At 36.8% G+C, this 72,089-nt stretch overlaps 2 protein-coding genes across 2 annotated transcripts; both read left to right on the top strand.

Annotated features, from left to right (window-relative positions):
* The first annotated feature begins 3,562 nt into the window (after nt 1-3,562).
* Nucleotides 3,563-5,508, top strand: LOC128133545 (protein FAR-RED IMPAIRED RESPONSE 1-like). The gene is made up of 6 exons (XM_052771027.1): nt 3,563-3,603; nt 3,742-4,000; nt 4,117-4,354; nt 4,621-4,685; nt 4,808-5,423; nt 5,489-5,508. The coding sequence occupies exons 1-6, from the start codon at nt 3,563-3,565 to the stop codon at nt 5,506-5,508; spliced, it is 1,239 nt and encodes a 412-aa protein (XP_052626987.1).
* A 23,726-nt stretch (nt 5,509-29,234) lies between these two features.
* Nucleotides 29,235-33,935, top strand: LOC111906851 (inactive protein kinase SELMODRAFT_444075). Its single transcript, XM_042901211.2, has 12 exons — nt 29,235-29,396; nt 29,783-29,875; nt 30,081-30,215; nt 30,387-30,663; nt 30,757-30,896; nt 30,985-31,079; nt 31,167-32,011; nt 32,491-32,651; nt 32,809-32,885; nt 32,957-33,104; nt 33,256-33,408; nt 33,503-33,935. The coding sequence occupies exons 4-12, from the start codon at nt 30,492-30,494 to the stop codon at nt 33,692-33,694; spliced, it is 1,983 nt and encodes a 660-aa protein (XP_042757145.1). The 5' UTR covers nt 29,235-29,396; nt 29,783-29,875; nt 30,081-30,215; nt 30,387-30,491; the 3' UTR covers nt 33,695-33,935.
* Nucleotides 33,936-72,089: the final 38,154 nt, after the last annotated feature.

Raw genomic sequence — 72,089 nt, 5'->3', positions numbered from 1 at the left:
AGTACACAATAATAGGCATCAACGGTACTAATACATTAGAGGGATCACATCTATCACGAGTTCCATGGTTTTGCCTTAGCCTTCCTTGACTCGAGTACGGATCCTCTGCTTTCAGTAGTATAGGCCCATACTACTTTCCACATCTATCCGTACTTTCCTCAAGGACTGCTTCGACTCCCCCAAGTCCCTCCATCACTACTGCTCTCTACTATTCTCATCCTAGGCTTGCCTAGGGAAGATCTCCGACTCCACCCAAACCGGTCCTCAGCTGCTGAGGGCCTCCTTGTAATGCCAGTTAGCCATTACCTGAATACCATCACATGTGATGAGGCTCAGATAATCCTTCGAGTAACCTACTCGTCCCTACAACGGTTAGACTCAAACGAGAGCTGCGCAATATGGTCAAATCCAGTACTCTGAGATTATTCCACCCTGATCCCATGTAATGTGACGTATTCACCTAATGACTAACTCCCATCACTCAGAGTCCCACAAGGCACAAAGCAAGCAACATTCAGACACAGGAAAACTACTCAAGCAAATTTGTCCTCATAATGAGAAGTTGAACTAGCATATAATGCTAAGCTCGTACTACAGGCATAACCTAAACATGCTATCCTACTGTTGTCTACTCAATTCTAGCATGCAACTCTCATAAGCTGGAGCACATAAAACAGGCATATAAGGCATCACTCCTAGATCCTTAGTCCTATTCTAGCATGTTGTTCTACGGAAACTGATAAACGTAACATAAACTTGTATGGGTACTTTGGGGAATACTTACTTGAGCTCGGCCGGTCGCGCGCATCCCACACTTCGTTCTTCCTCAAAACTCTTAACTTAACTTTTAGAAACCATTTCCTTTTTCAAAATCTTTTAATCCCTCGATTTGAGTTCAGACACCCCCGAGGGTCTGTCCGAATCCCTCAAACCAGGGCTCTGATACCAACTTGTAACAACCCAATTTTCACGCCCAAAAATTTCATTTAAATTAAGTGGTTTGTAAAACATTTGTAGTAAAACATCATCCAATCATATCATTTCATAAAACATATCTCGTGACTGAAATCCCAAAACATGAAAATAATAATAATGTCAGAGTACAATCCCAGAACATCTCATAATGCGGAAAATCAATATGTGTGTGTATGATGTGCCGCTACCGCGCCGGCTCCTTCCCCTTCACCGAAGAGGTACCTAAAACCAAATCTGAAAACTATAAGCACAAAGCTTAGTGAGTTCCTCCATCGTACCACATACCATACAATCACATCACATACATACTGTCAAGCATTTCTGGGGTGCCCGACCTACCCGGTACTGCCATTCTGGGGTGCCGATCTACCCATGTGGCCATTCTGGGGTGTCGTCCTACCCGTGTCAAGCCATTCTGGGGCACTGACCTACCTATGTCAAGCTATTCTGGGGTGCTAACTACCCATCGGTCCTAACAACCGAACCTTGAAGACTATTTCACCCTCTACTACTACTATCACATATATCATATCATAATGTATTGTCAGACATATATGGGGTGTCCGACCTACCCTTCGGTCCTAACAACCGAATCTCGGGGACTTTTCCCCCTCCTACTACCTCTATCTCATATAACGTATCATGCTAGCAGCTAAACATATCATGACATACTGTTAGGCATATCTGGGGTGCCTAACCTACCCTTCGGTCCTAACAACCGAACTCTATCACTATCACATATCGTATCACGCTAGCATATAACATATCAGGTAGTAACAACATAGATGAGTATCACAAAGACAAACATCTAGCATACGATCCCTACTGGTGGGCCGGCATTGTGGCCGTAGACCCACCGTTACTGGAAGGTAACTCACCTCGTAGTAGCTGCTGAACTGTGTGGGAATCCTCTGACTGCTGCTGCTGCTGCTCCGGAAATCCTCCGGCTAAAATTCCCACAAAACACTTAGTCAGAAACTGACATCTACTCTTAGGGTAAAATGACCATTTTGCCCCTTACCAAGTCAAGTCAAAGATAAAGTCAACTTCCAGTTGACCTGACTCACCGAGTCCCTATCCTTCCAATTGTCCTTAAACCCTCTTCTACTCGTCGAGTTGGGCCGCCAACTCGACGAGTTCTTCTCTCATATGAAAGACACATGAAAACTCATCCGACTCGCCGATTTGATGAACAACTCGTCGAGTCCACCTTCATCTGATGAACAAGTTCCGTCCTCGACTCGCCAAGTTGATGAACAACTCACCGAGTTCTAAGAAGATTTCCTTGGACTCGCCGAGTCCGCTCATGCACTCGCCGAGTCCTATGAACTTCCAGAACAATGGCTTAGTCCAGAACGTTGGGTCACCCCTTGGGACCCCCTTAAAACCTTTCCACACTCAACTGGGTCCTTATGACCCTCAACTGATATGGGTCGAAACCCTTGACTCGCCGAGTCCAAGAACGGACTCGCCGAGTTGGTCACAACCACTCACTGAATCTTCGATTTCTGATGTACAACCCTTGATCAAAATGTAGATCTAAGCTTCTACAATCGATCTAGCACGTAAAGTTACAACCTTTACGTGATTGCATGGGACTTTAAGCTCAAAAGGTCCTAAAACAAGCTCTCACAATGCATGGGGCCTTCCTTGAGTGCAAAAGCCACTCCTTTCTGCCTTGAAACCCCTTTAAGGACCTAGATCTGAAACATCAACCTCAAACCATGCTTGCAATGATGGTTGGTGACCAAAATGGCTTAGAAAAGCCCTAAAACTCCACAAAATGGGATCTATCAAAAGAGCAAGCAAGGTATAGAGTTTATACCGTCTGAAGTCTGCAAATGGTGCTCAAAACCGAATCCTTATAGCCTCCTCTTGATCCTTCAAGCTTTTCCTTCCTTCCTTGGATCACAAAAGCACCAAAATCACTCCAAATGCCTTAGATTGCTTCAATAACGGCTAGGGTTTGCTATGGGGGTCTTCTGGGAGAAAATGGGACTAAGGAGGCCGAGTTAAGGTGTTTAAATAGGGTGCAAACCCTCGGATTAAGGTTTTTTCCCAAACAGGGTCTACTCGCCGAGTCCACAAGTTAAACTCCGTGCCTCATCCCGCTTCTACTCGGCGAGTTGGTCCTTCAACTCGCCGAGTCCAAGGCCAAATGCAAAATATTTAAAGATTTAATAAAAAGAACACGTATCAAGAACCAGGTGCTACAGAAACTCTAGATTATAAAGTTTTTCAGTTTGATGAACTTCACAACCATCCACTTGAGAAGAGAAGCGATTTAAAAAAAGCGAGACAAATGTCATATTCAGAAAAAGAGTTTATTGTGCGTGCTTCCACATCAAAAATAGGTCCAACTATGACTCATAAGTTGAGGGAAAGTTTAAGGGGTGGGTATGAGTTTGTAAAGCCAAAAGTAGCTGACTATAAAAATTTAAGGAGAGATATCAACAGGGTTATTGGTTATAAAGTTGCCCAGATGATAGTTAACACAATGAATGACCGCTGAGCTCACTATCCAAATTACTCATTTGAGTTTAATTGTCAAGATGATTTTTTGGACTGTATGTTTTGGGCTGATGAAATGGAGAAGGCAAATTATGCTGAATTTGGTGATGTTATCTCGTTTGATGCGACTTTCTGAACAAACAGGTAAGTTATTTTATCTACTTTTGTTTATAGCTTATTCATATATGAATATTTTTATATTCACTTATTAATACATCAAAAATTGACTTTAATGAACATTTTTTTGTGTGTTAGGTATCGAATGGTTTTTGTTTTGTTTACTACTATTGACCATCATAAAAAATCGGTTACTATTGGATCTGGGTTGCTAAGAAATGAAAGCATTGAGTCTTACTCTTGGTTGCTTAAAGCATTTCTTAAAACTCATGGGAAAGAACCAACACTTGTTTTAACCGATCAGGATGTTGCAATAAAACAAGCTGTTGAGAATGTGTTTCGTAATTCAAAGCACCGATTATGTATGTGGCATATAGTGAAAAACTTGAAAAAAAAGGTATTATTTTAATATATTTCAAATATATTACTTATTAGTATATTCATTTATGAATATTGATTGTTATTTTACTTATTATTATTTATTCATTTATGAATATTTTTGTTTTAATACAGATATCAAATGATTTATTTACTAACACAGACTTTACAAAAAGGTTTTCAAAGCTTGTTTGGGACATTAATATGAAACCTGATGTTTTTGAGGTGAAGTGGGGTTTGCTTATGAAGGAATTCAATCTTGAAGACACAAGATGGTTTAAATACATGTTTACAATACGTGATTCATGGATACCTGGATATTTTAGTGATATTCCAATGTGTGGTTTGATAAAGACTACATCGAGGTCAGAGAGTATGAATTCATTCTTTAATACATACTCAGAAAGTGGAAACTTACTTTTGAGTTTCATGATGAATTACGACACTGCCATTCAAAAGCAAAGGAATACTCAATGAGATCTTGATAAGGCATCAAAGAAAGCATCATATAAAATGCAAACACCTCGAGAAATAGAACTGCAAGCATCAAAGGTTTATACAAGTACATTATTTTTTGAGGTGCAAAAAGAAATATATAAAGCATATTTTTCTGTACATACTCATATGTTGGTATTGAAGATGGTTGGGAAGTTTACATTGTGCAACACAACAACAGTGAAAGTGATTTTAAAAATGAATTTAAGGTAATTTTACTAGTTTTTCATGAAAAATGTAAGAATATTCATATATGAATATATGAATATATGGGTGTTGATATGAGTATTCTTATATGAAGGTAAATGTGTAAATTTTGTTTTTGTATCAGGTTGAAATAAAAGTTGAAGAGAAAGAAATAAATTGCAGTTGTGAACATTTTAAGCGTATGGGTGTTTTATGCAGACATGCTTTTACAAGAATGATGAGATGTGGTGTTAAAGAAATTCTTGGAAGGTACATTTTGAAGAGATGGAGAAAGGATGTGATATCAAGAAATTATCGTTTTAGTTCTGTTCAATCCGATTCAGTTGATTGTGAGAATGTAAAGCTAGTCAATGATTCATATTATAGTTTTGAATCATGTTTGGATATTGTAAGAGATGACAAAAAGAGATTGGCTTTGTTTGCTGAGAAGCAACAAATATTGTTGAAGGAATTTGAGAGTGATTATATTTCTCCTGGATTGAAAAGCAAGACAGATGGTGAAGTTGTATGCAAGCTTTTGGGTGTTACTATTCCTATTCCAGAAGAGATTAATATTCATGTTCCTGAAGTTCAAAGCAATAAAGGTTCTGGAGTCAAGAAAAGAATTCCAAGTGCAGGTGAAGTAGCATATGAAAATTGTAGAAAAGAACATAGAATGTGTTCAGGATGTGGAAAACGAGTTCTACACAATTTACGTACTTGTCCAGAAAGAGTTGGAGCTGCTAAATCAACAAAAGACAGTTAGGGAATTTTTAGTTTTTTTTTTTTAATGTTTTTTGGTTTTATTCATTATGAATATATGCAGATAAAAACAAGAAACAATAATATTCATGTATGAATAATACACATTTATATTGATATGGTAAATTGATATGTTGATATTTGTTTTTAAATTACTATAAAATAAGTTATATTGATATTGTAAATTATTCGTAAATGAATACAAATATGTGAAATTTGTTATACTAATAAATAAGTATATTTATATCTGAACTTTTTTATGTTAATATCTGAACTTTGTTATACTAACATATTAATTTGAACTTATTCATAAATGAATATATCATATTCGTATTCATTTATGAATAAATAAAAATAAAGTTTGAAAATATTTGAATATAAAAAAATAACATAAATAAGCAAACTTGTTTCTAGTAATAAGTTAGTTATATTCATATATGAAATTTGTTATATTCATATATGAACTTTGTTATGCTGACATATTACTCCTAATTTAATCATAAATGAATATATCATATTCGTATTCATTTATGAATAAACATAAATAAACTTTGAAAATATTTAAATATAAAAAACTGACAGAAATAATCGAAGTTGTTTCTATTACATAATCATTCAACACAAGATAATAAAAGATGTTCATAAGCATTTCACAAAATATTAAAACGATGTTCAACAACATTTAACAAACTATTTAAAACTTGTTTCACAGAATCATCTTACATGTACTTCAAATCCATTCATCTTCAACATAAACTATTCTATAACATCACACTTCAACATTCTTTCATCTTCACAAGCAATCATCAATATTCTTTTAATCTTTTTTGAATTGTTTGCATAGCCTTGTATGCATGATCAGTACGCACTTTGAATTCAACTTTTTGATATTTTTCAGCAAGATCCAACACCTTAGCCTTCAACATGTTAATTTCGGAAGTTAGCATTATGTGTGCATATCTTTGCCTGAGTTTCTCTAAAGTAGTTTGCTGAACTGCACTTTCTTTATGAAGACCTGGTTTCCACTTTGAGAGTGGTTGTCCCATATAGGTCTCCATATGTCTCATTGCAAAGACCCCACAATCAACTTTGTTTTTAACTGTTCTCCATGATGTTTCACGTCGTTGGGGTTTGATACTTTCTTTTGAGATTGCATTTGCTCTTGGATGGTTTATTTCTTTAAAGTATCTCACAAAGAAATTTTTTTGATCATAAAATAAAATAAAAGTTAGATATGTAACAAATTGGTTCTTTTATGCTGTTGTGAATTGGGTACATACCAAAGGTTTCAATATTACTCCGTATTTTCCTTCATAATCCCCCTCAACTGCATTATTGTCTAGAATTTCAATTGACGGTTTCTTTAAGAGGAAGACAATCACAAAAATGTGAGCACTTCTAACAACCAGAAAGAATACCTGTTTTTATGTATATAATGGTAAGTATTTTGTTGATAAAATATATATATAAAAAAACAACTTTAATTAACATACCATGTCAATATCTTTTATGTTCAAGATTTTTTTGTACCTATTGGTACTCTCATGAAAGTTCTCCTTGAATTTTTCATACTTTCTTTCATCAGACAATGTTGAAGTTAGATAAGAAGTCTGTAACCAATATAATCATATGTGAATTTCAGTTGAATATATAATTATGTTAAAGAATACATCATATTCGTATAATCATATGTGAATTTGAGTTGTAAAAAAATATAATATTCATAAATGAATGCATCATATTGGTGTATTCATTTATGAATAAGGAAGGAATTAAGTTTAGAACATAAACTTATAGAAACTCCAACTTTCAAGAAGAGTCTGTATAGTGAATTTCCAAAATCCCTTTCCAGTTCTTGGTGGTTAAGTAAATCAGACCAAGTGTCTAAAACTTCTCCAAAAATCTTTGTGTTTGCATATAGACTTTCCATAATTGCTCTTTCTGTTATCTGACCATATTTTGATGGACTTTTTCTGCTTTGATGCTTTATTTTCTTTGGTACTTTTGTTTCTTTTTTATCTGGGAAATGAAAACATATAATATTTGAATAAGTTACTGATATATGAATATGATATATGCTTGTTGATTTATTGATATTTATTTATTACAAAAATATAAATAATATATAAAATTTTATTCATATATGAATATATTAGATATGATAGGAATTTTGTACATTTCGCATTTTTCCTCTTCTGCATTGATCTTGTTTCTCTCATTGTTGGTGAATCTTTATCGAAAATGTTAGTGTTCTTACCTTCATTCAATATTAAGTAGAAGATAAATGAGTTTGATATTCATGAATGAATTTTTGAATAAAACATATGTATTCATATATTTTTATTCACATATGAATATGTTTTGTTATATTCATATGTGAATAGAACATATATAAGTCATTATTGTTGTATTCACATTTGAATAATGTATGTATGGCAGCAAGTTATCTTATATTCATATGTGAATATAACATAGATATTCAGGAATGAATTTTTGAATAAAACATATGTATTCATATGTTTTTATTCACATACGAATATGTTTTGTTATATTCATATGTGAATAAAACATATATAAGTCATTATTGTTGTATTCACATTTGAATAATGTATGTATGGTAGCAAGCTATCTTCTATTTATATGTGAATATAACATAGATATTCAGGAATGAATTTTTGAATAAAACATATGTATTCATATATTTTTATTCACATATGAATATGTTTTGTTATATTCATATGTGAATAGAACATATATAAGTCATTGTTGTTGTATTCACATTTGAATAATGTATGTATTGCAGCAAGATATCTTGTATTCATATGTGAATATAGCATAGATATTCATGAATGAATATTTGAATAAAACATATGTATTCATATTTTTTTTATTCACATACGAATATGTTTTGTTACATTCATATGTGAATAGAACATATATAAGTCATTATTGTTGTATTCACATTTGAATAATGTATGTATGGCAGCAAGCTATCTTATATTCATATGTGAATATAACATAGATATTCAGGAATGAATTTTTGAATAAAACATATATATTCATATATTTTTATTCACATATGAATATGTTTTGTTATATTCATATGTGAATAGAACATATATAAGTCATTGTTGTTGTATTCACATTTGAATAATGTATGTATGATAGCAAGATATCTTGTATTCATATGTGAATATAACATACATATTCACGAATGAATATTAGTTTTGCTTATGTTCAGAAGTAAACAAAACATATTTTATTTACCTTTTTGATTTGTTCTTGGTTTTCGTTTATATGTATTCTTCACTGTTGGTGTTGTTTCTGTAAGGGTAAGTAGTTAATATTAGGAAAACATAAGCGAAATGTTAAGTAACCTTTGTATTTTGACAGAATAGTTTTGAATAAAGATGAAAAATGAAGAGATGATGTAAAATCATTTATATATCAAATAATAACGGATGATTCTTACAAATATTTCAAGTAAATAAACTAATAACGAAGGAGGGTTACGAGAATGAACAAGTATCTTTCAAGTAAAAATGAAGTAAACAACATTTTTTGAAGAATGAACAGTGCGAAAATAATGTTTTTAGTTCTAAATCAACTAATAATCTTCGAAGATTACGAGAAATTTCAAGTAATCAAGTGATAATTTTAGAAATGATTCGAAATCGTTAAAAACTCGATTAAAAATGGCGATGGTTACTTTTCATTGTCAAGAGTGAGGAAATGGTCTTGTTCATGTTTTCATCGGAAGACATTTTTCTTCGTTTATGTTATTTGATGCTTCTGCAAATGGTTTTTTCTTATCAATTCTTCTGCAAATGGTTTTCGTGTTATGGTGTATCGAAGAGGGAAATGGTGCTTTTTTGTCGAGATTTGACGTGATATCAAATTACTCAAGTGCCCTGACGGTTTAATGTTTTTGAATTATTTACAAATTTGCCACCGTTCATTAATGTATTTGGATTATTTACGAGTTTGCCACCGTACGTTTTTTAAGCTTATTAAATGATTGGCTGAGAATGATTCCCCCATTCTCAACCTTTTTTTTCTCAATTGAACCGTCCTATATAAATATATATATGCCGAATCAAATACCATGGTTTAATAATCAATCATTCTGATTAGTTGATAATTTTACTATTAGTTGGGAATTTTGTGAAATGTTCCAGTAAAAAGTTTCATTAATGCCTAATTCATGTCGAGTAGACCTTGTTGTTGTGAGAATTCTTAATTCATGAGTTGTAGGGAGGGATTTATGTCACCACAAATAGAGATCAAAGCAAGTGTTGGATTCAAAGCTGGTGTTAAAGATTATAAATTGACTTATTATACTCCTGAGTGTGAAACCAAGGATACTGATATTTTGGCAGCATTTTGAGTAACTCCTCAACCTGGAGTTCCGCCTGAAGAAGCAGGGGCCGCAGTACCTGCCGAATCTTCTACGGGTACATGGACAACTGTGTGGACCGATGGACTTACGAGCCTTGATAATTACAAAGGGCGATGCTATGGAATCGAGCCTGTTCCTGGAGAACAAAATCTATATATATATATATATATATATATATATATATATATATATATATATATATATATATATATATATATATATATAGAGAGAGAGAGAGAGAGAGAGAGAGAGAGTTAGGTTCATATATGAACTCTAATTAATGTGTCAATGCATGACCAATTCTTGACCAATCAAGAGATAAGGGTAATTTTGGAATTTCGCATATATTTATTTTAGTAAAAAATAAACATAACCTATATTTACCTATATTTTTCTTAAATCATGGTTCAGTTACCAATTTTAAATCTTTATCCTTTTCTAAACCCTATTAAGATCTTAGATCATCTTCTCAATTTCATGTTATCAAGCCCCAAATCACCACTTCATATGGATCGTTGAAATTTCCACGATCGTACTGAATGCTAATAGTACGCGAACTGGAACACAGAGGATAATGTCTTCAATTTTCTACTGATCGGGTTGTGTATCACGATTCAACGAGATATGTAAGTGTATTTGGAACACTGATGGGAACGACCGAGCTAGTTGGATATGTTGATTTCACAACATCGATACCGGTCGCTGCTTGGTTTTTCCATAATATCAATTATTTGTTGATTTCTCAAAATTGATTTCAAACCTTGATTGTTTTTTTCATTTTGATTTTTTCGATTGTTATTTCCTTCTGGTTGTACCTATTAAATTAGGAGGATTCAATAATTTTGTTGATTTTTGTATGATAATTTTACTTGGAGGTTAAATTTTGTTGATTGTAATTTGTATAGGTTGGAAGAGCGCAACAACAATTTAAATTTGATCATTTTGATGGCAGAAGTTCAACACAAAACTCAATTTTCGAGAGGAGAATTTGCAGGTAAAAAAAACAGACAACATGTTATTTGTAGTTGCATTTACGAAATCTCCCTTGATCCAATTCATTCTACATAAGCATGCCAACATATCTGAAGCTTGGTAGAAGATAGACGTGAAGAAAAAGCCCAAAGAGATGTGTAGAGAGATAGGATATCCAGAGAGATAAAATCAGAAAAGAGAAAAGAAAAAAAACTATAGAAGCTTGATCTTTGAAGCTTCTAAGTTTAATGATTTGTTCATTCTAATGTAAGAATATGCCTTAGATAATCCTTTTTTTTGGTTTGGATATAAGAATCAAGTTTATACCAAAAATAAGTTTGATTTTTGTTCTTGAATTCACCAAGTTATGACAACCTTCAAGGCTTTGTTCTAACAAGTTTTTCTTTTACCGGAAAGGTAAACCTTTTATGTTCATGCATGGAGTTATCTCACTTTATAAAGATAGTTTACTTCATATTATTTTAGATTATATCACATTTTGTTTGTCATTTAGAGACAATATGCTCAATCAATACTTGTTCAATCTATTATTGTTAGCCTTTTAATGAAAGTCTTATTTTTTTGGAGAATTTTGTCAGTGAATTAGTATTGTTATGGAATTTGTTACGTTTATCATGTTTGTAGTAAAAATCTTATGTTCTTATGATACTTGCATGTGACATCCCCAAAATCTCGGTCAGAAAAGACCGATTTTATTTATGCTTTTTAAAATAATTTCAAAGTAAATCCTTTTGATTTAAAAGAGTTGCGGAATTTGTTCCCAAAACAAAATATGATAAAATAATATTTATCAAAGCATTTCATCAAGAGATGCATTTTCATTATATAATCAAAACTCGGGATGTCATGTTCCGATACAGACCATAAAGCATAAATGATAACATTACAAGTCATTCAACAAATATATACATATACAGACTTGTAAACAAAACAACTTGATGATTCATCCATCTTATGCCCTTGCGCCACTACATGTAATACGAATAAACTGAGTGGGTCAGGCTTGGGAGCCTGGTGAGCATATAGGGTTTTCAACCCACAATAAATAATTATATTTAATTTCACCAACCAACAATAACCCGATTACCCATTCCCGTTATCCTCACTTTATGTCCCTAAAACAACATCTATCTCAAGGGACATAATCTAGGATTTTCATCGGGACGGACATTACTGCTAAGGGGTTTCCTCAACAATAGATATCCTAAAGGCAACCATGAGGGGGATAGAGTACACCGGTGAACACATCGTTCACAACACCTACAGGTTATGAACCTGCTAGCGTTCCACAGGACTGTCTAGAAAAAGTCTGTGGTCGTTATCCATACTCCACTAAATAACTAGATCAACAACAACAACATCGAGGCCTCTCATCTGTTTATCACACATCACCTATCTACCCATGTTCTACCCAACATATTAGTAGATAAAAATATATATTTTATACATAGTTTAAAACCTATATATCATTCTCTTTCAATACATATTCCACATAACAGATGAGGCACACCCACATAACACGTATTTCATAGAGAATAAATCAGATCTATGAGATAGAAGAAAGTGAATATACATTCACGCATATAACAACAAAACATACACATAACACGTATTTCGTATAAAATACTTCATAATTATGTGTTAGAAGAAGGTAACCACACACTCACTTGATCAAAAGATGATCAGACAGCACTACGACTTGTAGAAGTAGTATTCTTCGGTAGATCTGAAAGATCTTCACAAAAACCGGGCTCCTCGCGGGCAGAGCTTCGGCTCGGGAATCGCACTTCTCGGGATCTTTGGGGCTTCGGGACTTGCTTCGGGGCTCGGGGATAATATTAGGGTTTCGTGATAATTCGGGCACGAAAAACGATGCAAAACAGGAGAGATAGAAGAGAAAAAGAGCAAAAATATCGGCTGCCCTCGCAAGCCTTTTATAGGAGGCTGAGGCCTCGCATTACGTTGGGCGTAATGCCTCGGATCGTCACTGCATGCGTCATCGGAGCACTCGAGTCTAAGGCGGTGCATGCATCGGGGTACGCTGGGCGTACTCAACTACGCTAGGCGTAGTTCGGATCGGATCGATGACACCCCCCCTCATTCGGATAATATCGGAATTTAATAATTAAATTTAAATTTTAATTATTTACTAAACTTCGAAAAATCATATCTTCTTCATACGAACTTCGTTTTCGACGTTCTTTATATCCACGCATAGGTTAGACTACGCTCTACAACTTTCGTTTACACTCCGTCGGCTAGTTTTGACTTTATTTTTATTATTTATTTTTAGTAGGCCGGGACAAGAAAACTCCGTTATAAATTCATAACTTCTTCATCCGACGTCCGTTTTCACCTATCTTTTTATCGCTTCGCTACCACTAACGAGATCTTCGATTCTCGTTTAGATTGTTTCGGCTAAAAACCGTTCGACCTCAAATCGAGTATTCGGGCTGCATACTGGTAAGTCGAAACTTCAGAAAATCATAACTTACTCATACGAAGTCAGATTTGGGCGTTCTATATATATTCGGAAACCTCGTTTCGGCCACTACAACTTTATGTAAAGATATCGAGCTTATCTCACACTTAAATTTTGACGCTGATTTTATTCTTAATTCATTTAAGCCACATAATTAAGCAATTAAGCATAAACACATAATATTCAAATAATACATTCTTATTACTTCTCTTGTAGCAATAACGCGTTGATCTAGTCGCCTTCAAAATGGGTTACAAAGGTCAACCTAGACTATTACATCAATATTAATGACAAGCCCAGGAACATAGGCGTTACATTGCATCCCACAAGAAAGTTTCATGATTTCTCTTAATCATTGTCAAATTTTGTTGTAAACTAATTTTTTATGTGCAGGCATGAATACTAATTACGGCTCTGTTACGTATTAATTACCAATTTGATTGTGTGTATATATATATATATATATATATATATATATATATATATATATATATATATATATATATATATATATATATAGATGTATGTTAAATTATTCATCGAAGCACTTGTAATTAATTTCTTATTATTCAAAAATGTTAATCTTATTGTTAAAGAATATCATTATAAACTTTTAATTCATATAACTATTCTTCAAGAATAAAAATAGAAATTTTACCGTGAGTTGGAAATACTTCAAAACAGTCTCTAACAAAATCAATATGAAAAGTTAATTATAAAAAATATCAACTTCTATTCTTACGGAATCCATGTAATTTATTAAAATTTTTTGTATATTCTTTAATAATGATGAAAAATTCTTAAAGAATGATAAAAATATAGATAGTTGAATATCTTGCAAATTAACAAACATCCTGAAAGAATTATAATTAAAGATTTCCATATAGTTGAATATCTTGTAAGTTTTAACAAAAATGTAGATAGATTCTTAAAGAATATCATATATTCACTACTTTTTAAACCATATTTTACCTATATGTTTGAACACGATTATTTTTCATTTCAAACGGTTACAGAAAAAAATAAAAAAAAAAGCCATAAGGGATGTATGTACTTTAAAAACATAATGAATTTTTCATGAATTTACTATATTCAAAGAATTTCTTTAATCTTCAAATGCATATTCTTCCTATATAAAGGTTTATTGTGTTTTGATTGATATTTTGGTTTATTACTATAACTGATTTTTGATTTGGATAATCATAACTGTTAACTACTAAATTCTCTCAACTTTAATGCTTATTAATAAAAATTATCCATTATACCCTTATTAACCTTTTTTTTAATTAGACTAGTTAAAAAAAAGAAATATTAGGTGTATTGTATTCTACTATGACTATTGTATACCATAGAATCTTAATTATTCATAATTATAATCTAATGGTTTAAATCTTATCATACAATCATTCAATACTTGTGATGTTTATTTAATCATAATCCTCTCTCTCTCTCTCTCTCTCTCTCTCTCTCTATATATATATATATATATATATATATATATATATATATACTAATGTTAACACCATTGTAAAATCTACCAAGTTTCTATTGGCAAACACACAAAACAAGAATCTTAAAATCATCACATGGAAGAACCAACATCGATATACCCATGAACTAGAGGTACTCATTTTAAGAGTTTAGTTATTTACAATGTCTTTATTGCGATGACATACTTTGGTTATTTTTCATTCCGGTGGTAGGGAGAAGTATTATGATTCAGATTATGAAGAGAGTTAGATGCAAGGTTCTAAATAACTAAGGCGTGGGCTTGATGGCAAATTTAAAGTTAAGTCACGACGAACCTTGACAAATCATAACGTTTTTCAAGGCGTGAGTATTTTATATACAATAAAAAGATAAATTATATAATTATTGAATTTTATCAAATATATCAAGTTTTTAGAAGTGTTATATTAATATTTAATATTAAAAAATTAACAAAAACTCAATTATTTTAGGCACAATCAGAAAAACCAAAATAAAAAAGAAAAAAAAAGTCTGCACCTTGAAAAAAAAACTTGTGCCATAACATGATTATGTTCGACTCGACACGTTATTTGGGCGCCACGTTTAACCCAAATTCATCTGGCCCATACCACGTTATACCAAAAATCTCGAAATGACACGCCTTACCACGCTTTTTTGCTGCCAACCTTTACCCAAACGCTTTGGTTGTATTCATGACGACTCTACCACGCCTCGGCGCCATGACATGAATTGGCGCCACCATGACGCGTTATTTAGAACCCTTGTTAGAGAGAGCCACGACGATAAATAGATGTTTTCAATAGAAGGTTATTTAGATAAAATAATCTAAATGAAAGTCATAGTTTTCGTTAAAGTGAACTCATATGCATATAAAAAAACATCCAAATCTGACTTCATAAGAGGAAGTTATGATTTTTCGAAGTATTCAGTGCAATTGTATTAGTACATAAACTGAATGTAATATCCCCCTCTGGCACATATCACAATATTGTCCGCTTTAGGCTCCCAGCATGAAAACTTCCCAGGGGGTCACCCATCCCTAAATTGCTATCGTCCGGGCACACTTAACTGTAGAGTTCTTATGGGATCTGCTACCCTTACAACTTTAAAACGTATTGTGACAAGGAAGGTATCCACAACCCTTATAAGGAAATGTTTCGTTCTCCTTCTAAGCCGATATGGGATCAGGTGCAACTAACCTGCCAGCCTTCACCCCCTATTATAGGTTTCAATGCCCCCATCGAACACATCGACCCATGCCTTGGCTTTGATATCATTTGTAATATACTCCTCTAGTACATATCATAATATTGTCCGTATTGGGCTCCTGACACGAAAACTTCCTATGTGGTCACCCATCCATAAATTGCTCCCACTCAGGCACGCTTAACTGCAGATTTCTTATAGGTTCTCCTTCCCCCATGGCTTTAAAATGCGTTGTGACAAGGAAGGTATCCACACCCCTTATAAGAAAACGTTTCGTTCTCCTTCCAAGCCGATGTGGGATCAGGTGCAGCTAACATGCCCACCTTAGTTGTAATGCTTGGTTCATTATGCATTTTCGGTTTAGACCCTATGGGGGTGTATTATTGCAATTTTTGGTCCTTTGAGTTTGTATGCGGGGCGTACCATTAGGTACTCCCTACTGCCGCTTGCTGCCATGAGGTGGCTGTATATTTTATTTATGTTATTTTTTTGGTGTGTGTGTATTGGGACATCGCGTTGTAATTTGTAATCCATCGGAATAGTAAAGAAAATCTGTCAACACCACCGTTAGGTGGTTGTTGTCACCTCCTGCCGCCACCGGCCGCCGTGTCGGGTGGCGGTGTGCTTTGATTGCGTTTGGACCTTGTTTGAGGGATGTTTGGACAATGTGAGACCAATGAAACCCTAATGGGCCCAATGGAACCCCAATAGGCCAATAAGGCCCAATGTGACATAAAAGCCCAATTAATGGACTAATGAACTAGTATTGGGTTGGAAAAAACCCTAAGGGCATAAAACCCTAACTTGTAGAAATTGATCGGGACACACACACGAGAATTATTTAATAAACTTGAAATATTAAATAATAATCATTAGCAAACTAGCTTAAGGCAATAATGGACTTAATGGATTAAATCCTTAATGGGTTAAGTAAGAGACACTTAACCCTAATCATCATTTCATGTGAAAACCCTAATTTTGGGATTATGGGCTTGGACTTATCGGGACCCACATTTGGGTCATTGGAATGGAATTGTGTATTAAGCCCAATCACACCATATGACTTATTTAGTAAAGTGAGGGACTTAATGGATTAAGTCCTTAATGGGTTAATTGAGAAACACTTAACCCTAATTGTCACTTTATACGAAACCCTAATTTATTTTGGGCCTTTCTATTGGGCTTTGGTAATTGGATTATTAATGGGCCATCCAAGAATAATCATAAGGACTAGAATATGTTGATGGGCTTAGGGTAAGGCCCATATGAGGGTGTGGGCCCAATTTGGAAAATTGGGCCATATGTTGGGCTTTAGCCCATTATTTGATTGACTATTGAGCCTTTAGTGTGTGAGTTGGACTTTGGGCTTGGAACCCAATTATTAATTTGGTGTTGTTTGATGTTGACAGTTCGGGAATCTGTCAACCGGCAGCTGGAGTTTTATCGGCGGGACTTCAGCAGTGCCAGGTGAGTTATCCTCAGTATATCAATAGGGTCCAAGGCACCAAGGCCCGCCCTTTATGGATTGTATTCGGATCATTTCATGTTATGCTTACTGATTTACATCCTGGTAGTTAGGATGGTGATATGCTATGTTTAGTGACCCGGTTGGGTCTATATCCTGGTATATAGGATGATACTATGTTAGCGACCTGTTAGGTCGATATACTGGCTATGGATTGTTGCTATGCTTTGTGATCTGTTAGATCGGTTTGACTGTTATATACATGCTAGTGTTATATGATATCTATGTGCACATGATTGTCTTGGTTATAGGATAATGTTATGTTAGTGACCGGTTAGGTCTATATCCCGGTTATTGGGATTTTGCAATGACTAGTGATCTGTTAGACTGGTTTGATTGTTATATGATATGTGCTAGCGTATGATATTTATGTGCACATGTTTGTTTGATTGAGGGTTGGGTTGAGGCGGTCCTGCTTCATGCTGTAGGCCAACATACCCGGCGAGTGGTCCGGATAGGCTGTAGACCTTGCGAGGCGGTCCTGACGTGTCGAAGGCTTGGAGAACAATCCATATAGACTGAAGGCCTATGAGGCGGTCCAGTCAGCCTGACGACTTATTATGCATGATGTTCTGTATTGGTTATATTATATGGTTATGTTTGTATGGTGTTGGTATTTTGGGGTAATTCACTTAAGTCCTCGGGCTTACACTTTCAGTTTATTGTTTTAGGTACATCAGATGATCGCAGGAAGGCAAAGGTGTGATCGTACAACTCATCATATTCTATGGTTTTATTAATTGATTCTGGGGATACTCTGATGTCTAAACTATTTTGAAAAATAACTATAATAACTTGATGGTTTTAAAATATATTAAAAAGTTTTAATTTGGCTTGAATTTTTCGGGTGTTACACATGGATTTTCATATTCCATGATCCATGGGTTTGTAACCTCCATGGATCATCCATGGATCACCTTATGGGTTTTAACCCAATCCACACAAACCATGGATCATTAGCCCACCATACAAAAATAGATGATTTACACAATCAACCCTATATATTTAATTATTCTCTTTTTGATCACTTAATTAATTCTAAATTAATTCTTGATCAATACTAATTAAATAATATTATTAATATATTAGAACGTATAATATATTAATAAACCTTAAGTGTCCTTTCTCTCATTTAGTCTATCCAAGTGTTGCAATGCCATGCAACCCAAATGGACCACACTAATCGGGTCAAGTACATTCTAAGAATAGTTATGAACTTAGACACCTAATCCAACATAAACCACATATAGCATATCAAACACAACATACCATCACAAACGCAAGTAATAAGAGCATGAATGAAAGAAAACAACGCATACGTGCAATGTCAACTCGTGGAACTCGGATCTCCTTAGTTTGTGACCGAAATGCTCAGCTCCTTACCACAGGAACAAATGGGTTTTGAGCAATACATCATTCCTATAGTGTACATGCAAACCCTAATAGCTTTTGGATCTAGTTTATCTAATGAACATGCAATTGAATATCCAAAGCTATAAACCCTAGATCTAGCATACAATTAATCATATTAACATAAAATAGGGTTTAGATCTAACCTTTGATTGTTATATAGCAATAACAATCTAATCCTTGGCTTCAGAAAGCTTAGTGCCTCAAGTGTTGCACCTCTAATGGAGTCACAAACACCACTAAGCAACTTGGATGAAGAGGGAAGAGGAGAGGCACCCAAAAACGTCCAGAAACCCTATGGGAAGTCTTAGACACGTTTTTGGGGCCATAAGGGTCCTTTATATAGGTAGGCTATTAGGGTTTACAGCTAGGAAACCCTAATCTGACTGCTTAAGCCCTAAGCAACCCATGTACCCCTTCTGGAACATGCCTTGGAAGAGTTCTAATGGGCTTCCCCATAGAATTCGTCCAACCTATTATTCCAAGGTGATCCATAACCCAATTGCAATTATCTTATAATTACAAATCCAGTCCCCTAAGTTTAATTAATCTCTTTTAGCCACAAAATTAATTCTTGACTAATATTAATTAAACATTATGATTTCTCCTTTAATATATTATTCTCATAATATATTAATAAATCATAATTAAACCTTTCTCTCCTTAATTCATACTACATATTGCTATGGTGAAGGCAACCCAAAAGGACCATGCTCATAATCGGGTCAAGTACATACCAAAATAGTTATGGACTTAGACACTAATCCAACATGAACATCCACTTTACGCTCGCGACCATCAGTAATCTTCAGAGTGGATGGAGCAGGTTCCCTTACTTCTACCCTCATCAACTTTGAGCAGTCGACTTGGCGTTTAGGAGGAACTCCTCGAAGATCTTCGGGGAAGATATGGGGAAAGTTACAAACTTCGGGGAGGCTCTCGAGGTCTTTAACTTCTTGTTTTTCGTTAGCTACATGAGCTAGGAATGCATGACACTCCTTTCGTAGGTATTTTTGAGCTTTGATGCACAAAATGATGCGAAGGTTCGAACTAAGTTTGTCGCACCAGAATCGACTATTCCTTTTCCAATCAATCTTATGCCGGTTTCCATAAAAAGCTTCGATATTTTGTCAGTCATAAATTCAAATACGTATTTAGTGTTTTCTTTCTTTCCGTTAGCCATTTCGACAGTGAATGTTTCGGTTAGAGGTTGTGATTTGTGTTTGAGTAAGTGTTTGAATTTATGACCGACGAAACTCCTCTTTGTACCAGAATCGAAGAGTATGCATGCATAAGAGTCATCGAGAAGAAACGTACCTGTGACTATGGTAGGGTCAGCTACTACTTCCTCTTGAGCCATTGCTAGTACTCTTCCTGTGTTTCCATCATTTCTGGCCTTCGGGAAATCCCTCTTGTAGTGACAGGTTTCACCACACCCATATCAGGCTTAGCCTACCCCAACTCTGGGGTTCTGGTTAGTTGTTTGTGCTAGCATCTTGAAGAAATGGGTTGTGTGCCCCTTTCTGTTACAATTGGTGCATTGCATCTCACGACAAGGTCCGTGATGATGGAAGTTGCATTTGTCACACCACGGCAGGTTTCTAGCGTATCGACTGGGAGGTTCTTGAGCAGTGGAAACAACAGCAGGAATGCTAGCAGCATGGACTGCTACCGTTTGTTGTTTCTTGGAGGGCTCCTGCGAAGATTGGCCCTTTCGCTTGTACCAAAACTTCTTCTTTCCACCACTTTCTTTAGGTGGTTCGGGAGTGGCTGAAACGGAATCTTGGCGATCCTCGTGATCTATTAATATATGTGCCAGATGTTTGGCACTGTTAAACGTGAGTGGATTGGCAACTAGGACATTTCCTTGTGTTGGGGAAGTTAGTCCCCATATGAATCTTTCCACTTTCTTGCTCTCTGAGGTGACCACCCCGGGGCACAGAAGAGCCAGGTCACTGAAACTAGCGGTTTAAGCAGCGATATCAAAGCCCTTCATCTTCAGACTCTAGAGCTCCTTTTCTAATTTTGCATCTCGCCCCACGGGCAGTATTCGGCGAGCAACAGTTCTTGCGAGCATCAGTTCTTTCAAATCATCCCAACTCATAGCATTAGCTATCGGTAGATTCAGGGATTTGACTTGGTTGTTCCAACAAGTTAGTGCTCTATTAGTGAAGGTGCATGCTGCAAATTTTACTTTGCTCGACTCGGGACACGCACATATTTCAAGATAGATTCGGTCTTCTCGAACCAACGTGTCAAGGAAATGACACCTCCAGTGCCATCGAAAGATCGAGGTTTGGCGTTCGTGAAATCCTTGTAGGAGCACTGCCTCGGGTGTCCATGAATATCTCCAAGGTTGGATGGGTTGGCACCACCACCCGACCCACTTGTGCCACTTGCATTGATTTGTGACATAGTGTCAGCCACGACGGTTGTCACTACTGCTTGGAATACAACATGATCGTACTGAGGAGGTGGCGGCAGTGGATTGTTGTTCTTTCTGTTGGACTTATTTGGAGGCATTTTTCTCTAAAATGATTTAAGAGAAAATGATGATAAGTCCTCTATAGTGGTTTATGAGTCAGGTGATATTGAAAAAAGTATATCTTATCCTGACAGTTATAGTGTTCTATTAAGCAATTTATAATGGAAGTCTACTAATACAAGTAAACAATCGGCATGAATTTAATAGCAACACTTGGAAAGAAGTTGTATGATGTGACTCACACTGACCCTTCTATAGATACCTAGTGTATACAAACTATTTGTATCCATCAAGGCCTGAATGTTCTTGTTCTAATGTTGTAGAGTCGTAAAATACTCCTATAGTATTTTAAATGTATGTTCGGTTCTAGTTTTTCTTTTGTATGTACTGTTGGTAAGTTTTAGACTTGTTGCAACACCACAATCACTCCCAAACACATGTTGGTCGTATCTCGAATAAATATAGTTGATCAGGCTATATTTATCCCAGATACAATTACATTATTGTCCAGATTTAACCACGGTATCCAACCTCTAAATAATTTTGTTTTGCTCTTCTTGTGATACCGTTTTTGATATGTATGTGTACTTGTATACTTTTTATAAAATAATTAGATTTTAAAAAGTATACTTTAGTTTAGAGCGCTTCGGCCCCTTATTTATAATTGTATATCATGTAAGGTTTGATATACGTAGTTCACTATAAACAATGCGTCGGTACCAATCTGTCACACCCCCAAACCGGAACGGCCGAACGTTTGGGGGCGGAGGACGTCATGTATAGTATCACAACCATTACATAATATTAATCAAAGCAAACACAACCATTACATTGATAAAGATTGTATTGGCATCTTGTTCGATACATAGTTTGTATGGCAATCAAAAATATATAACAAAAGTATTAAGATGCGACTCTAAAAGCTCCGTCTTCTTAAAACATGCGGGTGTACCTGTCTACGGGTTCCCTGAGAATACAAGTGATTTTGAAAGTGTATCAACATTTAAGTTGGTGAGTTCATAAGTATGTTTTTGTAATGAAAACTTGTCTTTGTTCTTTGAAATCGTTCGTATGTTTCTCAAAAAAAATCAATATTTTCTTTAGTAGTGAAAAGTAGTCTTGGGCCTTAAGACCAAATGTACGTTTGTCATTGTATTCCGTAATAGTATATCATATCAGTGTTTTTTATGAAATCCTTGTATGAAAGCTTGGATACCACCAGCTGTAATGTTTAGTAATGTATTTGTATGAAATCCTTTGTGTGAATCCCTGGATACCACCAGTAGCATTGTATAGTAATATACTTGTATGAAAACGTTTGTATGAATCCCTGGATACCACCAATAGTAAGGTATAGCAGTGTACTATAGTTTCATTAACTAAAATAAAACCGATTGTTTGTATCCCTGGAATCCTCCAGTATGTAATGTATAGTAGTTTTATTACTTAAAATAAAACTATTGGAAGAGTTTTAATCCCATAAACAAATGTTTTGGTTTATATGTTGTGAGTTTCATATGTATAAAAACACAAAAGTCCTTGTGTTTTACTTGTATCCCCCCCTTCTAAAACATTATAAAACAGTGAAAATGTAGGGTATGAACTCACTTTTGGTATGTGCTCGTGACTAGATGGCGAGACTGAAGAAATGACCCTCGAGTTTGCGTAGGCGAAACTAACGGTATCCTAATAATATTTAAACACATAATTGTATTTAAATTAGTGAAATCGTTAATTAAAGTGTTAGAAACACTTGTTTTTTGTGTTAAGAGTGATTATCAAAAATTGTGTAAGTGTTGAAGAGTTTTCGGTTCCAATGGGTTCTCGGCCGAAAACGGTTCTCGGCGAAACACAGTTTTCGGTCCTAGGTTGTTTTCGGTCACTTGAAGATTTGAAGGATGTTCTTGGTGTTCTTGGTGAAAATATGAAGATTTGAAGGTTTGAGTGTTCTTGGATGATTCTTGGGAGCAAAATGAGAGTGTTTTCATGTGGTAATGGTGAGAAATGATCAAGTTTTCGAAGGAAAACATATATAACGGTTGGGTTTTTGGCCGGAAAGGGGTTCTCAGCCGAAAGCCATTCTTGGTCCGAAGGATTTCGGCCGAAAACAGTTTGTTGTCATGAGAGTTTGTGGTTTTAAGGGAAAAATGTTGATTTTCGAGTGTTTTTGATTCCGAAACTTATGTAAATATATATAAACATTATTTATATAATTTAAATTAGTTTGTAACCCTCACGAACGTAATGAAATAAATAAACTCGAAATTTTATTTATCAGTTTTTGACTTTTGTTGGCTTGGAAAGTATCGGGTTGTCACAATTGCTCTCTTGAATTTTTCTACACAAGAATGTTAATGAAGATGTGTGCTTATTTATATGCAAACATTGGTTACCTTAATTCTGATGTGTATGGCCCATTCATAATTAGCCAATGAAGGGGATGCCCTAAATGTCAACCAATCAGAAGATGTCATTCTCCAAATGCCCAACAACTTTGAGGACTTAACATCCTTTCATCAAGAGACATTCTCTCACTAAGGGAGCAACTTTTCCTCACCAAGATCACATTTTCTCACCAAGAGAACATTTACTTACCAAGAGCACATTTGATCTCTAAGAGCAACTTTGATTAAGACTTCACACCTCGACATATAATACTCTTAATGATGTGTATATGTTAGTTTGAGTAGTAAGTTTGTACTTTTACGTGTCTTATTTTATGTATATTATATATAGTGGTGTAGATAGAGATAGAGCTTATGTTTTTTTATCAGAGTTTGTGTTATTCAACACTTGAGCCTTGTATTCTCCACTCTTAATCAATTAAAGTGCTTAACTTGTATTTTTTCTGATTGTTGATACTTTTAATTCCACATTTCATATCATCATTGATATTGTTTTCATCAATATGAATGAGGGAATATTTAAAGTATTGACCTGAATAAGACGTAGATGTTAACTGACATCAGGATTGGAAGCCAACAAATGTATGCAGTTCTAAAAAACCTAAGGATCCAAAGTAGATGGTGACAAAAGGATAATATGTGGATCAATCTCTACAGAAGGTGAAACATAAAAAATAAATTATTGTGGACGTGATGCCTATGGGTTAGGACCAGAAGAGTGTGGCTGAATGGGTCCAAATTACTTGTTTTGTTGTGGGGGGACATTGTTGATGTTTTTTCTTGTTAAGCAACAATGGGAATTGAAAGTTCCAATGATTCTTTTGTTCACAAAAAAATGCATTCATCAAAAGTAACTTTAAGAGTTGGTCTAGACTGCTTTGTAAGCGGAGGACATGGTAGAACAACAAAAACATCCCGAGTAGGAGATGTTGTAAACCCTTTATCAACTTGAAACTTGAGATGAGTCTCCTTAGCAATCAATACACACATAACCGAGTCAACAGTGAGAAATAAAGTACAATAAAGGATTGTCCCGTGTAATCCTTCAAAGTCAGGTCGTTATTCCATTAAAAAAAACTAAATCAAACATTACTCTTCTCTCCTAGCAATGTAGGACATGAACGCCTTCAACTCAACATATTTTATAAGGGCCAACTAATTCCACAAATAAGACATAACAACATAAGAATCCTAAACACTTATAATATTCTATTGGAGTTCTTGGATATTTTTCTCCAACTGGTAATATATAGCAAAATCAGGCTGAGTGTATAGTCTGTCCAAGCGATCCCAAACCTTTTTAACTGTATCATATTTCCCCAACGAGGCAGCAATGGATTGGATCACAAAATTGTTGATCTAAGTGATAATTTTTGAATTATCAGTCTCCCACGTATCAAGTAAAATTGCATACTTGGATGCCTTCTCGTCATTAGTTTTACCTACTACTATGTTAGTAACATATCATTACATATGTTTGTCGTACATGAAATTCTTCATCACGTAACTCTAATATCCATAATTTTTGTCATATAGTTGAGTACTAACAGACTACATGAAGTCATCCTTACGAGTCATATGACAGTAACCAAAACAAACGAATATAAGTATCAAATATGAACAAATATCAACAATAACCAAAGAGAACAAATAGAAACAACAAAACAAACTAGAAGTTAACAAACGATGAAAAATGATGAAAATGGTGCGTGCTTCATCGTCCTCCATAATCAATAAATCAAGAAGCATAGATCCAATAGATCTCTAATAAAACAAAATTACTCTAATCTCATAAAATTTTGGTAAATGGGAGGTAGGATGGCCGGCAGCCTCAATAATATGGTAGAAGATTGCTTTCGTATAAAACCTCCAAACAAATTTTATTTCATTGATAGAAAAACTTGAATACAAGGAAAAGATAGACAACTATAAATAAAAATTTATCTAGAATTAACTTGACTAATAGAATAAAATAAAAATCCAATACAAAATAAGGCCAAATATATGATGCTAACACCAAACAATTATATATATGAACATACAAAAAGCGTCACTAAGGGTGCGTTTGGTTGTGGAAAATTTTTCAGTTTTCTACGGAAATTTTCCAAGAAAAACGGAAATTTTGAAAACGCGTTTGGTTCGTTCAGTTTTCGAAAATTTTCCAAGAAAATGAAAATTTTCAGTTTTTCAAATTGTATGTAAATCAGAAAAGTGATTTTTATAGTTTTCCAAATTTTTAAGATAGAAAATGAAAACTCCTCCCGTTTCAACCAAACACGTTTTCTAAAATTTTCATTGAAAATTGAAAGCGAAAACTTAATCCTATTTTCGGAAAACATTTCTTAGAAAATGAAAATAGTTTTCTACAACCAAACGCACCCTAAGGGTGCGTTTGGTTGTGGAAAATTGTTTTCATTTTCTAAGAAAATGTTTTCAGAAAATAGAGTTGAGTTTTCATTTTTAATTTTCAATGACAATTTTAGAAAAAAACGTTTGGTTGAAACGGGAAGAGTTTTCATTTTCCATCTTAGAAATTTGAAAAACTTTGGAAAACTTTAAAAATCACTTTTCTAATTTACATACAATTTGGAAAACTGAAAATTTTCATTTTCTTGTAAAATTTTGAAAAACTGAATAAACCAAACGCGTTTTCAAAATTTCCGTTTTTCTTAAAAATTTTTCCTAGAAAACTAGAAAATTTTCTACAACCAAACTCACCATAAACTTTTTGTTTTGATTTCAGTTACATCAAGTGGCATAAATACGATGAAATTACCATAATATTTTAAAAAAGCGGGCGGTGCTAAAAAAAACTTCCATTTGGGTTTTTATTATTTGGTTTTCAAAATAATCTAATAATTAAACTTAATACTGTATAACTTTTTCATTTTTAATAAATTTGTATGGTACGAATATATAATAAATAAATCGCTTCACAGTTGAAAATTTAGAAATAGTGGCTTATGTAGTTATGTTTGAATATAAAAAGGAAAACGCTAAATTTGGACAATTCTTTATTTAAGAAAACTTTATAATTTAAAATAAAAACGAATCAAGCAGCAATGATTTTGTAAGGAACTTGCTCTGGATAGAACGAAATTATATATTAAAAAATATATGAAATTATTTGACAATTAATAATAAGAATATTACATCACTTTTTCAATCATTTATATACCAGTGTTATTTTATTCGTTATATGTTGTATTATATTTGACTAAATTAGTTAAAAGTTGGGTGTCTAATGATATTTTATAGGATCGCTCCAGATTCTATCTACTTCAACTTTTCCTTTCACTCAAGTTCATACACACTGCGCGCTGCAATGATTTCAAATTTTGAACAACTACCCTTTCACTTTTACCTTTTGCCATATAAAGCCCCTGCTGTACAATCTGAAAAGAAGCCAAGTCGTTCCAATTTCCAAATATATAAAAAAGTTATATATGCTCTTTATTTCAAGTATTACTTCACAAACAAAGCTTTTATTCATTTACGTGGGACGAGTATTTCTAGACTGTATCTTATCTTAAAAAATAATATAGAAAAGGTCACAAATCTATTTTAATATAATAATATTAAAAGTCACAAATCTACGTTAATATAATAAAAATCGTCATATTTTTATTTATTTTTTCAAATGTATTTTGTGATTATTTTAAGTTATTTTTTTCTGCATGCTATTTTATAGGTTTTTTTTTTATTTTATTAAATCTCATATAGATTTAAATGTAATAATAAATACATTACAATTTCATTAATATACTTACTTTCTAATTTCAGAATTCTCAAATTAAACTTCTCACTAGTTTTATTTATTTATTTATCTAAATTATTTGTTTAAATTTAAAAAATAAAAAATATTTTTAATTTTAATAATTCATTATTTTTCTTATAAATTCAAAGCTCACAAATATTTACATCTTCATATTTTTTTTTTTAAATAAACTCATCCAATACATGGTTATTATAACTATTATTTATATAATTAATGAATGATAGAGAAGAAATTTGGTAGTTTATGCTGAATCAAAATGTATCCATATAATATATCATAAGTTATAAATATTTATGTAGGTAGTCTAAGTAGTTGATATTGTGAAATCATTTTAATTTAATTGAAATATATATATATATATATATATATATATATATATATATATATATATATATATATATATATATATATATTATTTTAGAATTATGAGTTTTTAAAATTATACTTCTTTCAAGTTTCTATTGTGAATATGAACTAATTAATATTTGAATGTTTAAATTTCCATTTTCATTTTTAAACCAATATGATGAATAACTCGATTTATTTTTCGATGTTTTGACTTGTTTATATAATTCTTAATAACTTCTAATGATTCTAATGACTATCGTAACTCATATATAAGTTACGTTTGACACGTCACAACTAGCTTATAAGTTAGTTTATTTTTTAAAGTTTTTTTTAGGTTGTTATGTTTGATAAACCAAATAAATAGCTAATAAACTATCTTCTTAAAAACTACTCACAATAGTTTTTCAACTAGCTTATAGAGATTTTTGAAAATTCTCTCATATATATTCTTTATTAATTATAATTAACATATTTTTCTACATATTTTTATGTCATTTTACACTTTCCAGCTAACTAATTAGTTAGTTTTTACCAAATGTTATTTTTTATCAGCTGACAACTAATTTTTTGGGTGTTTTCAACACGGAACGTTTGAAAGCTTCTAACTTCTAGCGTTTGACAAAACGCTCCGTTTAAAATAAAAGTGTCGTTTGACACTACAAACTTCTAGCATTAGTTTAATTAAAACGCTTCAAATTCAAATGCTACTTCATTTAACATTTAACAAAACGTTAAAAGCTACAAGCTACCCGCTATTTTTGTCATACACGTCCTTTAGCTATCAACTACATTTTCAACTACTCACAACTTTTCAGGTAGTCTATCAAACATAGCCAAATTACTTTGTTATATATAAGTTCATGCAATAAAAACGTAATCACCAAGGTGAATTTCTAACCTTATATTCTTTTTTTTCGATTTTTGTTGTTCTTTTTCTTTGATTTTTGTTGCTGATTGAGTAAATAAGATGTATCTAAAGATAAAATTTGTACAAAGATGTATCTAAAGATAAAATTTGTACAAAGATCGTATATATAAAAGGCCTGCACTTACGTTTTATGTGGATCCAGTTGAGCGACTCAACGACGCCTGACTCTTTCTTATAAGCAAGTGTTGTCAATTTTCTAATTTGTTAAAAGAGTAACCGCTAATTGTTAGGTTACATAAAGCATAATTAAAATTTAACAAAGGACCTTTTGGTCAAATTTTAAATCTCGAGGCGGCTAAATGCAACTATTCGAGTTCAAATTTCATACCCCCTATAAGTTGTCGCTTTCGACGGTAAATGAGAGGAACATTTAATTAAGCAAATTCCGCCTATTTCGAGATTGCTTTTTCTGAAAACGAAGGTGTCAGTAGTGAGGATTCAGCAAGACCAGGGTAATCCGTAGTCAATTTTCTCCATTAAAACCCAAACTATTGAGCGTCGGCAGAAGATCATACAGATAGGGTAAATGTTTGTTCAGATTTGTTGATATCTTTGCGTTTGATCTTCGTTACAGGTGCCAATTACAATATCTCTAATATTTGTTTAATTCGTTTTAGAAATTTATTTTCATTCGGAGAAGTTTCGAATTGTCGAAAATCTTCAGCCACTCGCCTCGCGTTATTAAATGTTAGTTTATAGCAGCTATACGTGTAAAATTTTGATGCGACTGTTTTGTTGGAGATAGTTCCATAGTTCCATACTTCCATTGCATATAACTCTGGCAAAATGAAGGAGATTTTTGGTGTCGAATTTATGATTAAAATCCGTTTTAATTCGTGCATTTGTGTATTTCGTAACTATACTTGTGTATGACGCTGTAAAATTTTGACGTATTGTGGATATTGCAGGATTAATTGGTGGATGTCGTTTCTCCTTTGAAGTGAAGCTATAACAACTGAAGTTTCTGAAATCTGCTGCCATATCACATACGCAATCTATAGGTAAACTCTACTCTTTCGGGATAATTTATGTATATAAATTGGGATTCTTAATTTTTTGCTGTATTTGTTCAATTCTATTGTAGTGTCCGAAGACGTAATTAGAAACTGAACGATTAATACACCAATTGTGTATCTTGCGCTTCATGTGCTTCAAAGTGCTCGCCATTTATGGTATTTCTGAAATTATTTACTTGATGTTTTGCAGATTTTGAATAGCAAGTTCCTGGATTCTGGAATGATTTGCTTTTTCTTTGTAAGTACAACTTGGACTTGAGATTTGTAAAGGAACTGACTGCTGGTCAAAACTCAAAAGGGTGGACTACTGAGGTATCACTATCAGGTAGGGGTCCGATTACTCTTACAGAATAACAGAGAATTATTCTGCCTCTACATATTTATGGAATCATAACTTTATGGTCGGCAGAGTACAAAGAGTCAAACACAGTAATTGTCATTATGTTTTCATCTTGTCAATCTTTGGTACAAAACATTAAAACCTTCTTTTACGCAGTTGTATTGTCTCTTGAAGAAATTGAATTCACTGTAATGTGTTTGGTGGGAAAGTACATCATAAAAACCACATCAGAAGGCATTCTTCTTTCTATTTCTGAGCTCAATGACTAGAGAAAGGAGCATGGGAAAGCAGGAGAAGGACTCAAATAATGTTGAAACAGTCGTTGTTGCTGTTAAAGCATCCAGGGAAATTCCAAAATCAGCTTTGGTTTGGGCTTTGACTCATGTGGTTCAACCTGGGCATTGCATTACATTGCTTGTTGTCATGCCTTCAGGTAATTTTTTTTTATAAATTTATGCTTCTTTCTTGAACTTCACACCTGTTCTTGATTGTCATTACCATTTTCTCTTTCTTTACTCTAAATTAGGTAAAAGATTATGGGGTCTTCCAAGATTTACTGGAGATTGTGCTAGTCGCCATTGGAGGTCATATTTAGGAAAAAGTGATATAGCAGATTCCTGCTCCCAAATGATTCTTCAACTACATAACATGTATGATCCTAATAAGGTATGTCCATCTAAAGCTTTCCTTTTTCTAAATCTCCATGATTACTGGGGACTGAGTAATTTACTAATTTGCCCTTATCTCATAATAGATAAATGTGAAGATAAAAACAGTTTCTGGATTGCCATACGGAGCAGTTGCTCTAGAGGCCAAACAAATTCAGGCTACTTGGGTCGTATTAGACAAGTACTACTCGAAACTACAATCAATAGATTATAAACTTTTAAATTAGACATAATTTGTATAACTTACCACTTTTTATGTTCCTTGTAGAAAATTGAAACATGAACAAAAGCGATGTATGGAAGAGTTGCAATGCAACATTGTGACAATCAAGAAATCACGCCCAAAAATTATTCGCCTCAATTTAATTGGATCACCCAAGAATCCACCTCAAGCAAACCATATGACAAATCAATCATCTAAAAACCTACAAAAAGACAAAAATTATTCGCCTCAATTTAGTCCCGAGGCATTATCTTTAACCGAACCCGGGACTTCAATTTCAAGTTCTGATCCAGGAACTTCACCATTTTTCATCCCTATAAAAGAAAATCACGAACTCGCTGAGTCGAGTTCAGACTCAGAGAGTGAGAATCTCTCTTCATCTTTCTCTAGAAGGTTTCAACCATGGATGATTGACATCCTCACTTCAACCTCTCAATTCTCTCAAACTTCCAAAAGTGAACATTCTGAAACAGAATTTAGAGGTAATGTAAGAGATGCAATATCTTTATCAAGAAGCACCCCTTCTTTCCCACCTCCATTGTGTTCAATATGTCAACATAAGGCGCCTATTTTTGGAAAGCCTCCAAGGTGGTTTACTTATGAGGAACTTGAGGTTGCTACTGGAGGATTTTCTGTGAATAATTTTTTGGCTGAAGGAGGATTTGGATCTGTGCATAAAGGGTTGCTTCCAGATGGACAAGCTGTTGCTGTTAAACAACATAAACTTGCAAGTTCTCAAGGGGATCAAGAATTTTGTTCTGAAGTTGAAGTTTTAAGCTGTGCTCAACATCGAAATGTTGTTATGTTGATTGGATTCTGTATGGAGGATCGAAGGAGGTTGCTGGTTTATGAATATGTATGCAATGGCTCCCTGGATTCTCATCTTTATGGTAATTCTTACAACTACCCTCCACTCAAAATAAATATAAGGGTGAATTGGACATTTTCTCATACTCAAAGAGTTCATACATACAGATGGGTTAAAGTATCATTTTTCCATTTTTATTGAAAAACCATTCATCTTCTTCCCTAAGAGAAGGGTAAAATATTCATTTACTCATATTCAAATTTCAAACACTTCATTCAGTCCCCAAAAGACAGTCTTTATGTACAGAACATTTACTTTACTCCAGACACACATATATCCATTTATCACTCGTATTGGAGAAGGGTAAAATAGTCATTTACTCACATTAAGACATTCACATTCCATTTAGTCCACAAAACACAATCTTTGTGTGTACAACACATTTTCTCCATACAAGAGATCATTTACACATACATCACTTCATGGGAGAGACAAAATGACCATTTTACCCTTTTGTTGCAAATTGTAAGCACTGTTTACATGGAGTTGTGATGTATGCAGGACGTGATCGGGATGCATTAGAATGGTCAGCACGCCAAAAAATAGCTCTGGGAGCCGCTAGAGGATTGCGGTATCTTCATGAAGAATGCAGAGTAGGTTGCATTGTTCATAGAGACATGCGCCCAAACAACATCCTCATCACCCATGATTTTGAACCTCTGGTATGTAAATATATATATATATATATATATATATATATATATATATATATATATATATATATATATATATATATATATATATATATATTATATCAATACACCTTCAATTGTATTATAAACATGATTTAATTTTGCTTTAAAACATCAACTTTACAAGGTTGGAGATTTTGGACTAGCAAGATGGCAGCCTGATGGAGACACAGAAGAAGAAACAAAAGTAATTGGAACATTTGGGTAAGTTTTTAATTTATATTTTACACCAATTAAATAATATTGTGAATTAATTATATATTTTCTTTATCTAGATACTTAGCTCCAGAATATGCACAGAGTGGCCAGATCACTGAAAAAGCTGATGTGTATTCGTTTGGGGTTGTATTAGTTGAGCTTATTACAGGAAGAAAAGCAGTGGACCTTAAACGTCCTAAAGGCCAACAATGTCTCGCAGAGTGGGTATGCTCCAGATAGCCTTACAACATAATAGACTGTGTACTGTGTACTGTACTGTGTTTGACATGCATTAGACTGTAACTGATGTCAATGGGACACTCCATGCTAAAGACATAAAAAAGTGACCGTGTTTTTTTTTCTCTGATATTTGTAGGCACGTCCATTGTTGGAACAAGATGCCATAAATGACTTAATTGACCCTCGGCTGAGGAACTGTTATTATTCAGAACATGAGGTTTATTGCATGATGCAAGCTGCTTCTTTATGCATTAAACGGGATCCACATTTACGACCTCGCATGTCACAGGTACTTACTTAATTTCCTACTTTCTCTTAAAAACGGTAAAATGGTCATTTATCTAGGCAACGGTTAATTAAAAAAAATATTACTATTTGTGAAGGTGTTACGCATGTTGGAGGGGGACATGATGAAGGGATCTGGTCATGTGTATGATGTGGGGAACCGAAGTGGTAGGATTCAGATTGATCAACAAAGATATAATGTTGGTCGAATGAATGACACATTGAAAGGATATGGGGGAAAGTTTTTGATTAATCCAAATAGGGATTGTTATTGGGAAAATGATAAATAAATCTAAAACAAGGGTTTGATGCAAAGATCATACTTCACATGTAAGAATAGTTTGATAGATACCATATCAAAACTTATTTTCTTCCTTTTATATTAAATTCTAGATGTATAGGAATAGTAGTTTAGAAATATTGTTGTGTACTTATGTTTTGGTATTAACACGTGATGAATGGGTGTAGGTAAAATGTTTCTCGAGTATAGTTTATTTTTCTAAATGTGAGCCTCTTTAAAAATTGATTAGATTTGTTAAGTAGTGCATATCTTAAATATTTTGTAAGGTTGTTGATAGTTTTAACCATAGAAGTACGTAAAAGAAACTAACGTTTGGGGACTATACGAGTGAAAAAGATATAATCACTGAAATCAACATGTGTTATATTTTAATGATAAAAAAGGCTTCCAACAAAAAAAAAAGACCGTAGCATAACCAAACAAGAACCAGAGCTTATTTATGTTCTTTCGTTTAAGTTAATACGAACGTGAACACGTAAATGATTTTATTTGTGTCGTTTGTTTAACATGTTACATTGTTTCTATACATTAAGAAGTTCAATGAACTAAACGAACAAACGTAAAAGATCATAAACGAATAAACATAAATGAAGAAATATAAACATCCAAATCTAGAACATACGTATAAATAAGTATAAATAAATAAACATACACATCCAAATCAAGAACAAATATAATTGAATATATATTTACAAGTAAACATACACATCCAAATCAAGAACAAATATAATTGAATATATATATTTACAAGCAGTTAAATAGATATTGCTAGAACAAACATTAGTGAACGAAATAGATATTGCTAGAATAAATATTAGTGAACGAACGAGATCATTATTCATGTTTGTTTGTTAATAAAATGTATTGTAAATATTCACTCATTTATTAAATAAACAAATTTTTCGTTGCTAAATATGTGGTCGGTTTACTATAACATCCCATTTTTATACACTTTTAAATATTCAATTTCAAGAAAAAAAAAACTTACAGTATTAAATCATATCTTGTAAAAACTTTTGGTTTTGGCATTGAGCCATATCTAAAATTTTGGTCCCAAACGAACCCAAAACATTTGTGAGGCATTTACACAACTCAAGGGTTACAACTTATAACTTATATCACAATAGCAAACATAAACTATAAAAGCTAAGTTCAAGTAGTTCGTCGTTTACAAGCTTCACTCCTACGTGACAAAAGCCCAATCTTTTAAGGCATCAACAAAAGATCATCTACGAACAAAGACTTCTAAATCTTTGTATTTAAACGTGAAATTCATGACATTTTAAAATACAATAGGTAATATGAAATCTTTTGGTGAGCTCCATGGGTTTTAGACACAATAAAGTTAAACATTTATCGAACATATTTTCTTTAAAGTACTTCATGCAACATTTTATGTACACTATGTATTATCAGTTTAGCACACTTAAATGCTAAAGCTTACATATCTGAGTAGTTTAACGTTACGCGAGGTGACATGGTCCCTTAATCGAATGATTCAACCTATAATGGCTCTCATGTTTATATGTTTCTACTTCATGTCGGGAGGTATCATCCTAGTAAAATCTTTGCTTATCACGTTCTTGGGATATCTTTATTGTTTGGACGTTACTTTACTACTATGCAATGTTGCAAAAGTTGATAGGCGTACTTAGTACATCAACTAGGGAGTAACTAATAACTAGTCTAGACGATGACTACTCAGATTAGGTAAATTATAAAGAAATTAATTTAGGAAAAATTATATGTGTAAAATATATTATAAGTTCATTAAAATTTATAAAAAAATAGATGAATATTAATAATAAAAACTAGGTGAGGAACCCCGCAAAGCGGGGGTATGGATTTGTTAACAATATTTTGGTCATTTGTGGTACGCATTGGTGCCAAAATTTTACTTTTATAAAGAAGAATATGATATTGAAAATGACGACGTATTTGTTTTACATTTGATATTGTTAGACAGAATTATAAAAAGGATGTGTTCTCTTCTTTAACATGATACCTGATAAGGTTTGTTCCCATCATGAAGTTACTTTCATTTGGATGTATATCTGAACATTTCTTATATTTAAAACGTACATGTTATCGGCAACTACATTATAAATAATAAGAAACAAAGCATAATCTATTTGAAACCTGAAAGCAGTGTTGAAAATCTCAATAATAAAGTAGTATTTTTACAAACATAACATTTCATTTGGGTACCTATAAAAGTCACCTCTTTATGATTCCAAGGCTTTATGATTGAGAAAGGTTTCTCTCGAGATCAACAACTAAAAATTTTACAATTATGCAATATAACTTAGTGTCAATAACTTATATAACTTCATAAACATCAATCAAATTCCTAATTTATCATTGAAGAGATGAGAGATTACCTTCAAATCCATGAAGATCATATTGAATTTCATCTTATGATAGAAAGATTCGACCTAATGGACTCATAAGCATGAATGTGTCATCCCACAGAGAGTACCCAGATGCAACGACACTCAGGGAAGATAACTGAAATATTGGACGGTCCAACTACTTAGTCAACACAGCGCAATAAAATCAATTAACTGCTCAACTGGAAGGAGAAAAGGCATTTAATCTAGTAATATGTTCCCCTTGAAGAAATAATTCCTGATGTAGAAAATTGGCAAACAATTCATTATTATTTTTTCTACATATTGCATTCGAAGAGTGGGGTAATACAATGACATATATTGCGTTTGAAAATAAAGAAATAACAAAAACTTTTGAGTTACTATGGTTTCATGGATATCAACCAACCATTCCATTCCTTTTAATTAAAGGTCTGCAAGTCAGGTTTGTACTCCTCAATTCATGAAATCCGATTTATGTCGCATGAAAGCTGGAAATTGAACATCCACCAACATAAACGCATAAAGAACCTGATGAATCGTACTTTTACATGTCAAAGACAAAGATGAATAGTTAATATTTTCCTTACCTTAACTGGAATTACTTGTAAATATTCATGAAATAGTATGGTTAAGGGACAATCTGGAAATTATAGGATGAGAACCAATTTTCTATTTTATTGATTAAATACACAGGGATGTAAAATAGATCTCTGTGATATATATGTGAATGACAAAACAAACCCCCAGCAATAAAAGGGAAAATACCAAAGATAGAATACATAAGGAAGGAAATAAATAATCTAAAATCGTATGATATCTTTTATTTCCTTTACTTCCCCTCAAGTTGAGCATGAAGATTCCAAATGTTCAACTTGACCAAAAGAGACTTCAACTGATCTCCACCAAGAGGTTTTGTAAGCAAATCCGCCAACTGATTCCTTGTGTGCGTCCAAACCGGAATGACTTCTTTGGACTCCACCCTTCCACGAATAAAGAACCAATCCAATTCCACGTGTTTAGTATGCTCGTGGAAAACTGGGTTATGAGCAATGTGTCGGGCAGACTCGTTGTCATAGAAGAGAGTTGTAGGGGTGTTAATAGAGACACCAAGTTCCGAAAGTAGCCAACGGACCCATAGAATCTCGCTCACTGTGGTAGCCATGACATGATATTCTGCTTCAGCAGAAGACCGTGAAACCACAAATTGTTTCTTCGATTTCCATGAGACCGGAGCACCACCCAAGAGTAACAACTACCAAGTTCTGGAACGACGAGAGTAGGGACAACCCAACCAATCTGAATCACTATATGCTACCAATTCTGTTGGACCATCGCGAGGAAGAAGAATACCTTGGCCCATCGTGGTTTTAAGGTACCTCAAGACACGTGGTGCCGCATTCCAATGACTTTGTTTAGGTTTTGACAAAAATTGACTGAGGATATTAACGGAATAAGTTATGTCTGGTCGCGTCGCTTGAAAATACAGGAGACGCCCAACCAGACACCGATACATGTTTGCATCTATGCGCTCTTCTTTATCACCTTTGTCAAGCTTGAGGTTTTGTTCCATGGGGAACTGGCTGGGTCTGCAACCAAGCATGCTTGAGTCCTCCAAAATTTCCATGGTGTGTTTGCGATGACTAAGGACTAAACCCTCCTTTGTTCTCAAGACCTCGATACCGAAAAGTACTTTAAGAAGCCAAGATCTTTAATACTAAAGCGTGCATGCAGACTGGCTTTAGTTCTTTCAATTTTGGTGGCATTATTACCAACAATCACATCATCATCTACATAAATAAGAGTTGCCACAAAGGTGTGCTTGTACTTATGAATAAAAAGTTAGTGATCCGCATGAGATTGCTGAAAATCAAGTTCGCGTAAAGCAGTTGTGAACTTGTGATACCAATTTCTACTTGCTTGTTTCAAGCCGTAGAGTGAGTTCTTTAATTTGCATACCCGAGTTTCACCTTCTTTACCGAAGCCCTGTGGTATCTTCATATAAATATCTTCTTCTAAGTCACCATGCAAGAAGGCGTTGATCACGTCTAATTGCTGAATTATCCAATTGTTTTTCACCACCATGGTTAAAAGTATTCGAATTGTGACAAGTTTAGCTACCGGGGCGAAGGTGTCATGAAAATCTACACCCTCCAATTGTGTATACCCTTTTGCAACAATACAATTTTTGTATCGCTCTATGTCACCATTGGGTTTGTACTTAATCTTGTATATCTATTTTGAATCAATCACTCTTTTTCCTTTTGGAAAATCCGTGAGATCCCACATGTCATTATCCTCCAAAGCTTTGATTTCAGACTTCATTGCATCTCTCCATTTTGGATCACGAGCTGCATGCTTAAAGGTTTTTGGTTCATTGCTTGTAACAATGGCCGCTAAGAAAGCTCTGTGAGAACGAGTGAATTTGTTATCTGTAACATAACGAGAGAGGGGATGTACCGTGGGATCCATTCAATTGGCGGAGGGTGGAGGATGACTGATCGATGGGGGAAGACGAACTTCAAAGTCTTGGAATTGGACTGGTTGTGTTCTCATTCTCGAAGCTCTAGTTGCATCAGGACTTGAAGTAATGTTTATGTCATCAGTTTGTGTTTCAACATGTATGGTGGTCTCATTAGTGACTTGGTCAGACACGTATTCCATTGGCTCTTTAGTTATCACTCCATCCTCAATATCAACATCAGATGACATAACATTATTAGGAAGTGGAGTATTGTTGTTTTCGTCGTCAAGCTAAAACAGGTCCTCATGTTATATCTCTTCATCGGGTTTAGTGTGGTTCATGGGAAAGTCGTTTTCAAGAAATCGAACATCCCGTGAAATAACTATTTTCTACTCTCCAAATCATATATTTTGTAACCTTTGGTGCCTAGTGGGTAACCGACAAAGATGCCAGGTTTACCACGCTGTTCGAACTTGTCTCCCCCGGTGTCTATATTCCGATGATAGGTCAAGCAATCAAACACCCACATGTGTTCATATGAGGGTTTTTGTTTAAATAGGACCTCATAAGGCGTGGCCCCATGCAGAATTTTCGAGGGCATTCTATTGATGACATAAGTCGCTGTTAAAACATATTCTCCCCAGAAAGTCTTTGGTAAGTTAGCTTGGAAACGTAGGGCACGAGCGGTTTCAAGTAAGTGTCGATGTTTGCGTTCCACCACCCCATTTTGTTGTGGGGTGTGTGGACAAGACGTCTCCAAAACGATGACCTCTTGAGCATAGAAATCTCTCATGTTGTTTGACACAAACTCTCCCCCAATTTCAGTCCGTATTCGTTTGATTTGAACTCCAAATTGCGTTTTGACCATTTTGTAGAAGTCTATAAGGAATGTGCTCGCCTCATGTTTGTGTTTTAGCAGAAAAGTCCATACATCTCTACTAAAATCGTCTACTACAGTAAGAAAGTAATAAGCTTTATTCATGGATGGGGTTCTATATTTCCCCCACACGTCGCAGTGTATCAAATCAAAGCATGCAAGTGTTTTTATTTCACTAGTAGGAAAAGGAAGGCGTGTGTGTTTGGCTTTAAAACAAGCATCAAAATTATGATTGTCCTTTGAAACATGAATAAAATCTAAGTGTTAAATCTTCTTAGTTGATGGATGACCAAGTCTCTTGTGCCATACATCAAAAGTGGTCATCAGGGCTTTGTTCATCTTCATTGTCCCCATTCGATATAGTCCTCCGACCCAGTTACCCGCTCCAATCAAGTGCTTCATCCCTAACTCATGTATAACAAAGAAACCATGGAAAAAGGTAACAACATAATTAAGATCATCTGCAAGTTTGTTGACTGAAAGAAGATTATAATCAAAACTTGGAACAAACAAAACTCCTTTTATCTTAACACCTCCTGGAAGAGTATGTTCACCTTCTCCCATAACAGGCACCTTATCCCCATTACGAATGATAATACGTGCCCCTTTAGGGTTTTGGATATTATTCTACAGGAAGTCACTTCTACAAGTCATGTGTTCATTTGCGCCAGAATCAACAACCCAACCATCACATGTAAGATCTTTACCTGCCATGTTTGCTCTTGGTTGATTTTCATTGCCTGCCATGTTTCCGTTTTCCTTGAAGTGAGTGACAAATAAATGATATTGCTCATCTGTCAGGCCTGGTATAGGACTCGACACCATCTCTACGCAAGCAGCTTTACGTCTCGGTTTATCTTTCTTGCCCAGCCACCATTCCGGGTACCCAACGATCTTGAAACATCCTTCTTTGTTGTGACCCTCTCTCTGGCAGAATGTACATTTTTCTTTCTTGTCATGTTCTGACTTTGTGGCCTTTTGTGTTGTTTTATTTGTCACATGCGTGTTCTTCTTCCCTTGATGTTGTTGGTACCCTCTTTGCGAGTTGTAATTAGCTTGGAAAGCGGATGCTTCAACGCTGGACCTTTTCGATCCTCCCGTGATTGCCCTCCGTTGTTTGTTTTCTGCCACCAGGTGGTAGATAGTCCCCAATGATGGTGTCGGATTCATGGCTAAGATCTGGGTGCGTATAACCGCAAAATCTTCGTCAAGTCCCATAAAAAATTCGTACGCCTTCTCATTCTCTTTCACTTCATTTAGTTGTTTCCCAATATTGCAATTACACCCACTGCACTTACAGCGAGGCGTAGGAAGAACCATTTGGAGTTCATCCCAGATGGATCAAATCTTGGTGTAATAAGTGGAAACAGTGGTACCTTCTTGCCTCATGGAGTTTAGGGTTTGCTTCAATTCATAGGCACGAGGTGCTCCTTCCTTTTCGAATCTTTCCTCTAAATATCTCTAGATTTCTGTTGAGGTGTTTGCGTATCGTACGCTTGTTCAGATCTCTTTCTCCATCGCAGCTATTAACCATCCTTTGATCATTGCGTCTGCACGTACCCATGCAGAGTGTAGAGGTGACGTTGATTCAGGTTTCTTGATGGTGCCATCGACCAACCCCATCTTGTTTTCACAAGCAAGAAATTCACCATCGCCTGCTTCCATTCGTTATAATTGTTATCATTTAACATGTCGTTCACCTGGACCTATTTTGGATATTCAGAAGGATGAACATAGAGAGGTGAGTTGACATCAATCGTCTCTCTATCATCCACTTTCTTGCTGCCATCTCCTCCTTTCTCTCCCGCCATGGTCACCAGAAAGGCTTAAATAATCTGCTTTGATACCATGAAAATTATAGGATGAGAACCAATTTTCTATTTTATTGATTGAATACACAAGGATGTAAAACAGATCTATGTGATATATATGTGAATGACAAAACAAACCCCCAACAATAAAAGGGAAAATACCAAAGATAGAATACATAAGGAAGGAAATAAATAATCTAAAATCGTATGATATCTTTTATTTCCTTTACAATCAGCATAACTTTTAGTTTTTGAAATATTTGTGAGACAGCAACAAACTGATGAATACCTTATTGGCGCAAATTGTAACATCATAGTGAAAAAGGCCCTCTCTATGCGATCCTCCCACTGAGTTTACATGAAACAATATTAGCGTATCAGTAATTAAAACCCTAAATACAGAAACATGAGATATATAAGTTTGCATATTACCTATCCTACAAGAAGGGAGTCCAGGAAGGGAAAGCGACCTCATTATTCTGGCAGAAATCAACCTTGTTGGATATTGGAAAAGCATACAAAGGTATAGCTTAGCTCTTTAATTGAACCCCAGGATAAATTTAAAAAATCAATGTTAATACATGACTTCAAATCATTGACTTTGATTTCGAAACAAAATCAATATTGATTTCCAAAGTTTTTTTATTCTCTGGTCGAGCGGAGGCGATGGTTTAGTTGACAGGTGGGTCGATTGAAAAGTGCTCTTGAATTTAGGGACAAAACCCAACAGGAGATGTGGATTTAGTGTATGTATGTTTGTTTTTCAATTGACTGGATGAAAGATACATAAACAATGTTTTAAACATTCAAATCATACTAAATAGAAGACCTTGAAAACCGAAGTTTTGAGGAAGAATATTAAATAAGGACTCAATTGAAGAAATTCTTGTTAGGCAACAGTTTCTCAGGTAATTATGGCAACAACGAAAACCAACCTTAGTCTGGCGGAAGCAACACTCTTTATGAAGCCCTATCACAAAAAAATCGCATTTATGAAGCTCTAATAATATGGCATTTATGAAGCTCTAATCATTCAATCTACATACCTTCTATAATTTGGAAACAGTGGCGTCGATTTGTTTGAAGGCGATGAAACGCCACCCGAGGTGGCGGTGCTGTCGTTCGATTCATGGAGGTTAAGGCAAAATGGGTTGTAGAACCACAACGAAAGATGGAGACACCACTTCCTTCTCTAAGCCTAATATGTGAAGTAAAGAGGTGGTGGAGTCGGTGGATGGATTAATCTGGTGGAAGCCAGGGAGGGATGATCGGCGATGCAGGCAGGTGTCCTTAGCGGAGTATGTCGAGACGTCGGTGTCGACCTCTTCGTTTGATCAGAAGCCAGAAAGGGGAATTGAGGAGTATCTATGCATTCTATGGAGATGAACGATCGGGAAGAGGGAGCGGTGAGCCGACCTCCGCCGGTCTCTATTTTAGTAAGTTGGAGAAAAGGTTTTATTCTGGAGATTGATGGAAGATGCATTACAGAAATCGGAACGTCATTGGTTGATAAAATTGAGAAGCAAAGCCAAAAAAACACGTGACCAGTAGGAATATAAACAATGAGAAAAAATACCCAAAGCAAAAAACGAGGTTTTCTAACACATATACATAAACGGGGGACCCGTCCTGCCAAATCCTTAGGAACTTTACTCATCCTAAGGATGATACCTTTTTAATATATATATATATATATATATATATATATATATATATATACACACACACACACACATGTTCAAATGTTAAAGTGTTAAACTTTCAAAAACTTTCATTTTTTAATATTGGAGTAATCATTTAATCACCGGCCCTCATTTTTTGTTCTTTCCCATAAAATTTGCATTAAACTGAAGAAAGTTAAAATTAAACAACAAAATGTTAAAAAAATAACTTAATATACGATATATAAGGTAAATTAGTTACTTAATCGTTATAGTTGTTTCTTTGAAAAAGGTCAAAATTCTCGAGTTTTTTCGAGTTTGCTTAGTTCGATCGATTTTGTTTTTTTTTTTTGACCAATTTTTAGAATATCCACTCGATACATACTCGATTCTGAGTACTCGAACGAGAACGAGTAGGCCAAGTTATACAATACTGCTACTATGCTATCACACTCAATGTATAAATGGACAACATTTTTCTTTTATACAATTATATCATATACAAATACCATGAAGTGTTATTCTTGCACAATAAATATTACTAATCTTGAAACAAATTTCAATCAGGATCGTTAGATTCGATGCAGTCAAACAATAAAGAACGTAACTATGAACACGAGAATGGCTTTGAATGAGTCGTATGATTAATGCTTCAACACCTCAGAAGAGCTCGATTAAGAACTTCGACTGTAGAGGTGTTTAGGGTTACAAAATAATAAATGTAATCAACAACTCTTCTCTAATGCATACATGCATGCATATTTATAGTTTAACCCTACTAGATAATCACGGATGGACAGGCCCAATCCGGATACAAAATACAAGCCCATGACGCAACACAAATAAACTTAACAATCTCCCCCTTTGCGTCAATGGAGCTGAAAGCTCACTTCATTTGAGCTATAGAGACCTTCTTTATTATTTTGAACACCTTCGGTATGACAGCCAACAGATGACATCGAATCGTTATGTACCATCGCAGCATGTCAGTAAAGTTCTTCTTATCTGCCTCTGAGTTCTGCATACATCGATGAATAATGTTGATAATATGCTCCATGCAATCTGTTGAAAACAGATGTTTATCAACTAGAGGGAACAAAAATCTGTGAGCTTCACCCTTTGTAAACATCAAAGTGAGATGTGTAGAATCTATTTGACCTATCTTCATACGGTTCATATCTCCTGGTTTCGGTGTGGTCTTCGCAGTTCGTTTCTTGTTCATAACTTTCGCTATCTCCTGATCCATAGCAGCAACCTCATGGATGTAAGAAGCCAACATCCTCTTCAAATGATCCAATATCAACTCATATTCTTCCGGATTAGTGAGCAGAATGTTGAACAAAAGAATCCAATCGTGAGGATTTAAATTCGGAAGATCTGCTAGGGAAATAATTGACACAGAGTTTGCTGATCCTCGTGTGATTTTGAAATTAACATTCACGAACTTCCCAGCAGGCGAAGGTTTGAGTACCTTGACAGTGACAATCTTCTGTGTGCTCCATGTCAAGTACTGTGGTTGACCATACTTTAAGTAAAAGTCGATTAGCTCACGATCAACTTTTGGATGAGGAAAAGGAACATCAACAGTTGAATCGAAACAGTGAAATGTGAATGCCTTTCGTGTAATTGGCATGTCGAATTGTGAGTCCTTAGAGTTGTCACAGTCAAACGAAGCAATAGGTTCCAACCAGTAAACACTTGGAAACTCTATAGCCTGATTGATAAGTGTCTCTTTTGTCCAAAGAGGAAATAAGGCCTTTTTATAGTTTAAGGCATCTTCTTCCTCCTTGTTCCTCCTTTCTTTCTCCTCATCATCCTTCGCAATCTTTAGAGTTTCATTCAACTCTCTTTCTCTCTTCTTTCTTTTAAGAGCCTCAGCAATAGTCTCTTCAACATCATCATCACTATCACCTTCAATCTCCTTCTTCTTATCTTGGAAACCAGAACCCGAAGCTTCATTACCCTTGGGTTCGGTTGTGACTTTGACATTCCGTTGGGCAGATTCAGTTTTCACAATCACCTTCGCCTTCGGTTGAGCACCATCTCCCCCTTGTTTTGGAGGTATGAATGGCTCCGAAACACCTTTCATCTCGTGTAACAATGCAAGGGCGGGAAGTAATTTGTGTTGAGATGATTTCTTATGGTTAAGGTGAGGATATGATCATGAGCACCACGAATGTTGGTCAACATATCCTTGACATCCCCTGCACAGCTCCGAAAAATAGCTCGCTCGGTTTTCAACAAAGAATTCTCCTTCTCAGCTTGAGCAAGTTGAACCTTATGAACTTCAATAGTGGATGCTTGACGTGCAAGTTCTTCCTTAAGAGTAGTTTCAGTTTCTAAATTAGCGTGAAGGGATTCCAGCCGAGAAGACATAGAACTGAGAAGTGAAGTGTTCTCTACTTGGATGGAAGAACGAACAACCTCAAACTTTGTTTACTCCTCTTGAAGGGACTTGGAGAATGAAACCACAGAAGCTTGCGCCTTGGCTGCATTTGTATCAGCATGCCCCTTGAGTGAGTTGAGAAAGATCTGAGTTGTACGAACAACGTCTTCAACATTAGCAGTGGCTTTCTTGCAAGTAGAAGAAGATTCATTGACAGCCTGCATGGATTTTTCAATGGACTCTGTGTATTGCTCAAGAGCAGTGTCCAAAAGGGCTTTGAGCACAACACCACTATAGGACTTGTTGTCATCAAGAAGTTTTTCTAGTTTCTCATTAATGGTCTGCAAGTGTTGGCTTGTGATGGGAGCATCATCGTCTTCATCGGTAGGAAGTCTATAGGGACTATAGTATGTGGAATCAAAATCATCATTAGCACCACCAAGAGTGGCACCTGAATCATTTGAGTTGGTAGGAGAGAGTGGTTTTGAAGTAACAGGTGGTTCAGTGCCAGTAGTTGCCCCCGTATCAGATACGTTGACTTCTACTGTCAGTTCAGGAATGATAGTGGTAGTTGATTGGGAAATAATGGGAGGTGATAAGGGGGTTGTGGATATAGGAACAAAAGTAACTGGTGGTGGTGGTGGGGGTAACGAAGTTGTTGAAGTGGTTGTTTAAGATATGGAAGGTGGGGGAACAGGAGCAACCGAAACTGAAACTGCCTGTTTCGGTGATGGAGGTGGTGTAGGAAGTTTGTCTTGAAGAGTGTGTGTTGGAGACGGGGACCTTGGAGGTGTATAACCTCTCGGTGATTCATGATGAATTTTCTCTTCAACATTCTCCTTGTCATTTTCTGAATTGGGAGGAGTGGGATTCTTGGACCTTTTTGCCATCTTCTTAATCTTCTTTGGTTTAGAAGATCCTCCTTTCTAGGACTTTCGCTTCTTGGACTTATCATCATCAGTTGTCTCTTTCTTGGTAGTAGTCTGTTTCCCTCGGTTGCCAGGCTTGTCCACAACATCCAGGGCAACATGCTGTTCAAGAGATAAGACTCTCGGTTCCTTGGGAGGAAGCTTGCGATAAGTTGCCATAACGTTACTTTCGGCTGTAACACACTGGTACATTGTCTCCGGGATAGCGCCAATGTGATGGAACTTCGTAGGATCAGAGATTATGATTTTCTTGGTGTGAAACGTGGCAATAGGCGCAACTAGGGCATCCTTCATAACCATAATTTCCAAAGAGTTAATTGCCCTTCGTGTAATGAGAGTCCAAAATCTACCACATGAAATTTCAGAATGCCTCATAGAAGTGTTGAGGCTTTGCACCACTTGAGACCAGATAATCGACCCATAGTCGAGATTGATGCCATTGTAAAGACCGTATAGAAGGGTGAGAAAACCCTTGCTGGTGCCATCTGATCCACCACTCCTCTCCGCTAAAATCTTTATGAGAAAAGTAAGCAATCCATTCCATGGGGACGGTAAGCAGGACTTCTTGACCTTTGTAACAGTGGTCAGCACGTCAGTGTATCCCATCTCGTAGAGCATCTGAAACATCCCAAAATTCAAGACTAAAAATTTCTTTTAAATAAAACATTACTCAAGTAAAATCATTGATTCAAAACATAATCAAAGTAATAGTTTTCAAAACACATGTTCATTATCAGAGTAAAACATTCCCAGGTTTACAATCCTATGGTGTGTGCCATGCGATCACCCCGAGCTCCATCATCAGCTTCCGGAAGTACCTGAAACCAAAACTAAAAACCGTAAGCACGAAGCTTAGTGAGTTCCCCCATCATACCTCATACCATACAATCACATACACATATTGTCAGGCATATCCGGGTGCCCGACCTACCCCTTCGGTCCTCTCGACCGGATATTGAATAGTATATATGGGAGCTTTCCTCCCCTACGGTCCTCTCGACCGGATACTGGCTAGCATATCTGGGTGCTGGCCTCCCCTTCGGTCCTCTCGACCGGATACTGGCTAGCATATCTGGGTGCTGGCCTCCCCTTCGGTCCTCTCGACCGGATACTGGCTAGCATATCTGGGTGCTGGCCTCCCCTTCGGTCCTCTCGACCAGATACTGTCTAGCATATCTGGGTGCTGGTCTCCCCTTCGGTCCTCTTGACCGGATACTGGGGACTATTTCACCCCCTACTACTACCACATAACACATATATCACATAATCTGTCTAGCATGGCTGGGCGTGACCGCCCCTTCGGCCCTATCGACCGGTAGTCTGGGGGACTATCTCCCCCTACCGCCTCTAACTCATCTAACAGATCATGCTAGCATGTAAACATAATATCACGTACTGTCAGACGTTTCTGGGGTGTCTGACTACCCTCCGGTCCTAACAACCGAACTCTACTGATGAGTCAGGGAGCCCCGTCCATGCTCCTACTGATAGTGAGATACGGGTCCAGTCCACACTCACTTTTTCCCTAACTTAGGACTCACCCCTGATCTGCTGCTAATGAGATGTGGAACAGCATCCACACTCTGCTATTGGTAACGTACGGGACCTCGCCCACACTCACCACCCTACCAGGCACATACAAGTATCACACAGACAATAAGTATAAACTATCACATAAACCATTCCTTGGGCACCCGCCCGCTATCATTGGACCTTCTCCTGAATATCAAACTAGCATACTGTGCCTAGGGCTAACCCCCAGGCCTTCTACTCATAACTACATGGGCCGACATTGTGGCCGTAGACCCATTCACACAAAGGGAAACTCACCTGCACTGGCTGAACTTGCTGATGATTCCACTAGCTGCTGCCCGACCACTCACTGAACTCCTGCTCTACTTGCTTCCTGAGCTATCCATATCGATGCAACATTTAGTCTAACTGACCCCCGACAGTCAACCAAGTCAACTCTGGTCCAAGTCAAAGTCCTGGTCAAATTCAACCTTCCAGGTCAACCCTACTCGCCGAGTTCACTTACTGACTCGCCGAGTTCTCATGCTAAAAGTCCTTCCAATCGCGGCTTGACCCGCCGAGTCAGCCCCTGACTCGCCGAGTCTACTGATTCCCGATTCCTGTCTTGTCCAACTCACTGAGTCCTTGCTCGACTCGCTGACTCGAGTCTTAACTCGAAGGGTTTGGGACCACGCGACCTGACTCGTCGAGTCTAAGAACAGACTCGCCGAGTACAAGGCAATCTTCAACCAACTCGCCGAGTTGTTCATCCAACTCGCCGAGTTCATGCCCATCTTCATCCGACTCGACGAGCTGTTCATCCCACTCGTCGAGTTCCTCCTCATCTTGAAGCTACTCGCCGAGTCCACTCGAAGGACTCGCCGAGTCCATTCGGTTCTACATACATGCAGAGGACTTTTGAGTCATGCAGGGACTCCAAATTGTAGATCTACCCTTCCCAAGCCTATTCCTCACGTAAAGTTGCAAACTTTACGTGTAAAGAGGGAGATCTAGGCAAAATGCACCATAAACTAAGGTTTAAGACCAAGAGGCTCCATAATCCACTCAATGGCTGATACTTTACGGGATTCTAAAACAAAACAAGCATGGATCTGAGGTAGCATCCTCATATCTGGACCTGAAGCTTGAGATTGACATTAGACATGGCTTAAAAGCCCCAAAACTCATAACCAAAGTAGATATGGATGAAGGAAGCGACTTATTACCTTCAAGTGCTCTGAAATGTCCTTCAACTTTGGATTTGCTGCAGTTCCTTGAAGCCTCAATGATTCCTTCCCTCCTTCTTCCTTCAAATCACCCACAAAAAGGCAAAAAGCTTGGATAAGCAACAATGGCAGTTTAAGGTTTGAATTCTGGGTTGGAGAGGCAGTAAAGGAGCCTAAGGAAGAAGAATGAGACGTTTATATAGGCTCCAACTCCCGGATTTAGGGTTTTCCTCACACAGACCCTACTCGCCGAGTCGCCTTGGCCGACTCGCCGAGTTGGTCACTTACTCCTCGACTCGGATCCCGCTCGGACTCGCCGAGTTCCTCCTTGGACTCGCCGAGTCCCCCTTAAATTTAGGGTTTCCTTTACTTTCTTGGCTTTCAAAACTTTGGGTGTTACAACTCTCCCCCACATAAACTAAACTTCGTCCTCGAAGTTTGCTATGGCCCACCGATTATTCCAACACCCGTTGCCTACCTTCGCTGGCCCTTAGCTAGGTCGTTCCGACTAACATTAATCCTTGCAGACAATAATCCTGGGTCAACCCTGACCCTGAACATTCTGGAAGCACTACTTACCCAACCGACAATCCTTCTGGTACCCTCTGAATGCTGCACTGAACCCATAGGGATTCACCCCCTCTTTCCTTGTGCGATTCCTTGCATCCCCAAGGCAACACTCCAAACTAACTATTTCCTCTGCCGCTGTGAAGGTCCTAACCTTCACCAACTCCATCACTCCCGCTACTGCCCGCACGGGTCATCAATGCCAATAACCACTGGCACTCCTCTCTGCCCAAACTTGGTGCCGAGCACCTCTCGATCAACCAACTGAATTCAACCATGCGCTGCATACTCGCACTGCCGCTGCCTGGCAATTCTGCTGTTCTTCTTTCGACTTCCGGATGAACTGAGACCACCATGGTCCCTACCAAGCTATCAATATCTGGTTTACAGGCTCCCACCGATTGCTGACCCAACACAACCCTTAGTCGCTCTTAGTGACTTCCGAAAGAACTTCAACCACCTAGCACTGCTCAATCTATCGTGCCATTCCGGTGCCACAGTCCCGGGATCCTCGATCCCCTATCTCGACACTAAGGTCCTTACCAGGTCCCACCTGTGCTGCTAAAACTCATGGGCCTCACCCATGGGTCTCACCCGACTATATCCTGGAGCGGCCTCTCCCAAGGTCTCACCTCTCTAGGGCTATATAGGCAAACTCCCTATCATCCTCATCCACTATCCATTCCTGATCCCTTACCTGATCACTAGGAGATAAGGGCCTCGCCCCAACTCCGCTAACGAATATACTAAGGAATGCTACGGCTTACCCATAGTCTTACATCACCATCCATTGCTAACTGCTAGTGAATGCTACGGCTACCCCGTAGTCTTACAACACTCCCACCACTGACTGCTAGTGAATGCTACGGCTGCCCCGTAGTCTTACAACACTTCCACCACTGACTGCTAATACGAAGGCACCCATGTGCCATTAGCTCTCAAGATCCTTATTCCGACTCCCTCGAGTCCTTCGGGCGATCCACAACCTGAATTCCCATCTACGCACTAACCATTACCATCACGCGCACTAACTGATGGGGAGTTTCCCAAACTCCCAGCCCTGAATCCTCAATCCATCAACGCCGAACTACCTATTTTCGTTCTCGGTGGCCGCATACTCATTCTGGGTCTGCATGCTCCTACCTGGGCACGCTCGGAGGATTCTCCCCCACTTAGATCCTGCTTACCGCTTGTTGCTCAATACTCAAAAGAGATCCCAATCTTTGCTGCCATTCCATAATCAATCTGCTAAGGAACCCAAGCCCGCCATAGCTAGGGATCTAACCAACCCATTTCTAACACTATGCCACTCCGAACTAGCGAGACGTACCGAATCCCTCCCAAGCATGCTACAGTTACTGCATCCTTCGAAACTTTCTTCAATAAAGCACAACCCCTAACTACCATTCAAATATCCAAGGTATGCAGATGGCATATAACATAATCACAAGCAAGCCACACCCTAATATAATACTCATACCAAAATTGATGCAGAACCATAACAATATAATCATAACATAAGCTGACAGAAAGAGGAGGATTCATACCCGCATCCTGCTCTGAAGAACCCCCAAATCCTCCTTCCTTCCGAGGCCTCCGATGATACTAAGGCTGCTCCTCCCGCTGAGCGGGGCAATTTGCCCTGACATGACCAGGCTGATGACAACGATGGCATAACTCTACTCCTATTGTGCATTCTTGGTGTCTATGACCCTTCCATCCGTATTTGCCACACTTAGACTTTTTGCGCACGCCAGCCCGTGCTCCCTTCTCCCTCGTGTAACCATCTCGTCCCTGTGGGCCCCTGACACCAACTACGACAGTGTCCGACTGCCCATCCTGCCGAACTAGACCGAAAGACTGCTTCCTCTTCCTTAGCTGACTATCCGAGCCAATCTCCCGTTCACGGGTCATAGTGACCATTTCACCCATTGCCTGGACAGCTGAGGTCCGCCTTTCAATCCCGTCGACCACTCTATCGGTGATACGCCCAATGGTGTTCGGTAACTCTTCCTGGAGAGCCCGCGAAACCTCTGCAGCAATCCAATCCTGCAAATGACCCTCCTGAAAACATGATGCACCATTCACTTTTGACCCCAATCTACAAAAGCTAGTGGTAGGATCCTCCTTCCAGAAGGATCCCAGAGACCCATAAGTTTCGGGCTCCGGATGAGCCCCCACCTGCTCTGCTACAATCTCGGCCCGGAGGGCCCCGAGGCGGCTATCCAAAAGCTCCACAATAGCCTCCTTAACCGAATCAAAAATCACAGGAGTCTGATTAATGATGTTGCGCATAATCTCTGCTGAAATAAACTTTCTCGTCCAATCGTCCATCTGTCCGACTCCAGAGTCGGAGCCAGATCCCTTTCCGACACCTGAACTGCCCACTGGTATCTCTTGCAATGTCACCATTCTGCACATGAAACACAATCGCTATCAGAATACTTATCACTGCTGCGAGAGCGAACACACACACCACTAGGTTCCCAGTCTTGTCTCGGCCCTTCCCGAATTGAGTACGGATCCTCTACTTTCAGTAGTACGGGCCCATACTACCTTCCACATCTATCCGTACTTTCCTCAAGAACTGCCTTGACTCCACCAGGTTCCTTTTCTACTACTTCTGCTCCTAGCACTATCTCATCCTAGGCTAACCCTAGGGAAACCTCTGACTCAACTCAAGCCAGTCCTCAGCTGCTGAAGGTCTCCTTGTGATGCCAATTAGCCATTACCTGGATACCATCACATGTGACGAGGCTCAGATAATCCTTCGAGTAAAAGACTCGTCCCTACAACGGTTAGACTCAAACGAGAGCTGCGAAATAGGGCCAAACCCAGCACTCTGAGATTATTCAACCCTGATCACATGTGACGTGGCGTATCCACCTAATAGCTAACTCCCATCACTCAAAATCCCACATTGCACAAAGCAAGCAGCATTCAGACAAGGGGAAAATCTAACCACAACATACTCGAGCAATCATATCCACATAGCAAGAATCTGAACTAGCATGCAGCACAACTCATAACATCAGGCATAACCTAAATAGGCTATCCTACTACTGTCTAATCAGCATTATCATGCAGCGCAAAACACATAATCGGGCACATAAGGCATCCTTCCTAGATCCTTAGTCTTATTCTAGCATGCTGTTCTACTAATAAAATCATAAACTTATATGGGTATTTTGAGGTACTTACTTGAGCTCGGCTGATTGCATGCACCACACCCCCTTTTTTTTTTCTCTTTTCAAAGCTCTTTTCTTTAAGAATTTTTTTTTGCTTTTCTAAAACCATTTTCTTTCTCAAAACTCCCTTTTACAAAACTGTCTTTCCGTTTTGAAAACTTTTATACCAATTCCTCAGTTTGAGTTCAGACACACTCGAGAGCATGTCCGAATCCCTCAAACCAAGGCTCTGATACCAACTTGTAACATCCCAAAATTCAAGACTAAAAATTTCTTTTAAATAAAACATTACTCAAGTAAAATCATTGATTCAAAACATAATCAAAGTAATAGTTTTCAAAACACATGTTCATTATCAGAGTAAAACATTCCCAGGTTGACAATCCTATGGTGTGTGCCATGCGATCACCCCGAGCTCCATCATCAGCTTCCGGAAGTACCTGAAACCAAAACTAAAAACCGTAAGCATGAAGCTTAGTGAGTTCCCCCATCATACCTCATACCATACAGTCACATACACATATTGTCAGGCATATCCGGGTGCCCGTCCTACCCCTTTGGTCCTCTCGACTGAATACTGGCTAGCATATCTGGGTGCTGGCCTCCCCTTCGGTCCTCTCGACCGGATACTGAATGGTATATCTGGGAGCTTGCCTCCCCTATGGTCCTCTCGACCGGATACTGGCTAGCATATCTGGGTGCTGGCCTCCCCTTTGGTCCTCTCGACTAGATACTGTCTAGCATATCTAGGTGCTGGTCTCCCCTTCGGTCCTCTCGACCGGATACTGGGGACTATTTCACCCCCTACTACTACCACATAACACATATATCACATAATCTGTCTAGCATGGTTGGGTGTGACCGCCCCTTCGGCCCTATCGACCGGTAGTCTGGGGGATTATCTCCCCCTACTGCCTCTAACTCATCTAACAGATCATGCTAGCATGTAAACATAATATCACGTACTGTCAGACGTTTCTGGGGTGTCTGACTACCCTCCGGTCCTAACAACCGAACTCTACTGATGAGTCAGGGAGCCCCGTCCATGCTCCTACTGATAGTGAGATACGGGTCCAGTCCACACTCACTTTTTCCCTAACTTAGGCCTCACCCCTGATCTGCTGCTAATGAGATGTGGAACACCATCCACACTCTGCTATTGGTAACGTACGGGACCTCGCCCATACTCACCACCCTACCAGGCACATACAAGTATCACACAGACAACAAGTATAAAATATCACATAAACCATTCCTTGGGCACCTGCCCGCTATCATTGGACCTTGTCCTGAATATCAAACTAGCATACCGTGCCTAGGGCTAACCCCCGGGCCTTCTACTCATAACTACATGGGCCGGCATTATGGCCGTAGACCCATTCACACAAAGGGAAATTCACCTGCACTGGCTGAACTTGCTGATGATTCCACTAGCTGCTGCCCGACCACTCACTAAACTCCTGCTCTACTTGCTTCCTGAACTATCCATATCGATGCAGCACTTAGTCTAACTGACCCCCGACAGTCAACCAAGTCAACTCTGGTCCAAGTCAAAGTCCTGGTCAAATTCAACCTTCCAGGTCAACCCTACTCGCCGAGTCCACTTACTGACTCGCCGAGTTCTCATGCTCAAAGTCCTTCCAATCGCGGCTTGACCCGCCGAGTCAGCCCCTGACTCGCCGAGTCTACTGATTCCCGATTCCTGTCTTGTCCAACTCACCGAGTCCTTGCTCGACTCGCTGACTCGAGTCTTAACTCGAAGGGTTTGGGACCACGCGACCTGACTCGTCGAGTCTAAGAACAGACTCGCCGAGTACAAGGCAATCTTCAACCAACTCGCTGAGTTGTTCATCCAACTCGTCGAGTTCATGCCCATCTTCATCCGACTCGACGAACTGTTCATCCCACTCGTCGAGTTCCTCCTCATCTTCAAGCTACTCGCCGAGTCCACTCGAAGGAATCGCCGAGTCCATTCGGTTCTACATACATGCAGAGGACTTTTGAGTCATGTAGGGACTCCAAATTGTAGATCTACCCTTCCCAAGCCTATTCCTCACGTAAAGTTGCAAACTTTACATGTAAAGAGGGAGATCTAGGCAAAATGCACCATAAACTAAGGTTTAAGACCAAGAGGCTCCATAATCCACTCAATGGCTGATACTTTACGGGATTCTAAACCAAAACAAGCGTGGATCTGAGGTAGCATCCTCATATCTGGACCTCAAGCTCGAGATTGACCTTAGACATGGCTTAAAAGCCCCAAAACTCATAACCAAAGTAGATCTGGATGAAGGAAGCGACTTATTACCTTCAAGTGCTCTGACATGTCCTTCAACTTTGGATTTGTTGCAGTTCCTTGAAGCCTTAATGATTCCTTCTCTCCTTCTTTCTTCAAATCACCCACAAAAAGGCAAAAAGCTTGGATAAGCAACAATGGCGGTTTAAGGTTCGAATTCTGGGTTGGAGAGGCAGTAAAGGAGCCCAAGGAAGAAGAATGAGACGTTTATATAGGCTCCAAGTCCCGGATTTAGGGTTTTCCTTGCACAGACCCTACTCGCCGAGTTGGTCACTTACTCCTTGACTCGGATCCCGCTCGGACTCGCCGAGTTCCTCCTTGGACTCGCCGAGTCCCCCTTAAATTTAGGGTTTCCTTTACTTTCTTGGCTTTCAAAACTTTGGGTGTTACAACATCGAGAACAGTTATGTAGTGGTGATGAAGTCTGGTGAAATCACAGATGAGTCCACTGCAAGGTGCAACAGGGAACAAAATCTCCTTTTTGAAATAGAAGCCTTTTTAGAATGGATTTGAAAGTAGATTCTTTCCTTGTTCTTGTCATAGGAGGCAGTAGAGTAAACTTGTGATAGTAGAGACATAGGAACTGCTTCCACCTGATTTAGGGCTATAACCAAAGGTGAATATTTCAAACACTCAACCACTTGTAGCATGTACGAATCATATAGAAACAGATTGAGTTCAATAATCATGTTCTGATTAGGCTGGATGGAGAGCAATGGGGATGAAGCAGTTTGGTCTTGAGCAGATGAAGAAGTCGCCATTGTTGATTGAATGAAGAAGATGAACATTTGGGAATCATCGTGTAGAAATAGCGTCTTTGTTGCAGGTGAAAGAGAAAAAAGGAATTAGAACTCCTTTATATACCATTGCCAAGTGAGAGAAAGAATCATCATATCATATTGATGAGATCACTGAAACGTCGCCTGAAAAAGCGCGATATGACAGGTTGGTTTCTTCCAGATATACGTCAGCACGCGTGGTTTAAGTAACCGTTCAAATTCACGTGCCTAAAATCTTATCCTCAATCGTCGTTTGAAATTCAGCTTCTCTCCAAAATTAAACAAAAATCGAATCAACAGCAACCAGTAGGAAATTTAAAAATTTTCGTGCAAGAGGGTGACAAAAGATAAAGAAATAAAGCAAAATATGTATGGGATGTGAGTGATGTCTTATTAGAAGACATGAAGCAGATGATTACGGGCAAGAATCGCTTCCTTCAAAGTGAAGAGAGACTTGAAGTGCTTGTGTGGTTTCCCGAGAAAATACGATCAACTGTTTGTAGAGAAACATTGAAAGGCTTCTTTTGATTTGTAGGCTAAGGGTAGCTTAACTTCAACCGAACATCAATACTTAACATAAGATCGATCATTGGTAGAAGTACTTGTGAGACCGGTGTGGTCTGTTGAACAAGTAGGTTGGGTATAATTTATAGTGACTAAAGAAGTAATAGAAATAAAAAAAATAAACTGGATCTTTTTGGGAAGAAAGGCCTTGGTGTTAAACGATTTCATAAAAGATCACACAAATATAAAAAAGATTTCATTAGGTACACAGTAAGAGCTTGAATATAATAATTCACCATCAATGCATTGTAGGTGTTGGATTTTGGGTTTCACTCAGCACGTGGTATACGTAACTAAGATCCCTAACACAGATGCTATGTAACCATAAACCTCAGTGGTAAGGACCGAGAATCTCAAGGGTTACAGTGGTGAACCGAAAATTGATTGAGAAATAGAAAGATGATGGTTTGAAGAACAGAAAGTACCTCTGCTATATAAATATGACAAAGCAAAAAACTCTTAACTCGTATGAGAAGAGTAAGGTAGCTCTTGAATTGAGTTAAGTGTAGCAGCCCAATTGGGAAGAGATGATAGGTATTCATCGAATCATTAGGGCTTTACTCTTAGTCAAAGAGGCTTTGGTCAACATGCAGCAGCATGCTTCTAGGGACCTTTAACTAGTTCAAATGAAAAGAGAAAAAAATATTATACCTGCCTTAGCTCTAAATGTTGTTTTACTGACATATTTGGGACCTATGTAAAAGAACAAGCAAACCAACACACCACACAAACGAAACACACAAACCAACTATTAAAAAATAATAATAATAAAATAAAATATTTTTGAGGTTTTGACATTTTCTGAAAAATAATAAAAACAGAAAGAGAAAATATTTTTGGATTTTTGAAGTTTTGAAATTTTCTGAAAAATAATAAAAACAGAAAGTGAAACATAAAGCAGCATAAAACACAAAAAAATATAGATAATAGTAAAAATAAAATGTACAACCGAAACCTTATCTTAAAAGAATGAAGCAAAATAAGCCAAGCGTTCGGTTCATTTCAGTCCGTAAAATTTTAGAGCCGAAATGGACCGACCATTCGGTTCATTTTGGTTCCCAAAATTTATGCGACCGAGATAGACCGAGCATTCGGTTCATTTCGGTTCCCGAAAAATCCAGAACCAAAATAGACCGAGCGTTCGCTCTATTTCGCTTGTCTAATATTTTAGTGAGAGATTTATGGATTCGGTACAGACTTTGCTTCCATCATACCCAGACCTTGTAATATTTTATTGAAGCTCGCTTCAGGTAAGGCTTTAGTGAATATATCTGCCAATTGATCAGAGGACTGAAAGAAATGCACTTCCACGTTCCTATCTTCTACATGGTCCTTGATAAAATGATATCTCAGTGCTATATGCTTTGTCTTTGAGTGTTGCACTGGATTGTGATATATTCTGATTGTACTTTCGGAGTCACAATAGAGAGGAATCTTCTTCATACTCAGCCCGTAATCTCTTAGTTGACTTTGAATCCATATTACTTATGAAGTACAAGATGCAGTAGCTATATACTCGGCTTCGGCTGTTGAAAGTGACACACAGGTTTGCTTCTTGGACTGCCAGCTAACTAGTTTACCATCAAGGAATTGGCATCCACCTGTAGTGCTCTTTCGGTCTAGACCACATCCTCCAAGATCTGCATCAGAAAAAGCTTGAATGAAGAATCCTAATCTAACAGGGTACCAGAGACCGAGAGATAAGTTTCGCTTAAGGTAACAAAAAATATTTTTCAAAGCTAACATGTGAGGTTCTCTTGGATTAGCTTGAAACCTAGCACAATAACAAATAGAAAGCATTATGTCTGGTCTACTAGCTGTTAGATATATAAGGGACCCTATCATTTGTCGATATAGTGTGGTGTCAACAACGGGTTTTTCCAAAGAAGGTGTTAACTTAGTTCCAAATGCCATAGGAACCTTCACTTTCGAATCTCCCGTCATACTGGATTTCGCCAAAAAAATTCTTTGTATAGGCCTCTTGGTTAATAAAGATACCTTTTGGTCCCTGTCTAATATTCAAACAAAGGAAAAAGTTAATTGGACCCATTGCGCTTATTTTAAATTTAGTCTCCATCAACTTCCTGAATTCAGCCGTTAAGCTTGGATTCGTGGAGCCGAAGATGATGTCATCGACATAAATCTGAACGATCATTAGATGTTCGCCTTCCTTCTTTCGAAAGAAGGTTGGGTCAACCGAACCATGATTAAATTTTGACATTTTCAGAAAGCGAGTTAAAGTTTCATACCAGGCTCTCGGTGCTTGCTTTAAACCATATACAGCTTTATCCAACACATAGCAATGATTAGGAAATTTCTCGTTCATGAACCCGGGAGGCTACTCAACATACACCGTTTCTTCTAGTTCTCCATTCAGGAAAGTGCATTTCACATCCATTTGAAAGACTTCGAAGTTTTTATGAGCAGCATATGCTAGAAAGATTCTAACAGATTCCAACCTTGCTACAGGAGCAAAGGTTTCCTCATAGTCTATTCCTTCCTCTTGGCAATATCCTTTTACTACCAACCGAGCCTTGTTTTTAATAATGTTTCCTTCTTTGTCCAATTTGTTCCTGAAGACCCATTTCATGCCAACCACTGAAGCATCCTTTGGCGTGGGAATCAGCCTCCAAACTCGATTGTGTTCGAACTCATGGAGCTCATCTTGCATTGCTTGAACCCAATCAGAATAATCAAGTGCAGCATTAACCATTTTCGGCTCGACCTTGGAGACAAACGAGTTAAACATACAAAATTCAACTTTAGAGAATAATGCAGTTTGTTTCACTTTCAAATGAGAACGAGTAAGGACTTTCTCAGATGTTTCTCCAATAATTTGAGCTTTGGGATGATCCTTGGTCCATTTTACTAAAGGAGGATAATTCAGGTCATAGGATGGATCCAACTCTGCGTTTACTTCCTCTTCAAGTTCTGATTGATCACCTTCGTCGGTTGCATTCTCTTTCTCCCCCTCGACTGGCGAAGTGTAACCATTGTCAGAATCAGAGTTTTCATCCTCAGTGGGAGTCAGATTCTCCCCCTCGATTGGACTACTATTGGGTGGGTTTGGAACTATATGTTCCCCCTCGCCTTGACCTTTATGAGTTGGGGTCGGAATTCGATTCTCCCCCTCAAAAGATATTTCAGTTGTCTTTGGTGCTGATGAACTCTCCCCCTTGAGCAATGAGCCGTTGTTTGGAGAGTCAGTAGAGGATTGACCACCTGTCGGTTTAAAAGGATCAGTTTTTATTTCTTTAGCGGCTTCATCTATAATATTTTTGAGATTATCGATTTTTTTGTCTGCCGCGTTCGCTTCTGAGTGTACTGCTTTGTCTGGTTCATCAAATAACCGAATGTACTCTTCAAACAAGTTGGATATGTGAACCGAGACTTGACCTGATTCAGGAAAAATTTCCCCTAAGTCATATTAGCTCCTTTGAACTTTCTTCATGTAATTGTCGTCAAAGGTCACATAGTAGGTTTCTTCAATTCGTTTGGAACGTTTGTTCAATACTCTGTATGCTTTTGATGTTAGCGAGTAACCCAGAAAAATTCCCTCATCAGCTTTGACGTCAAACTTGTTTCGGTTCTCTTTCCAATTGAAAATAAAGCACCTTGAACCGAATATGTGGAAAAATTTGACATTAGGCTTCCGATTGTTTAAGATCTCATTTGGAGTGATTGAGAATCTTTTGTTGAGCAACGATCGATTCTGAGTGTAGCACGCGGTTGCAATAGTGTCAGCCTAGAAGTATAATGGAAGGGAAGCAAAGCTTAGCATGGTTCTGGCTGCTTCACACAAAGAACGGTTTTGTCTTTCAACAATCCCATTCTGTTGTGGTGTATAAGGAGCTGAAAAGTTGTGAGTCATCCCCTTGTCTTCCAGAAAGTCCTCAAATTCTTTATTTTTGAATTCCAGCCCATTGTCGCTTCTACTATTCCTCATCGTCTTTCTCAGTTGTACTTCAACTTGCTTGATAAACACCTTCAACTTGGGAGTAGCATCTGATTTCTGTTTAAGAAAGAAAACCCAGGTGAAGCGAGAAAAATCATCTACAATGACAAGAATATACTTACTCCCACCGAAGCTTTCGATAACTGAAGGTCCACATAAGTCAATGTGCAGAAGTTCGAGAGCTTCAACTATCTTTGTATTGATTCATGTAGGATGGCTCTTTCTGCTCTGTTTACCCATCTCACACGTTGCACACAGATGTTCCTTATCAAACTTGAGAAGAGGAAGGCCTCGAACATGATCACCAAGCACCAACTTATTAATATCTTTGAAGTTCAGGTGCGATAGGCGTCGATGCCACAACCGGCTTTTATCAGTATTCGCCTTTGATAGTAGACATATTGCTGGTTTACCTCGAATTGGATTGAGATTTAAAGGATACATCTCTCCCTTACGTTCAGACTTCAACAGAATCCTTTTAGATTGTTTGTCGATTAGCTCAGAGCCGTCATCATCAAATGATACCTTCAAACCTGTGCCCACAACTAATTGTGACACACTGATAAGATTATGCTGCAATCCTTCCACATACGCAAATTTTCGAATTGAGAAGTCTTTGTTGGTTATCATTTCATATCCTTTGATTGTTCCATTGAGTTATTGCCATACTTTACAGAACCACCATCCTTTAGGGACCGAAATTCCCTCAGCTCTTCCTTCCTTCCTGTCATGTGATGCGAGCATCCACTATCTATATACCATTCATCATCAAACTGATCGTCACGTATAACCTACAAATTCAAGCAGATTTAGGAACCCAAAGTTTCTTGGGTCCTGGTGAGTCTTTCACAGAAAAAGGAATTGCAAAAGAAATATCAACTAAATATGTTTGTTTTACTAGAGTGAATTGATCTTTTCTTTTGATGGTATACACCTTGATTTTAGTTTTATCTTGTTTAAACTTTGGTGTATTAGTTGGTATGTTGTTAAATGATTTCAGTGTTTTCTTTTGAATCCTAGGGTTAGCTGACTTTTTCTTATTATGAATTTTAGAATTGAGCTTTCCCTTTCCTTTGATATCCTTTACTAAGTTTGATTTGATGGAAGGATCGAAACTAGACTTGGGACAAAAGCTGGTTTAGGGACCGAAACTAGACTTTCGGTTCGGAGAGCTGGAGTAATATGAATTTGGGCTGAACTTTTCTTTTCCTTTCAATTTTTCCTTTCCTTTATCACTTAATTCTCTCTTTGGAGGAACATAGTTGGGATTTTGAGATTGCCAATGATGTTTTTGCTCATTCAGATTCTTCATGTATCTTTGATTTCTTAAGCGTTTTTGTTCAGCTAACTCCTTCTGCGATTTGTGGATATTGAAGCTTGCCTTTGGCTTCTCCTTTTGAGTTTGGGTTGTCTTAGTTGGAACTCTCGGTTCTTTCATTGGTTCTTCAGGAATTTCTTTGGTTCCACTTGTGCTTGGTTTGTCGAAACTTGAGGGTTTATTGATGGGTTCAACAACGTATCTTCCTTTAACCCTCCATGAAGTTTGCTCAGATAAGCCTACGGTTTCTTCAGCATTGTCTATAGGAGCTGACCAGAAGTAATCGTCACATCCTTCAGCGTTGTCTTTGTCGACTAGGATTTTTAACTCTGCCGTTTGTTTTCCAGTGACACCGCTAATTGTATAGACCTGATTCGGCACTGTTTGAACCTTTTGATAGATCATGGCTTTTTCTTTGAGTTTTTGTGGCTTTTCTTTTGACAATCGAGCGAATTCAAACGAATTTTCGGATATGAGAGGTTTCTCATTTTCGGTTCCACTCTTCATGAACTCAGAACAATCGACTTCGTCTTCCACTGAAATTTCGCTCATCTCACTTTCTTTATCAAATTCAGACGCATTATCTAAGTTTATTTTATTTTCTGAAATTAATTTGGCATTTGACGAGTCAAAAGATTTAATGGTTTCAGACTTAATTTTTAACTTATAATTTTCATCCGGAAGATTTTTGAGCATACATTTATGTTCCTTAGAATCGATGAAGGTATTGATTCACACTCAATAATGACCTCATCCTCCTTAAATTCAAGGAAGGGTAAGATCATTTTATGAATCTTCTTCCTAATCTCACAACTTAAATGCAATTGAGCAATATTAGTATATAAACGCTTAGCAATTAAACAAAAAACATTTCTTTGTTTTAAAAACTTTAAATTGTCTCTTTGTAAATAAATACTTTCATCCCTAGATTTATTTAATTTCGCCTCCTTCAGCTCAATCCACATCCTTCTCTCCTCACTTTTTGAAGAAACCCTGCTGAGTTGGACAGTTAGGTTAGAATTCGCTAAGCGAGTTTGCAAGAGACTACCACTTAAGTTAAAAAATTTGAATTTTAATTCTTTTAATTCATCTTCATAATCTGTTAATGGAACATTAAGTGATTCAAGGATGGATTGTACCTTTTTGATCAGTCGATCACAGTTGTTTATCTTCTCTCACAAGCTTGGATGCAAAACACTTGTCATCTGTCAGGTTTGGTTCCTCACTCGCACTTTCGGTTGATGATCCAGCTATGGCCATTAGACATCTTCCAGACGAACCTACTTATTTTGCCACATAAGCCCTTCCATGAGTGGGCTTTCTTACTTCTTCATCTTCAGAGTCGGTAGACCAAACTTCAACGCCACCAAACTCATCTTCATCTGCATTCTCCTATACGATCAAGGAATTCATAGAACTGTTAGTTGCTCTCTTTTTCTTGATTTCTTTGAACTTGCGCATATAATACGCCTCGTCATCTTCACCATCTCTTTTCTCAACCATTTTCCTTAGCATGCAATCTTTGGCAAAGTGATTCTTGTCGTGACAGTAATTGCAGTCGAACCCAGAGTCTCCCGCAAATTTGCTTTCCTTCTTGTCTTCATCCTTTTGAGAAGAATTTTTCCCTTCATCCTTCACCTTCTTAGAGCTGTAACTTCCCTGCCAGTTTCAGTTCTTGTTGACAGGAAATTTTCTTCGTGCAAACTTCTTTGGATTAGCAACCATCAAAGCATATTCCTCGCTTGTAAGGTCACATTCAGACATATCAGACTCTTCTTCCTCTTCTGCTATGCTTTTTTCCTTTTGAGACAAGGGCAGCGACCCCACACCTAAAACTACCTTTGCTTCTTTGGTCGCTACACTTTCATGGGACTTAAGTATTCCCACAAGTTTCGCTAGTGAGTAAGATTTAAACTGTTCATGAGCTTTCACTATTGAGACCACGACCATCCATTCTGGTTTAAGACCGTTCATGAAGGTCACCTTCTGCTCGATCAGCTTTCTTTCTATTCCATGCTTGATCATCTTACTTAGGAGATGATTGAACCGATTGAAAATTTTTATGAGTTTTTCGTCTGGTTTCTGTTCGAAAACTCCAAATTCTGATAGCAACAAGGTTTGAATGGAGTGTTCCAGATCTTCATCGGTTGAATAGAGTTCTTTCAACCTATCCCAGATTTCTTTGGCCGTCGTGCATGAACCAACCAACCGAAAAGTGTCAGATTGCAAGGCAAATCGGATCATTCTCATTGCTTTCACATTACATAGCAACTTGTCTTTCTCATCCTGTGGCATCTTCTCTACATCCGCCACCAGCTTGTTATATTCCTTTTGGGACTTAACTGTTGTGTTCGTTCCTGAGTGGACAAACGGCCCAAGCGTGATAGCTTCCCAGATGAGATAGCCATTGTCTTCAGACCCAACCACATAATCTTCAAGGTGATGCGCCCATACTTCGTAGTCTTGAGTGTAAAGAATGGGAATTCTGGTAGTGGATCCAATGTTGTTTGAGATGTTGATGGGATTTGTTTGCGAATCTTCGAGAGACATGGTGAGCTGCTAGAATCAAACCTATGAACTTAAGATTAGGGATTTATCAGAAGTTGAGTTACCGTTAATATGGAGAAGACGTCTTCTATTTATACGATAAAAGCGGAAACCCTAAAGAATTATGAGTACAGAAGGAATGTGTATTGATCACACAGTCTCCCGCTCTGATACCAATAGTTGAAACAAATTTCAATCATGATCGTTAGATTCTATGTAGTCAAACAATAAAGAACGTAACTTTGAACACGAGAATGGCTTTGAATGAGTCGTATGATTAATGCTTCAACACCTCAGAAGAGCTCGATTAAGAACTTCGACTGTAGAGGTGTTTAGGGTTACAAAATAATAAACGTAATCAACAACTCTTCTCTAATGCATACATGCATGCATATTTATAGTTTAACCCTACTAGATAATCACGGATGGACAAGCCCAATCCGGATACAAAATACAAACCCATGACGCAACACAAATAAACTTAACAACTAATGAAGAAGGCATTCAAATTTTGTAAACGTTTTTAATAACTATGTTTAATATGAAAGATATTTAATAACTTTGGAATCATAAAAGAAATAAATGAATTAGCATGTTATATCATTAGTAATAACTCGTGAACATAACACTTTACTAAAAAAAAGATGTGTAACTAAAGACTTAGCATGCTTGAAAACTAAGTAAAATATTTCAAGAATATATCTTTTTAATCATTTCATGTATCATATATCAGGAAACGTTCACATATACTTACCTTAGGAAGTTAGGTCAACTAACTTAAATTCTTTCCCCTATTCTACTCTAGCTTCCAAACCTATTAAAATAATCCTAATGTGCATGTTTAGACTATAAGTCTTGTTCCAAGTTATTCATAACACCTCACTTCAATACTTATATTTCTTTTTCAACATTGAATTTCACATAGGTTGTAACATCCCAAAAAACCCAAATATAACATTTTTCGAAAATCAAAGTGTGAAATTGTTGGATTAGTGTCTAAGCCCGTAACCATATTTGTCAAGTACTTGACCCGATTGTGCATGGTCCTTTTGGGTTGCCTTCACCAAAGCAACTTGACTGGAGAAATAATAGAGAAAGAGGTTATTATGATTTATTAATATGTTATAAGAATAATATATTAAAGGAGAAATCATATTTGTTTAATTAATATTGGTCAATAATTAATTAAGAATTAATTTAGTGATCAAGTGTAATTAATTAAACTAGAGGGGCTGAATTGTAATTATGTGATAGTTACAAAAATAGGGTAATGGTTATCTTAGATATAGGGTGGATGAATTCAAGGGATAAGATATCCTTGAAATCGTCCAACGGATAAGGATAATGGTTTTCAAGGCTTATCTTATGGTTACTTGGTGGGCAAGCAACTAGATAAGGATAAGGACTGAAACCCTAATCCCTACACCTATATAAAGACCCCTTGGCTAATGAAATTTGTCCATGCCTTGTCTAGGGTTCATTGGGATGAATTTCATACCTTATCTCTCTCTCTCTCTCTCTCTCTCTCTCTCTCTCTTGCCTCTCCATTTGCTCTTGGTGTTTGTGAGCAATTAGAGGTACTACACATGTGGTACTTGCTTTTAAAGACAAGAAGATTCAAGATTTAAGTTGTTATTACAATATAACAACAAGAGGTATGTATTTCATCTTTCCTTGTGGATTTCGAAATTCCTAGAAGCATATTAAGGTTTCTATATGTGTTCCTAATGTTGTATAACTAATAGTGATAACATAGATCCAACTCTAGGGTTGCATGCACACATAGGATTGTTTGTATAAACCCATCAGTGGTATCAGAGCCTTTGGTTAACTTGTTTTCTATTAGTATTATATAATTGTATGAACTTGACATATTAGGGTTTATAGCCAATAAACCATAGGAGGCTAGAAATTTCGAGATTAGGGTTTCTATACCCTAATTTGCGAAAATTTGAAAGGGTTTTCAAATCCTTTCCTTATGCCTCAAGATTTCGAAATCTAGGGTTTGAAAAACCCTATGATTTTCTAAATTAGCCTCCTCCCCAAGATAAGATCCTAAATTTTAGGGATTTGGATTATCCCATATCTTATAATTATCCTTTAATGGTCATATATGGTAATTAAAGATTTTGAATTATCCTATCCCATGATTTTGCGAAATTTAGAGCGATTAAAAGGATTAGGATAAATTAATTGTTTAATTTGTAATTATCCTTTATGATTTAGATAATCCCTTATGATTTAATAATTTAAATTAATAGTTTAATTCAAGATAATTATTAAATCAAGAGTTTTAATATTTAAAATTTTAATTTAAATAGTCTTAAATTCGAAAATTTTAAAGTGAGATTAAAACCTAATTGTTTTGAAAAGTTTCAAAAACTTGCCCTCAAGTTTTGGAATTTAAATTGTTTGATTAAAAGTTTAATTTTGAAAAATGTTAAATTCTAAAACCCTAATTTTGAAAAGTTCAAATTACACCCTTATAGTTTTATTAACTTAATTAAGTGTATAATTAAAAGAGAGTTAATAAATCCATAATGATATGGTTTATATTTTATTAAAAGTGTAATTTATAAAATTTAAACCTCCTAGTATTTTAAAAAGTGTAAAATACACCCTTATACTATATATAACATTAAAAGTCTAATATTATATATGTATAACTAAAATGCTAGTCTTACCGTTAGTAGGCCTCATTCACGAAGCCGATCTATAAGGGGGGTATAAGGTTATGGCCTATAAAATGGCCGTTTAATGGATATCCACTCTTACCCACTGCTTCCTTGATTGGTGGAGGGTCGTTAGCCGAACGGGTAGGATAGGGAAATCCTTTCTTCATTAATAAGTATGATGAATCTATGTAAAGTAACTAAACGCTTTTACAAATTCCCAATCCTAGTTACTCTAGGCAAAAGTGAAATTGATGCAATCCCATGAAATTACACTTTGTACCCTTGCTAAGACGTTAGTGGAGTGCGTGTGGTTAATCGGCACACTAATTGGGTTCTAAGAAAAGGTGGCAAAGGGTGACTCAATGTTTGTCATAGTTCAATGGAGCGTGTGTGGTTTACCGGCACATCGAATAGGTGACTGTAACAATGAGGGCACCATGCAGATTTGCATGGTTATTCACACCCACTTTGTGATCCTCGACATCCCAGTCACAAACAAGAGGGGCATATCGAGATTTAAACATGCCATTGAAAAGTTCAATGAATATCAAAGGAAATCTAGGAATTCTTAAATACATTTAAAACTTAAGCCTTTATGTTTTTCATGGTGAAGAATTAGTGAATCGTCATTCACTTACCTCCGAATTATTTGCATGTTGGATTATGGAATCCCTCTTCTAATATGTAAATAATGTTGTTGGATCCTAGCCTTAATGTCTCATTTGGGTGTTTCATTAAGGATTCAATCAACTAACTTGAAATTTCTCCCGTTTTGTAGATGTCTGATTCTAACCATGGTCTTCCCGAATCCCAAGGAAAAAGTGTTCCTGTTGAAAGTGAAAGCTTGTTCCAAAATGAAGGATCAATGTGGACTAGCTTGATTTCACTTCTTCCTCCTCTTCCCGTTGTTCTCCCTGACCCACAAGAATGAAGATTTGAAAGGTTCAAGATCACCGAAGCCCTATTGGCAATGGAACATGAAGATGGTAAACTTGTGTGTGCTCACGTCCTAGGGATGAAATCACACATTGATAGGTTGATTATGTTGGGTGCGTCTTTCCCCAATAAGTTGGTTGTGGACTGGGTTCTTCAGTCACTCCCTAAATCATATGATAAGTTCATAAGAGAGTATTATATGATGGATCTGGACGCGACCCTCATTGACTTAACTTACATGCTTATTGCTGTTGAATCAGAAATGATTTGGCGAAGCAATGGAGCATATTTTTCTCATCATTCAATCAAACATGCTTCCATGGACACTCTAGAAGAACCCACCTGTTTCTGCTGCCAAGAGAAGGGGAAATGGATACGAAGCTGCCCAAAGGACCTGAAGAGTCTAATAGATGGGAGAGTCAAGAAGTATGGCTCTACTTCAGGTATAAAATCCACTATCTAACTCCATTAAATTCCTATTCTTTATACATAATGTGATAAGATTACATTTGCATGTTTTAGAGAAAAGCGAGGAAGTTTGATGGAAGATCAAGATGAGTCTGATCACGAAGAAATGGATTACGATCGCATGGATTTGAAGATCAGATTTTGAGCTTAGGAAGTTATGATAGTTTTGTTAGGAGTATTCGATTACATAGTTTTTCATTCAAATTTTCCATTGTAATGACATGGTTTCCGCTGCTTTTGTGAATAAAAGAAATTTAAGTTTTATCTTATTTGTTTATCCTTACAATGGCATGTATGAAAAATTGATGTTTGTGTACTTCTATTATTAGAAAATTGGATTTGATTCTTGATTAGGTTATTTGTGGAAGTGTCTAGAGTTTACCAAATAGGGAGAGTTTCTCATCGCCCAAGTTTCAAGTGGATAGGAGCTTGGAATCGTATAACAAGTATTATATAATGAATGGAAACTTTCACATTTGGGAAATTTAGACTAATTTTTGACAAAGTGTCAAATTAAGGACTAAGAGATCGAGTACACTAGGTCGTACGTTGGTCAAGTCTACCACAAGAGTGACAAATATATTCGTCATGATTTACTAAAGTTTAGTGAATATGGTTATGCCTATAAGATTGAGTATAATTCTAAGTTGATTGAAAGAGTTTCAATCAATAGCAAAATGAATAAGAAGAATCAAGTAGGCAGAAAGATAAAAGTTTATGTATTCTAAGAAGAAGGGAGAGTACATTTTATTATGTTTTATGATAGGTCTTAATGATTAAGAACCATATCTCAATTGATCCTCTAAGTGAGTCTTAGTACAATTTGTATGTCTAAGAAGAGGAATTAGGAATTGTGGAAATGGTTAAATAAAGAAGTCAACCATACTTCGTTCCAATATCAAGTCTTAGAGTTATACTCCAAGATTGTGAATTGAGTGACAAGTCTTAAGAAGGTCTATAACATTCATCAAATGTGGAATTTGGAAAAGAGTTTTTCTTATTCTTGCACATTTGAAATTGGTAAGTTGTGATGTCTTGGATAAGACAAAGACCAACTAGGACCAATCATGTGAAATGTTTTGTATTGATAAAACTACACTAACTCTTGAATATTTGTTTGTCAAGAAATGTTCCTTTACAAGAGAACCATATATGTCAAGGAGTCAGTGGGAGTCTTAATAGTCTTGAAAGGTTTCAAGAACAAATCAAGAATAAACCTTATCAATCATCACTAGCACACGACTTGCAGTTTACAACCTATCGTGTTGACACTATTTTGTTTTCTGTGCCATTCCAATTGAGTTTTCTGTATACGTGAGTTCTACGAGTTCTTAATGGATTGTATAGGGGCAAGACACCTTGTTCAATGGAAAGTAAATTGAAATGAAGGGGTGAGCTGCTCAATAACTTGGAAGTAATGGTGGGACCCTTGATGGCAAGAAATTAAGAAGAACAAGTTCTACCCATAAGAGTTTGGATTTGTCACTGACATTATCTTGTGATTATGGTTATGACGAATTCACATGGATGGGAACGTATACACCACAAAATCTAAGTGTCATAAGGTTTCTTTCATTCATGATAATGGTTGTGAGGAAACGCTTTCACTAAGAGAGATTTTGAAGATAGCATTATGTAATTTGGGTTTCTCAAATTCAACTATGATTACGACATACCTCTTCATAGTTCGAATTGTGGGAAATGGAAAATGGGTCTGAACATTTTAGACTTATTGATATGAGTCCTAGAATCGTTTAGACATATACATATGAGATGTCCAAGGAAAAGTGTATGAGGTTGAGAAGGTTAGATAAAGTCTTATCGAAGCATCTAGTATTGGAAATATAAACTTAAGAAATTGTTTTCTAGAAGTTCAACTGATTTCTGAATACATGTCGAAGCTAGTGGGAGCATAAGTGTTATGCTGGTAAAGAAATAATCATCATGTAAGTGGGAGCATGATTATTATGGTAAGTATTGCAAGTTAGAAATATTAATTATAGAAAACAAGAGTTATACTTTGCAAAGTTGTAAGATTTGAAAAGTTGTTTTTCTATAATTAAGGGAGAGAATATTGTACTTCGTTCAAAATCTAAAGCTTAGATTGAGAAATTTTAATAAATTTAGTCAAAGGATACATAGTGTGTTCTTAAATTTCGATTATGATTACGGTATCCCTCTTCATAGCTCGAATTGTAAGAACGTGACACATAAAATATTATGGCAGAAGATTGATAGAGTATCGTATCTTTATGTAAGACATTATGGATCGTGTCCCATACGCTTCGGGTAAAGGATCGATTGCAAGTGCTATAATATTTGACCATTCTAAAATTTTTCAAAATGTATAGCGCATTAAGAGGGAAAAAGGACAAGAATCAGTTTTGACTAAGATAATTAAACAACTATCAAATGACGATCCAAAGTTCGCTGAGGATTAGTCGCTGAGGATTGGTCGCTTGTGAATAGTTGGAAGTATGGAATTGAATGGACCATATCGACATTATTATGAATAGATAAAATTCTATTAAGAATGAGTTGTCATATGGTAAATAGGGAAATGTTTCCATAATTGGGAGTTGGAAATTAAGAATTTATGTCTAGATTAGAAAATTTTATGCAAAAGGATGTTCAAAGGAATATACTTTGAGTGAGAGACATCACATCTATAGAATTGTTCTGTAACAATTTTTGATATAGTACCTTGTGATTTTGTTGGCCGAGTCTTTGTGATTTTTGTGCCGTGAATTCACAAGAAGATCATTGCATAAAATATTAGAATTTGACATATTCTAAAAGGTGGCAAGAATTTGGTATTCTTACACTAATTAAAAAAAATTGGGGATTGTGAAATGAGTTTCATTTAAAAAATTTTAATTGATCTATTTCACAAAGTATGGAGCATAGGAAACCAAAGTGTGCATGCTTGGAGCATGGGACAATTGTGGTTATGATTCGAGTTATAAAGTTGATTATCTGAAATGTTAAACAATGGATAATGAGTAATCAATATGGTGATTAAATAAAGGTGTTTTATTTATACTCACAAGTTTGGGGTCATATAAGATGAAGTATTATCATTGTGTTTCCCTTTGCATGTTTTGACTTCCAGAATAATTGAGTTTATTAAGAATAATCGAATTATTCAAATGGTCCACAGTCGGTCATACGTTGGAAGTAGGTATGAAAGAAGACTGTCATGAATTGGTTGTAGATTGTCTAAAGTGTATTAGACATAGCAAAGGTTTGCTGCAACGTTCATGAGTGCTTATGAATATGATTTTGAGCATTGGATTAAACCCACGCTCACTTGGATCGCTTCATGGAATTTATCACGAGCGATTGGTGAGACGATAATATCTTGTATTCTTGAAACCGAGATGTGTGAGTTGTATCTTGCGAATCGGTTACACATTGATAATATGTAAACGCCCCAGTGACTTGGTGTTATAAAACTTATTGTTGTGTGTGATTTGGTGAGTGAGTGCAAGCAAACATTGGGTCGAAGTTTATCCGTTCCTTTTACCCAAACTGGGATAAAAGCGATATCTATGGGCCCCTCGATGATTTAGTGATGACAAACGTAAATGCTCGGCCGGGCTAGGGCTAATTTGATTTGTGCAATTAGTCAGTCATCGTAAATGGGAAATCGGGAAACAACACATAGACTGAGAGAATGATTTCAATCCATGTCTCACGTCTATACGATATCTAGAATGGAGGAACATATGATCCCTTATCTAAAGGACAAGTTACTGATAAGATCAAAGTTCGACAGCGTCTTTGAGAGCTACGATTGCTAATCGAGTTGTATTTACATTTGTGGTTACTAGACTTATCCAAGTGGGAGACTGTT

The sequence above is a fragment of the Lactuca sativa genome, chromosome 4, assembly GCF_002870075.4.
Source record: "Lactuca sativa cultivar Salinas chromosome 4, Lsat_Salinas_v11, whole genome shotgun sequence".
In the NCBI taxonomy this organism is placed as follows: domain Eukaryota; kingdom Viridiplantae; phylum Streptophyta; class Magnoliopsida; order Asterales; family Asteraceae; genus Lactuca; species Lactuca sativa.
Note: the sequence above shows the minus strand (reverse complement) of the source record. Positions and strands in the feature narration are given on the sequence as shown.

Excerpts from the sequence above, each read along its gene's own strand:
- LOC128133545 (XM_052771027.1), top strand. The coding sequence starts at position 3,563 with ATGGAGAAGGCAAATTATGCTGAATTTGGTGATGTTATCTC. Across the intron at positions 3,604-3,741 it reads GAATTTGGTGATGTTATCTC|GTATCGAATGGTTTTTGTTT; the intron begins GTTTGATGCGAC and ends TTTGTGTGTTAG. Across the intron at positions 4,686-4,807 it reads ATTTTAAAAATGAATTTAAG|GTTGAAATAAAAGTTGAAGA; the intron begins GTAATTTTACTA and ends TTTTTGTATCAG.
- LOC111906851 (XM_042901211.2), top strand. The coding sequence starts at position 30,492 with ATGACTAGAGAAAGGAGCATGGGAAAGCAGGAGAAGGACTCAAATAAT. Across the intron at positions 31,080-31,166 it reads ACTTGGGTCGTATTAGACAA|AAAATTGAAACATGAACAAA; the intron begins GTACTACTCGAA and ends TGTTCCTTGTAG. Across the intron at positions 32,886-32,956 it reads AAAGTAATTGGAACATTTGG|ATACTTAGCTCCAGAATATG; the intron begins GTAAGTTTTTAA and ends TTCTTTATCTAG.